The sequence below is a fragment of the Oncorhynchus nerka genome, linkage group LG17, assembly GCF_034236695.1.
Source record: "Oncorhynchus nerka isolate Pitt River linkage group LG17, Oner_Uvic_2.0, whole genome shotgun sequence".
NCBI lineage: Eukaryota > Metazoa > Chordata > Actinopteri > Salmoniformes > Salmonidae > Oncorhynchus > Oncorhynchus nerka.
Genome location: NC_088412.1, coordinates 13,019,297 through 13,089,875, shown reverse-complemented (window position 1 = coordinate 13,089,875; position 70,579 = coordinate 13,019,297). Strand labels below are relative to the sequence as shown.

Below are 70,579 nucleotides of genomic sequence, written 5' to 3'. Positions count from 1 at the left end.
TTCCCCCAATGTCTTTGTGTGGAATTGTTTATTGTAAGTGCGTGTGACCATGTTGACTGGTGCGCAACGGCTTTTGTACCCATGTCTTGTTACTCTTTATGCCGTTGGTTTTGCTATTAAACTGCTTCGGCTATTACTTAGTTCTGCTCTCCTGCATCTGACTTCCCTGCCACCGGTTACGCACCCCTTACAGAATTCCACACAACAATATGGAGTCAGCAGGAGCAGGTGCCCCTTGTATGGGGGTCGAGGAGCGCATCCAGGAACACACAGCGATGCTCCACCATCTCGGCGCCGCCATGGACCTCGTCGTCCAAGCGATGGACCGCTGGGAGAGACGGAGAGTTCCTTCAGCACCTCCACCAGCAGAACAGGGGCCTCCACTTGCTCCCCCTGCACCCGGTTCCAGTGTGATTCGCCTCGCTCTCCTCGGGGAGTACGATGGGACGGCTGCCCGCTGCCAGGGTTTCCTGCTGCAGTTGGAGTTATACCTGACAACCGTCCACCCGGCTCCTTCGGGCCGTGAAAGGGTGTCCATCGTCGTCTCATGCCTCTCGGGGAAAGCCCTGGAGTGGGCCAACGCTGTGTGGGTGGAAGGACATGCGGTGCTGGACCACTTTGAGGAGTTCACCCGTCGTTTCTGGGAAGACTTCCCAGAAACGGGCAGAGCGGCAGGTGAACGTCTTTTCCACCTGCGGCAGGAGACGAGGAGCGCACAGGAGTTCGCATTAGACTTTCGGACCCTGGCTGCCGGAGCGGGATGGAAGGACAGGGCCCTGATCAACCAATATCGCTGTAGGACGTCCGTCGAGAGTTGGCCTGCAGGGACACTACCCTCACATTCGACCAGCTGATGGACCTGTCCATTCGGCTGGATAACCTGCTGGCTACTCGCGGACGTCCAGATCGGGGTTCCATCCCCCAGCACCACCGCTCCGATGCCCATGGAGCTGGGAGGTGCTGCGCTCATGTAACAGTATAACTTTAGACCGTCCCCTCGCCCATACCCGGGCACGAACCAGGGACCCTCTGCACACATCAACAACAGTCACCCACGAAGCATCGTTACCCATCACTCCACAAAAGCCGCGGCCCTTGCAGAACAAGGGGAAACACTACTTCAAGGTCTCAGAGCAAGTAACGTCACCGATTGAAACGCTATTTAGCGCGCACCACCGCTAACTAAGCTAGCCGTTTCACATCCGTTACACTCACCCCCCTTTTGACCTCCTCCTTTTGCCGCAGCAACCAGTGATCCGGGTCAACAGCATCAATGTAACAGTATAACTTTAGACCGTCCCCTCGCCGATACCCGGGCACGAAGCAGGGACCCTCTGCACACATCAACAACAGTCACCCATGAAGCATCGTTACCCATCACTCCACAAAAGCTGCAGCTCTTGCAGACCAAGGGGAACTACTACTTCAAGGTCTCAGAGCAAGTGACGTTACCGATTGAAACGCTATTTAGCGCACACCACCGCTAACTAAGCTAGCCGTTTCACATCTGTTACACTCAGGGAGATCGGAGGAGGTTCTGTCTCGTGCACCATCTGTGGCCGCAGAAGTCATACGGGTTGGTTCCTCTGGGGGTCGAGGCAGCAGGCAGGGCACTCTGGCGTCACCCCAGGTGAGAAGGCACCATTCTCACCCAGAGCCCTCTGTTGCTCACTTGTTTTTGTTCTTTACCTTTCCTGGGATTTTCCCCGCATTTCCAGCATAAGGCACTTGTCGATTCAGGCGCGGCTGGGAATTTCATTGACAGATCATTTGCCCACAGTTTAGGGATCCCCATTGTTCCTGTGGCTATGCCCTTCCCAGTTCACGCCTTAGATAGTCAACCATTAGGGTCAGGAGTGATTAGGGAGGCCACCGCTCCTCTGGGCATGGTGACACAGGGGGGTCACGAGGAGAGAATCAGTCTCTTCCTCATTGACTCTCTTGCATTTCCCGTGGTACTAGGCCTTCCCTGGTTAGCTCGTAATGACCCCACCATTTCATGGCAACAGAGGGCTCTCACAGGGTGGTTGCGAGAGTGCTCGGGGAGGTGTTTAGGGGTTTCCGTTGGTGCCACTACGGTGGAAAGTCCAGACCAGATCTCCACCATGCACATTCCCCCCGAATATGCCGATTTGGCTCTCGCCTTCTCAAAAAGGAAGGCGACTCAATTACCACCCCATCGACGGGGGATTGTGCGATAAATCTCCTGGTAGACGCTGCACTCCCCAGGAGTCATGTGTATCCCATGTGACAGGCGGAGACGGAGGCTATGGAAACATATGTCTCCACCTCAGGGGTGGATATGGAGTGTTACCGCATTTCAGCCGTGCGTAATTGGCCGACTCCCACCACGGTAAAGGAAGTGCAGCGGTTCCTAGGGTTTGCCAATTACTATCGCAGGTTTATCTGGGGGTTTTGTTCAGGTAGCGGCTCCCATTACCTCACTGCTGAAGGGGGGCCCGGTACGTTTGCAGTGGTCACCTGATGCGGACAGGGCTTTTGGTCACCTCGGCTCCCGGACAGGGCTCTGTTTACCTCGGCTCCCGTGCTGGCCCATCCAGATCCCTCTTTGGAGTTCATAGTGGAGGTGGACGAGGCCGGGATAGGAGCCGTGCTCTCTCAGTGCTTGGGTACACCACCAAAGCTCCGCCCCTGTGCCTTCTTCTCGAAGAAGCTTAGCACGGCGGAGCAAAACAATGACGGGGAGGGACTGGGAGCTGTTGGCTGTTGTCAAGGTTCTGAAGGAGTGGAGACATTGGCTTGACGGGGCTAACCACCCTTTTCTCATCTGGACTGACCACCGCAATCTGGAGTACATCTGGGCAGCGAGGAGACTGAACACTCACCAGGCAATCTGGGCCATGTTTTTCACCCATTTTGTTTTTTCCCTGTTCTACAGACCAGGTTCCCAGAACGTGAAGGCAGACGCACTGTCCCGACTGTATGACACAGAGGAGTGGCCCATGGATCCCACTCCCATACTCCCGGCCTCCTGCCTGGTGGCGCGTAGGAGCTGGACGCGGACATTAAGCAGGCGTTACTTGTAGAGCCCGCTCCCCTCCAGTGTCCCGCTGGGCGCCTGTACGTTCCGTCTAATGTCCGTGACCGGTGGATCTATTGGGCCCACACGTTTCCCTTCTCTGGTCATCCTGGGATCGGTTGGATGGTGCACTGTTTGGCTGGGAAGTACTGGTGGCCTACCTTGACCAAGGACGTGAGGGTTTATGTTTCCTCCTGCTCGGTGTGTGCCTAGTGTAAGGCTCCTAGGCACCTGCCCAGAGGGAAGTTACATCCCTTACCCGTTCCACAGCGGCCTTGGTCGCACCTGTCGTTGGATTTTCTTACCGATCTTCCCCCCCTCACAGAGAAACACCACAATCCTTGTTGTTGTGGATCGGTTCTCTAAGTCCTGCCATCTCCCTACGGTCCTACAGACTGCAGAGGCCCTTTTTACAGACGGAAATAATGTCTGATCGAGGTCCCCAGTTCACTTCGAGGGTCTGGGGGTCTCGATCAGCCTTACTTCGGGGTTTCATCCTCAGAGTAATGGCCAGGTGGAGAGAGTGAACCAGGATGTGCGCATGTTTCTGCGGTCGTATTGCCAGGATCAGCCGTGGGAGTGTGCAGCGTTCGTGCCCTGGGTAGAGATGGCTCAGAACTCGCTCGGCCACTTCTCCAATAACCTCTCCCCCTTCCAGTGCGTACTGGGGTACCAGCCGGTTCTGGCGCCTTGGTATCAGAGTCAGACCGAGGCTCCTGTGGTGGACGACTGGTTCAGACACGCGGAGGAGACATGGGAAGCCGCCAATGTACACCTCCAGCGGGCCGTGCTGCTCCAGAAAACCAGCACAGACCGTCACTGCAGTGAGGCCCCGGTGTTCGCACCGGGGGACCGGGTCTGGCTCTCGACCTGAAACCTGCCCCTCCGCCTGCCCTGCCGGAAGCTGGGCCCGCGGTTTGTGTAGCCATTTAAAGTCCTGAGGAGAGTGAACGAGGTTTGTTATAGGTTACAGCTTCCCCCCGATTACTGTATTAACCCCTCGTTCCATGTGTCTCTCCTTAGTCCGGTGGTGGCTATACCTGCTCCAGGAGTCAGAGGTGCGGGAGGTCCCTCTGCCCTCTGTCCAGAGGGGGCTCCGGCGTTCTCCATTCGTTGGGCAAGGGGCCTTCAGTACCTCGTGGACTGGGAGGGGTACTTTCCGGAGGAGAGATGCTGGGTTCCGGTGGAGGACATGTGGGACCTTTCAATGCTGCGGGAGATCAACACAAACATCTGGACCAAATCTGAACTAATCATAGATGTCTATGTTTCACAAGTTAACGACACAGAAAGAAAAGTAGAGTTTAGTTCAGTTGAGCTCAGTTCAGTAGAGTATAGTTCAGCACAGTACAGTATAGTTCAGTACAGTAGAGTATAGTTCAGTACAGTAGAGTAGAGTGTAGTTCAGTAGAGTATAGTTCAGTAGAGTATAGTTCAGTTCAGTAGAGTATAGTTCAGTTCAGTACAGTAGAGTAGAGTATAGTTCAGTACAGTAATGTATAGTTCAGCACAGTAGACTATAGTTCAGTTCAGTACAGTAAACTATAGTATAGTTCAGCACAGTAGAGTATAGTTCAGTAGAGTATAGTTCAGTACAGTAGAGTATAGTTCAGTTCAGTATAGTATAGCATAGTATAGTTCAGTAGAGTGTAGTTCAGCACCGTAGAGTATAGTTCAGTAGAGTATAGTTCAGTTCAGTTCAGTTCAGTAGAGTAGTTAAGTTCAGATCAGTACAGTAGAGTATAGTTCAGTTCAGTAGAGTAGTTAAGTTAAGTACAGTTGAGTATAGTTCAGTGCAGTAGAGTATAGTTCAGCACAGCAGAGTATAGTTCAGTAGAGTACAGTTCAGCACAGTAATGCAGAGTATAGTTCAGCTCAGTACAGTAGTGTATAGTTCAGCACAGCAGAGTATAGTTCAGTTCAGCACAGTGGAGTATAGTTCAGTAGAGTATAGTTCAGTACAGTAAACTATAGTATAGTTCAGCACAGTAGAGTATAGTTCAGTGGAGTATAGTTCAGTACAGAATAGTATAGCTCAGTACAGTAGAGAATAGTTCAGCTCAGTGTAGTATCGTATAGTATAGTTCAGCACATTCAAGTATAGTTCAGTTCAATACAGTACAGTAGAGTATAGTTCAGTTCAATACAGTACAGTAGAGTAGAGTATAGTTCAGTTCAGTAGAGTAGGTAAGTTACGTTCAGTACAGTAGAGTATAGTTCAGTACAGTAGAGTATAGTTCAGTACAGTAGAGTAGTTAAGTATAGTTCAGCACAGTAGAGTAGTTCAGTTACGTATAGTTCAGCACAGTAGAGTATAGTTCAGTACAGTAGAGTATAGCTCAGCACAGTAGCGTAGTTCAGTTCAGTACAGCATAGTATTGTTCAGAACAGTAGAGTATAGTCCAGTGGAGTATAGTTTAATTCAGTACAGTAGAGTATAGCACAGTACAGTGGGGTATAGTTCAGTACAGTAGAGTACAGTTCAGCACAGTAGAGTATAGTTCAGTTCAATACAGTGGAGTATAGTTCAGTACAGTAGAGTATAGTTCAGTTCAATACAGTGGAGTAGAGTTCAGTACAGTAGAGTATAGTTCAGTTCAGTACAGAATAGTTTAGTTCAGTACAGTAGAGAATAGTTCAGTTCTGTATAGTATAGTTAAGCACAATAGAGTACAGTTCAGTCGAGTCTAGTTCAGTACAGTAGAGTATAGTTCAGTTCCGTACAGTAGAGTTGTTAAGTTCATTTCAGTACAGCATAGTTCAGTAGAGTAGTTCAGTGCAGTATAGTATAGTTCAGTATAGTTCCGTTCAGTACAGTAGAGAATAGTTCAGTACAGTAGAGTATTGTTCTGTACAGTATAGTTCAATACAGTATAGTATAGATCAGTTCAGTACAGTAGAGTAGTTAAGTTCATTTCAGTATAGTTCAGTACAGTAGAGTAGCTCAGTATAGTATAGTTCAGTACAGTATAGCATAGTTCTGTTCAGTACAGTAGAGAATAGTTCAGTACAGTAGAGTATTGTTCGGTACAGTATAGTTCAGTACAGTAGGGTATAGTTCAGTTCAGTACAGTATAGTATAGTTCATTACAGCAGAGTATTGTTCAGTATAGTTCAGTTCAGAAGGGTAGTTCAGTACAGTAGAGTATAGATCAGTTCAGTACAGTAGAGTAGAGTAGTTCAGTACAGTACAGTAGAGTATCGTTCAGTTCAGTTCAGTTCAGTTCAGTTCAGTACAGTCCAGTATAGTTCAGTGCAGTTCAGTATAGTCTCAGCCTCCAGTATTTATGCTGCAGTAGTTTATGTGTCGGGGGGCTAGGGTCAGTTTGTTATATCTGGAGTACTTCTCCTGTCCTATTCGGTGTCCTGTGTGAATTTAAGTGTGCTCTCTCTAATTCTCTCTTTCTTTCTCTCTCTCTGAGGACCTGAGCCCTAGGACCATGCCTCAGGACTACCTGACATGATGACTCCTTGCTGTCCCCAGTCCACCTGGCCGTGCTGCTGCTCCAGTTTCAACTGTTCTGCCTTATTATTATTGGACCATGCTGGTCATTTATGAACATTTGAACATCTTGGCCATGTTCTGTTATAATCTCCACCCGGCACAGCCAGAAGAGGACTGGCCACCCCACATAGCCTGGTTCCTCTCTAGGTTTCTTCCTAGGTTTTGGCCTTTCTAGGGAGTTTTTCCTAGCCACCGTGCTTCTACACCTGCATTGCTTGCTGTTTGGGGTTTTAGGCTGGGTTTCTGTACAGCACTTTGAGATATCAGCTGATGTACGAAGGGCTATAGAAATACATTTGATTTGATTTGATACAGTATAGTACAGTTCAGTTCAGTACAGTCCAGTATAGTTCAGTTCATTACAGTATAGTCTAGTACAGTCCAGTATAGTTCAGTTCAGTTTAGTATAGTACAGTATAGTTCAGTTCAGTCCAGTACAGTCCAGTATAGTTCAGTTCAGTTCAGTTCAGTACAGTCCAGTATAGTTCAGTTCAGTTCAGTACAGTCCAGTATAGTTCAGTTCAGTTCAATACAGTGCAGTCAGCTGGTGGAATAAAAGTTCTCAAATGTCATACTTGAGTAAAAGTATAGATACCCTAATGGAAATGGACTCAAGTAAAAGTGAAAGCTACCCTGTAAAATACTACTTGAGTAAAAGTCTAAAAGTAAATGGTTATAAATATACTTAAGTATCAAAAGTAAATGTACAAAAATGTAAAATGACCTATGTTAAGCTAACCATATTGTACCCTTTTCTTGTTTTACATACTGCAACACTCTGACACAATTTACAAACAAAGATTTTGTGTTTAGTGAGCCCGCCAGATCAGAGACAGGATGACCTAGGATGTTCTCTTGATAAGTGTGTGAATTGGACCATATTCCTGTCCTTCTAAACATTCTAGAATGTAACTAGTACTTTTGGGGGTCAGGGAAAATGTATGGAGTAAAAAGTACATTATTTTATTTAGGAATGTAGTGAAGTAAAAAGTAAAAGTTGTCAAATATACACAACCGTTCAAAAGTTGTGGGTCACTTAGAAATGTCCTTGTTTTTGAAAGAAAAGTATATTTTTTGTCCATTAAAATAACATCAAATTGATCAGAAATACAGTGTAGACATCATTAATGTTGTAAATGACTATTGTAGCTGGAAATGGAGGATTTTTTATGGAATATCTATATAGGCGTACAGAGGCCCATTATCAGCAACCAATACTCCTGTGTTCCAATGGCACGTTGTGTTAGCTAATTCAAGTTGATCATTTTAAATGGCTAATTGATCATTAGAAAACCCTTTTGCAATTATGTTAGCCCAGCTGAAAACTGTGTCCTGATTAAAGAAGCAATAAAACTGGCCTTTAGACTAGTTGAGTGTCTGGAGAATCAGCATTTGTGAGTTCAATTACAGGCTCAAAATGGCCAGAAACAAAGAACTTTCTTCTGAAACTTGTCAGTCTATTCTTGATCTGAGAAATGAAGGCTATTCCATGCGAGAAAATGTCAAGAAACTGAAGGTCTTGTCCTACTCCCTTCACAGAACAGAGCAAACTGTCTCTAACCAGAATAGAAAGAGGAGTGGGAGGCCCCGGTGCACAACTGAGCAAAAGGACAAGTATATGAGCGTGTCTAGTTTAAGAAACAGACGCCTCAATGGTCCTCAACTGGCAGCTTCATTAAATAGTACCCGCAAAACACCAGTCCCAATGTCAACAGTGAAGAGGTGACTCCGGGATGCTGGCCTTCTAGGCAGAGTTCCTCTGTTAGTGTCTGTGTTCTTTTGCCCATCTTAATCTTTCCTTTTATTGGCCAGTCTGAGATATGACTTTTTCTTTGCAACTCTGCCAGGGTCGTATTAATTAGGGCTGTAACAAAACATTTTCAAAAAGAAAATGAAAACAAACTTTTTTTATTGGACAAGTTAGTCCCTCCCTGTTTCAGTAAATTTTCTTTAGTTTGATGCCTAGTGAATATGACTCAGGTCTCTATGGAAACATCCATGTAAAATCACCTTTGATTTTTACTCCTCAATTTCCCTTTCAGGTCCATAGGGTTCTACTGCCCCCTGTTGGAAACTGGAGCGCACTGCAGCTTGAGGATGAGGTCCTCATAACCTGTTGTGACGGATCCAACAAACATCCCCCAGTGAAGGCAGGGTCCTATCTCATCCAACACTTCCATGACTCTATAGGAGGGAGGGACATTTTCCCACGTTAAACTATGGAATGAACTGTACATTTTGTGGTGCTCTGGCCCCCCAATGGTGGAACAAACTCCCTCACGACGCCAGGACAGCGGAGTCAATCACCACCTTCCGGAGACACCTGAAACCCCACCTCTTTAAGGAATACCTAGGATAGGATAAAGTAATCCTTCTCACCCCCCCCCCCCCCTCCCCTTAAAAGACCTAGATGCACTATTGTAAAGTGGCTGTTCCACTGGATGTCATAAGGTGAAAGCACCAATTTGTAAGTCGCTCTGGATAAGAGCGTCTGCTAAATGACTGTAAATGTAAATGTAAATGTGGTGAATTTTAATACAAGTTTACTTTAATAGGGGCGGCAGGGTAGCCTAGTGGTTAGAGCGTTGGACTAGGAACTGGAAGGTTGCAAGTTCAAACCCTCGAGCTGACAAGGTACAAATCTGTCGTTCTGCCCCTGAACAAGGCAATTAACCCACGGTTCCTAGGCCGTCATTGAAAATAAGAATTTGTTCTTAACTGATTTGCCTAGTTAAATAAAGATTAAATAAATAAATAATAAAAATACAATAGTAAATCCTTGAATGTAATTAGTTTGTGTTATACAATTATGTTATTGAAACAGAATAAGTAAGTAATGAGAGAATAAATAAGTCCAGTACAACCATTACCTCTCTCCTCTTTCACATCCCTCTATCATCATGGGGGAGTACAACCATTACATCCCTCTATCATCACTCTTTCACATCCCTCTATCATCATGGGGGAGTACAACCATTACCTCTCTCCTCTTTCACATCCCTCTATCATCACTCCATGGGGGAGTACAACCATTACCTCTCCTCTTTCACATCCCTCTATCATCACTCCATGGGCGAGTACAACCATTACCTCTCTCCTCTTTCACATCCCTCTATCATCACTCCATGGGGACGTCCCGATAATCTCTCCTTCCTCCTGAACAGTAGGATTCCTTCACTACTCCTCACAAATGTAAAAGCATTGGGTTGGTGTTGGCATGGGCTGATATATCTGCCCATTTCCCATCCTCCCTTTTCATTCTATTCTATCAGCCACACCACTAGCTCACCTCCACACAATCCATTTACAAGTTAAAGACACACCTTGGAATAAATAACAAAGGAAAACTATTACTAGATTAAGTTTAGTGTTGTATTTTTTATTTCCCATCACCATAAGTCATATTTAATCACTGAACAGTAGCAGACCTAACTTCATCTGTTCCTGACTCTGGATAGTGGATTAAAAAGACCATCAATCTCCAATGATATTAAAGTACTATTCTGAACATTACTGATATACTGAGTGGCAAGTCAAGATATCTGCTGGTTATATTGTTTGGTCAATACCACCACCTGCTGGACAGGTTTAATGTTGCTGGACTGAGCAGTATGGGAGGATGAAAGATTCCACATTTAGGGCTGGTTTCCTGGACATCTACATTGAACATACGTTTTAGTCCAGGACTAGGATTCATCTGTGTCTGTCTCATATAGTTTAGTTAGTTAGATAGTGATACTACCTGTTCAATGCCACTGATGAGAATTACATAGATTGAGAAAACATATCAATGGTTCTGAATGACAACCAATATACATCAACACCACACATCATGATTCATGGAAATGTACAAGATTAAAACATTGTATTTGATAAAAATAAGTATATTACATTTTAATTCAACTATACAGTCAGACAAATTATTGTACAGAAAAACAGACCATCACATCTGGTGACCATCACCACCAGCATGACTAGTATCTATGTGGACCCTACTACAGTTTAACCAGCTCAGCTATAGACTACACCAGCATGACTAGTATCTATGTGGACCCTACTACAGTTTAACCAGCTCAGCTATAGACTACACCAGCATGACTAGTATCTATGTGGACCCTACTACAGTTTAACTAGCTCAGCTATAGACTACACCAGCATGACTAGTATCTATGTGGACCCTACTACTGTTTAACCATCTCAGCTATAGACTACACCAGCATGACTAGTATCTATGTGGACCCTACTACAGTTTAACCAGCTCAGCTATAGACTACACCAGCATGACTAGTATCTATGTGGACCCTACTACAGTTTAACTAGCTCAGCTATAGACTACACCAGCATGACTAGTATCTATGTGGACCCTACTACTGTTTAACCATCTCAGCTATAGACTACACCAGCATGACTAGTATCTATGTGGACCCTACTACAGTTTAACCAGCTCAGCTATAGCCTACACCAGCATGACTAGTATCTATGTGGACCCTACTACAGTTTAACCAGCTCAGCTATAGACTACACCAGCATGACTAGTATCTATGTGGACCCTACTACAGTTTAACCAGCTCAGCTATAGACTATTACAGCATGACTAGTATCTATGTGGACCCTACTACAGTTTAACCAGCTCAGCTATAGACTACACCAGCATGACTAGTATCTATATGGACCCTACTACAGTTTAACAAGCTCAGCTATAGACTACACCAGCATGACTAGTATCTATGTGGACCCTACTACAGTTTAACCATCTCAGCTATAGACTACACCAGCATGACTAGTATCTATGTGGACCCTACTACAGTTTAACCAGCTCAGCTATAGACTACACCAGCATGACTAGTATCTATGTGGACCCTACTACAGTTTAACCAGCTCAGCTATAGACTACACCAGCATGACTAGTATCTGTGTGGAGCATACTACAGTTTAACCATCTCAGCTATAGACTACACCAACATAACTAGTATCTATGTGGACACTACTACAGTTTAAACAGCTCAGCTATAGACTACACCAGCATGACTAGTATCTATGTGGACCCTACTACAGTTTAACCAGCTCAGCAGTACTTTTACAACTACGTAGCCAAAACCCAGGATAGAGGGGCTGAGTGAATGTGGTCTGGACTCTGTGGAGGAGGGTCATTGTGTCAGAGATACTGTAGAAGGACAGAGTACCTGCCTTGTGATCCAGGTACACTCCTACTCTGGAGGACTGAGGGCCTGATACTTTAGTGTCAACATTATTGTGTCTGAAACAATAACCATCACTAAAGCACTGTAAACCCCAGGACTTGTTATTGAGTCCAAATATATTACCTGTCTCTGTTCTGCTGATGTCTTTATATGAGACTGCTGTAATAACATAACCACTCCACTCCACCTCCCAGTAACAGCGTCCAGACAGACCCTCTCTACACAAAACCTGGTAGTGGTTGGTGAATCTGTCTGGATGGTCAGGATATGGTTGGATTTTGCGTTTATAGGTCACCTTTCTGTTCCATTTAGACAGAGAGAGGTGTGTGTATGCTGTGTTTGGGTCCAGTGTGAGCTGACAGGAATCTGGGAGAAGAGCAGAGACCAATGAGGGGAGTTAGAACAATATGTTAAGTCAGATACTGTATCTACCCTGTCTTTGATTAGAGCACAGCAGAGATCAAATCAGAGAACTATGAGGAGTCAGATAGATATCCAGTCTTTGATTAGATCTACTATTGCTATATATTTCAAGAGGGATTGTTAGGAGTGTCAGTAAAAAGAGACTGTTAGTTACTTCACAGTAAAGAGACTCACATTGTAACAACTGTTCTCTGGTCTTGGGCTCTGGAGGCAGTACAACATCCACTATATTCACTACAGACACAAAAACATATTGACAGAGAGAGGGAATGTTATCATCATATCATATTCCACATGTATATGACTAGTCGGGAACATTCTAAAGTTGATGTTATTTTCAACACACCTGTAGACGAGATCTTGGTCCATTCTCCTTTAAGGAAGTCTTCTAGTTTCTCTCTCAGTTCAGACACAGTCTTACTCACATCTCCATAGTACTGAAGAGGATGGACAACAATGCTGGGTAAGTCTGAAGATACACTGATACTGGAGAGAGACTGATGACTCTGGAGAGGGAGGGACAGAGAGAGAGAGAGAGCGAGGGGGGGAGACAGACAGAGAGAGAGACAGAGAGAGGGGGGACAGAGCAACCGCGGGGGAGACAGAGCGAGGGCGGGGGAGACAGGATAACATAATGACTGAGATGAATAGCTTCACATTAAGTTAATTTCATATCACATGTAACAAGGTAGTTTAGTTACCTGGAGGAAATGGATGTGATCCTCTGTGTGTGAGAGCTGCTCCAACTCAGTGCTTCTCTTTCTCAGCTCAGCTATGTCCTGCTTCAGTTGCTCCAGGAGTCCTTCAGCTTGACTCACTTGAGCCTTCTCTTGGTCTCTGATCAGCTCCTTCACCTCAGAGCGCCTTCTCTCAAAGGAGCAGATCATCTCAGTAAAGATCTGATCACTGTCCTCCACTGCTGCCTGTGCAGAACGCTGTTAAGAGAGAGAAAGAGAGAGAGACAGAGAGAGAGACAGAGAGAGAGACAGAGAGACAGTAGGTACAGTTGCCTCTGCACCACTTTGAGTCAGAACGCTGCCACCCTGCTCTCCAGGTCCACCAGGCCTTGTCCCCCCTCTTGGACAGGCAATTACAGAACACCACTTCTGGCGCCCAACCCCCCCCCCCCCATCTTCCTCCTCCATTGGCACAATACTGTCCTCCTCCTCCCCAGTCTGCTCCCCTGCACTTCCTCCCTGATCTGTGCCTCTTCCCCAATGACAGGCAATATTTCCTGTGATGAGCCCACCAAGCCCTTACCCACTGGAGTCTCTGTTACAACAGCAACCTGCCTCAGCTCATGTACCCAGCTGCAACCCTCCTCACCACAGCTTTCTCCACTTGGTCCTGCTCTACTCTCCTCCCTCCTGGTCCCCCCTCTAGTAGCCTGCACACCACCACTTGGTCCTGCTCTACTCTCCTCCCTCCTGGTACCCCCTCCAGTAGCCTGCACACAACCACTTGGTCCTGCTCTACTCTCCTCCCTCCTGGTCCCCCCTCCAGTAGCCTGCACACAACCACTTGGTCCTGCTCTACTCTCCTCCCTCCTGGTACCCCCTCCAGTAGCCTGCACACAACCACTTGGTCCTGCTCTACTCTCCTCCCTCCTGGTCCCCCCTCCATTAGCCTGCACACAACCACTTGGTCCTGCTCTACTCTCCTCCCTCCTGGTACCCCCTCCATTAGCCTGCACACAACCACTTGGTCCTGCTCTACTCTCCTCCCTCCTGGTCCCCCCTCCATTAGCCTGCACACCACCACTTGGTCCTGCTCTACTCTCCTCCCTCCTGGTACCCCCTCCATTAGCCTGCACACCACCACTTGGTCCTGCTCTACTCTCCTCCCTCCTGGTCCCCCCTCCATTAGCCTGCACACCACCACTTGGTCCTGCTCTACTCTCCTCCCTCCTGGTACCCCCTCCAGTAGCCTGCCCCGTAGCAGAGCTAGACCCAGCCTCTGTCCCCTGAGTCCTAGTAGGCTGGGCAATAGAACCAGTCATTTTCATGGAATGGTCTACCTACCCATGTGAGAGACGCAGACTCGGTCTCAACCTTTAAGTCTTTATTGAAGACTCATCTCTTCAGTAGGTCCTATGATTGAGTGTAGTCTGGCCCAGGAGTGTGAAGGTGAACGGAAAGGCACTGGAGCAACGAACCGCCCTTGCTGTCTCTGCCTGGCCGGTTCCCCTCTCTCCACTGGGATTCTCTGCCTCTAACCCTTTTACGGGGGCTGAGTCACTGGCTTACTAGTGCTCTTCCATGCCATCCCTAGGAGGGGTGCATCACTTGAGTGGATTGAGTCACTGACGTGATCTTCCTGTCTGGGTTGGCGCCCCCCCTTGGGTTGTACCGTGGGGGAGATCTTTGTGGGCTATACTCTGCCTTGTCTCAGGATGGTAAGTTGGTGGTTGAAGATATGGGGGCTGTGCTTTGGCAAAGTTGGTGGGGTTATATCCTGCCTGTTTGGGCCTGTCCGGGGGTATTGTCGAACGGGGCCACAGTGTCTCCCGACCCCTCCTGTCTCAGCCTCCAGTATTTACGGTGCCTCCCTAGGTTTATTCCTAGGTTCTGGCCTTTCTAGGGAGTTTTTCCTAGCCACCGTGCTTCTACACCTGCATTGCTTGCTGTTTGGGGTTTTAGGCTGGGTTTCTGTACAGCACTTTGTGATATCTGCTGATGTAAGAAGAGCTTTATAAATACATTTGAATTGATTTGACTAGGTCAAAACGGCCCAAGTATGTTGTCTGAGCTGGAACACTAGCGAGGCCATAGCAAATTAATTGAAACAAACCTTCACAGAGCCTCTTCTGACTGGGATGATCCTTAGAATTCCATTTCCCCTAAATGGCACCAACAAATGTCAACCTTTTTATTTTACCACTAAAACCTGTTCTTAGGATGAAACTGAAAAATTACAACTGGTGTAGAAAGTAAACATCCGCACCTTGTTGGTGTCAAGTGTGTTTATGTCTGCATTACCAGGAAGTAGGAAAAAATGGCAACTGACTATTTCTGGTCTAGCGATCGATGACAGCAGAGGACGCTGCCCAACCTTATATCATTAGACAGAAGAGATTTTCATGATTAAAATGGTGTCCAACTTGAAGCCACTCTAAATATGCACATTGCAATATTTTGTCAAATAAACAGACAAACCCATATTTCTTTAGGAAACAATGGGACGACCTCCAGAGTTCCAGGAGTATTTTATTAAATTTTTTACGTTTTACCTACCAGCAATTGGTAACAACATTGTACGTTGCCCAAACTTACATCATTAGAAATAATAGGTTATCCTGATTAAAATGGTGTAGAACTTCAAACCATTATTATTAATTATTATTAACCAAATAAATACATCTATTAGAGATAATTGTAGAAGTAGACAAACATGTCCCTATTTCCCCAAAACAATGGCAGTCTGAAAGTTATAACAGCAGTCTTTTATTTAACCAGCTTACCATTTATCTACTACCATTTGACCTTTGGTGTTTAACATTTAGTGGTTTGTAATCTAGTGGTTAAGAATGTTGGGCAGTAACCGAAAGGTGGCTGGGTCGAATCCCCAAGCTGACTGTAACGCTCCGGGTGTCGTGGGTGTGGAGTCAGACGCAGGAAACAGAGAGTGCAATACTGCACTCACGCAACACTGGGTGTTCCAAAACCAAATGCCCCAAACACGGGGATGAAAACAGTACAACAGAATACACGCCCAGGAACAAACATGTTCCTCTACTACATAACCGAAGGTCACAATAATTAATCCCTCACAAAGAACCAGGCGGGCCGGCTGTCTAATAAAGCCCAACTAATGACTCACTAACAGGTGCTAGCAATAAACATACAAGGAGGGGGAGGAAAAACAATCAGTGGCAGCTAATAGGCCTGCGATGACGACCGCCGAGCGCCACCCAACCGGGAAAGGGAGCCACCCTCGGTCGGACTCGTGACACCGACTAGCTGAAAAATCAGAAAATCTACTTTTTTTTAGGCATATTTAGGCAGAATGTCTGCCTAATGACTCACATGTAAACGTACACTTGGCATCTGTGAAAGGATGGCAGGTAGCCTAGTGGTTAGAGCCAGTAACCGAAAGGTTGCTCGATCGAATCCCGGAGCTGACAAGATAAAAATCTGTTGTTCTGCCCCTGAACAAGGCAGTGTCATGACGTTGGCCTGGGGGGGTAGGTTTATGACAGTCATAAATACCTCTTCCCCCTGTTTTCCTCGCTCTACCCTACTGAGGTTACATTCGCAAAACCCTTGGTTAATATAGAGATTCTGGGAACATCAGAAGGCGGGGAAATGAACTATATTCTGGCAATCCGATCAATTGAACATATGCGGTGGTACTTAATGAATATGATGTCAGTTCGGTTGTCATCTGAGACATTCTCATCAATGATAAGATGACATAAACTCTACAGTGGAAAGTCTACACATCAGAATTATCGGATTCACATGGAATTGTTGTTCAATTTAAATGTTTGAATATGAAATTATTCGTGATGGGATGAAATGTGATTTTAGCTTCTAAAATGTGAGATTTGGGATTTAATAAGATAGGGCTCTGCTCAATCAGTGGCCCGCCCCTGTGAAGGGACATGGGCTATAAAACTTTTCAAACATGCCCTCCTCTCCCTTCCTATATAAGCCCTTGACAACAATATAACCTCCTGTTCCGATGATGTGAAGACGACGGTCCGATGTCAGAATGGTTCAGATAATAACTACAGAACGAAGCCAACATCAGCGTGAGCTTGGTTGCGAATGGTATGAACTTTGAACTTTTATTCACTACAGAAGTGATACCTCCTAGCCGTTGAGTTAGCAACAGCCGCTGCAAACGAGGGTTAGGAAGGAACAGAAAGAGTATCCCGTCTATCACACAACGACGTTACTACAACGTATACAATTTACCAGCAGAGACATTCTTCAAAGGACTCGGTTGGGCAACACGGCCTTCCATCTATCACCAACCTACCGAACTTCAGCTCAGAGTAAATATTTATTGCATTTGATACTGTATTTACGATAGCACAGCTTCACACTTTATTCCTCATTCTTCCCGCTCTTTCACTCAAACCCAGCCCCTTTTCTTTTGTGTAACAAACTGTCATATCTGTTCCGCCTGCTAGGGACGTTTTCCTTTATGACGTATTTGTAATCAAGTTATGAGTTAATTATGTGTATGTGTAATTCTGTGTGATTAGTTAGGTATTTAGTAAATAAATAATTTGTCACACCCTGACTTTAGTGTTCTTTGTTTTCCTTGTTATTTTGGTTAGGTCATGGTGTGACATGGGTGATGTATGTGTTTGGTCTAGTCTAGGGGTTTTGTATGTTTATGGGGGTGTTTCCTTTCTAGGTGTTTATGTAAGTCTATGGTTGCCTAGATTGGTTGTCAATTAGAAGCAGGTGTTTATCGTTGTCTCTGATTGGGAACCATATTTAGGCAGCCATGTTCTTTGGGTATTTTGTGGGTGATTGTTTCCTGTGTCAGTGTTTGTGCCACACGGGACTGTTTTCGGTTAGTTCACGTTTATTGTTTTGTATTTGTGTTCATGTTGAGTTTTTCTTATTAAAACATGGACACTTACCACGCCACATCTTGGTCCGATCCTTGCTACACCTTTTTAGAGGAAGAGGAAGAAATCTGCCGTTACAGAATCACCCACCACAACAGGACCAAGCAGCGTGGTGACAGGCAGCAGGAGCAGCGTAATCAGGACTTATGGTCTTGGGAGCGAGATCTGGACAAGGTCACTACTTGGGAGGAGATAGACAGGTGGGCGGCCGACCAGGGAGAGTGCTGGAGCCCGCCTGGGATTCTCTGGAGCAGTGTGAGGAGGGATACCGGTGAATGGAGTCAGCACGGCGACGCGGTAGGAAGCCCGAGAGAGAGGCAGCCACCAAAAATGTATTGGGGGGGCACACGGGGAGTGTGGCTAAGGCAGGTAGGAGACTTGTGCCAGCTTCCTGTGCATACCGGATTGAGAGAGGGTGTCGTATTGGTCAGGCACCGTGTTATGCGGTGGAGCGCACGGTGTCCCCAGTACGCGTGCTTAGCCCGGTGCGGTACATCCCAGCTCCTCGTATCGGCCGGGCTAGGTTGAGCTTCCAGCCAGGTGCCATAAAGCCGGCTTTACGCATCTGGTCTCCAGTGCATCTCCTCGGGCCGGCGTACATGGCACCAGCCTTACGCATGGTGTCCCCGGTTCGCCTGCACAGCCCAGTGCAGCCTATTCCACCTCGCCTTACTGGTCAGGCTATGGGGAGCATTCAACCAGGTAAGGTGGGGCAGGCTCGGTGCTCGAGACCTCCAGTACGCCTTCTCGGGCCGGTCTATCCGGTGCCATCTCCACGCACCAGCCCTCCGGTGGCAGCCCCCCACACCCTGTTCCTCCTCCTCATACTCGCCCTGAGGTGCGTGTCCTCGGCCCAGTACCACCAGTGCCGGCACCACGCACCAGGCCTACAGTGCGCCTCGTCTGTCCAGCGCTGCCAGAGCCTTCTTCCTGCCCAGCGCCGCCAGAGTCTCCCGTCTGTCCTGAGCCGCCAGAGCCGCCAGTCTGCAAGAGGCTGCCAGAGCCGCCAGTCTGCAAGGACCCGCCAGAGCTGCCAGTCTGCAAGGAACCACCAGAGCCGCCAGTTTGCAAGGAGCCACCAGAGCCACCAGTCTGCAAGGAGCCGCCAGAGCCGCCAGTCTGCAAGGAGCCGCCAGAGCCGCCAGTCAGCCAGGAGCCACCAGAGCCGCCAGTCAGCCAAGAGCCTCCAGTCAGCCAGGAGCCGCCAGAGCCGCCAGTCAGCCAGGAGCCGCCAGAGCCGCCAGTCACGCCAGGATCCGCCAGAGCCGCCAGTCAGCCAGGATCCGCCAGAGCCGCCAGTCAGCCAGGATCCGCCAGAGCCGCCAGTCAGCCAGGATCCGCCAGAGCCGCCAGTCAGCCAGGATCTGCCAGAGCCGCCATTCAGCCTCCAAAGCTCAGTCTGGCACTTCCGTCATCATGAAGTGCTTTGAGAGACTAGTCAAGGACCATATCACCTCCACCCTACCTGACACCCTAGACCCACTCCAATTTGCTTACCGCCCAAATAGGTCCACAGACGATGCAATCTCAACCACACTGCACACTGCCCTAACCCATCTGGACAAGAGGAATACCTATGTGAGAATGCTGTTCATCGACTACAGCTCAGCATTTAACACCATAGTGCCCTCCAAGCTCGTCATCAAGCTCGAGACCCTGGGTCTCGACCCCACCCTGTGCAACTGGGTACTGGACTTCCTGACGGGCCGCCCCCAGGTGGTGAGGGTAGGTAACAACATCTCCACCCCGCTCATCCTCAACACTGGGGCCCCACAAGGGTACGTTCTGAGCCCTCTCCTGTACTCCCTGTTCACCCACGACTGCGTGGCCACGCACGCCTTCAACTCAATCATCAAGTTTGCGGACGACACAACAGTGGTAGGCTTGATTACCAACAACGATGAGACAGCCTACAGGGAGGAGGTGAGGGCCCTCGGAGTGTGGTGTCAGGAAAATAACCTCACACTCAACGTCAACAAAACTAAGGAGATGATTGTGAACTTCAGGAAACAGCAGAGGGAACACCCCCCTATCCACATTGATGGAACAGTAGTGGAGAGGGTAGTAAGTTTTAAGTTCCTCGGCGTACACATCACAGACAAACTGAATTGGCCCACCCACACAGACAGCATTGTGAAGAAGGCGCAGCAGCGCCTCTTCAACCTCAGGAGGCTGAAGAAATTCGGCTTGTCACCAAAAGCACTCACAAACTTCTACAGATGCACAATCGAGAGCATCCTGTCGGGCTGTATCACCGCCTGGTACGGCAACTGCTCCGCCCACAACCATAAGGCTCTCCAGAGGGTAGTGAGGTCTGCACAACGCATCACCGGGGGCAAACTACCTGCCCTCCAGGACACCTACACCACCCGATGTCACAGGAAGGCCATAAAGATCATCAAGGACAACAACCACCCAAGCCACTGCCTGCTTACCCCGCTATCATCCAGAAGGCGAGGTCAGTACAGGTGCATCAAAGCTGGGACCGAGAGACTGAAAAACAGCTTCTATCTCAAGGCCATCAGACTGTTAAACAGCCACCACTGACATTGAGTGGCTGCTGCCAACACACTGACTCAACTCCAGCCACTTTAATAATGGGAATTGATGGGAATTGATGTAAAATATATCACTAGCCACTTTAAACAATGCTACTTAATATAATGTTTACATACCCTACATTATTCATCTCATATGTATACGTATATACTGTACTCTATATCATCTACTGCATCTTTATGTAATACATGTATAACTAGCCACTTTAAACTATGCCACTTTGTTACATACATCTCATATGTATATACTGTACTCGATACCATCTACTGCATCTTGCCTATGCCGCTCTGTACCATCACTCATTCATATATCTTTATGTACATATTCTTTATCCCTTTACACTTGTGTATAAGGTAGTAGTTTTGGAATTGTTAGTTAGATTACTCGTTGGTTATTACTGCATTGTCGGAACTAGAAGCACAAGCATTTCGCTACACTCGCATTAACATCTGCTAACCATGTGTATGTGACAAATAACATTTTATCACATTTGCTCACTCTGTTTGCACTTGAATTATAACATTTGAAATGTCTCTATTCTTTTTTAACTTTTGTGAGTGGAAAGTTTCCTGTTAATTTCTGATGGTTTATTTCACGTTTGTTTAGTATTTATTCCACCTACTTTGGCAATGTAAACATGTATTTCCCATGCCAATAAAGCCATTTGAATTGAATTGAATTGAGAGAGAGAGAGAGAGAGAGAGAGAGAGAGAGAGAGAGAGAGAGAGAGAGAGAGAGAGAGAGAGAGCTCTCCATGTTAATGTATAGGGGACATGAGTCAGTCATGGTTATTCATGGTTATGTGATTAGGTAGCCCCACCTGCGACTTCAAAATCAGTGTCTTCCTAATAGGGAATGTCCTCTTGGTGTAACGGTCAAGATGTTGGTTTCTCCCGCGGTAGACCTGGGTTCATATCCCGTTGGTTACATCATTAAGCACTCTGTTTTCTGAAAGGGGTCCGGACAGCCTGTTCCCAACAGTTGGATTGGAGAGGGGCCCCTCTCCTCTCTCAGACTGAGAGAAGTGAAATGGTGTGTCTCCTCTGGTCAACAATACTCACCTTGAAAGACTCCACAGCCTGTTGGAGCTCCTTCTCTCTCTCTTGGAATCTCTGCTGACTCATCCTCAGCTGCCTCTGTGGAGAATCACTCTTCAATGAGCTATCAAGGTTTATTTGTCCAGTAGATCAATAGTATAGTCATGTGACATTTGGGCCCATTGAAGATGGTATAAGAATATTTTGAAGATAAATACACACCGCAGAGGATAAAAAACTAGAGTACTATTTTTATTTTACTAGGCAAGTCTGTTAAGAACAAATTCTTATTTTCAATGACGGCCTAGGAACAGTGGGTTAACTGCCTTGTTCAGGGGCAGAACAACAGAATTGTACCGTGTCAGCTCGGGGGATTTGAACATGCAGCCTTTCGGTTGCTAGTCCAACACTCTAACCACTAGGGTACCCTACCACCCCTAATAGTTAATAGGGAATTGTAAATAGGAGTTGGGTTTCAGTTCAACATCTGTTAGGATCTGTGGAATGTCAGTCATGAACTCAGAGCTACGTGTGCTACGTGTGCTACATTTTCATTGGTCTGTACATTGACTCTGGAGTGGGATGCTTGTCCTGCAGCAAGGACTTCTGATTGGCCAACCCCAGGCTAGGGTGAAGGGTTATAAGTGGCATCCTGTCCTTTGTTCTGTGGTGAAAAACTGAAGGACAGGGAAGACTGAATGTCTACTTTTCAGCATAGCACCTAGGATTTGTCCTGCTCAAATACGTCTATTTTCTTCCCCTGATTTGATTTGGGGTCTGTGTTATTGAAGAATAACCTCAGTTGCTAACAATAGAGATTAAAATGTTGAGGAAGTGTCTGTGAAAATATATCATTAAGTTGTTATGGGAATGATTATAGTTTTAACAGAACACAAATCAGGGGAGCTGATTGGGTGTTTGATAACAAATGATAATGGTGATTGATAATGAATGACAACGGTGTTTGACTTTAGAAAATGGTGATACATTTGGAGAATCTTGGTTAACATATCTTTATAATCAAGGTTTGTGTTCATATTTGTGAATCGATTTCATTTGAATGATCTCATATTCATTCAGACATAGTTCCTACTGTATCTTTAATTCTTTGTTTAACAGACAGTCACCAACATGGTCTTACCTGTTTCTCAGTCCTCTCTGCTGCAGCTGACACTGCATCATGGCCTTTATGTTCATCCATCACACACTGATAACAGATACACTGCTGATCGGTACGACAGTAAACCTCCAGCAGTTTGTCATGATGAGAGCAGATCTTCTCCTGTAGTTGTGCGGTGGCTTTGACCAGCTTGTGCTTCTTGAAAGCAGGAGATTCATAGTGAGGTTGGAGGTGAGTCTCACAGTAAGAGGCCAGACATGCCAGACAGGACATGAGGGCTTTCTGCTTTCTGGTCCCAATGCAGAAATCACACACCACATCTCCAGGTTCAGCATAACACAGAGCAGGAGAGGGAGCAGCCTGGAGTCCTGTCTTCTTCAGTTTCTCCACCATCTCAGCCAACATGTTATTTTTCCTCAGATTAGGCCTTGGAGTGAAGGTCTCTCTGCACTGAGGACAGCTATAGACCCCTTTCAGAACATCCTGATCCCAGCAGTCCTCAATACAGCTCCTACAGTAACTGTGTCCACAGGCAGTAGTGACCGGCTCCTTCAGTAGCTCCAGACAGACAGAACAACAGAACTGGTCCTGGTCCAGCAGAACTCCCTGCTGAGCCATTTGGACGGTTGTTCACTCTCACACAGACAGACGACACAGAGACTCAGATCAGTTTTGTTTCCTCAGAAGAGAGTTTGTGGAAGAAGGAGGGACTTCCTGGTTCTGCCAGAGGTGTGGGGTTGGACGGAGGGAACTGCACGCAACTTCGAGGAGACAAAGCTTTTTGTTCCTAGGTTAGGGCCCTTAATATAGAATAAATCTAACTAATGTGAATTGTTAGAATATATAAAGGGTAACAGTTTATATGAAGTACATATTATAATTATTTTAATGACCTTGATAATGCCTTATAATACACTTACATGTTATAACACTGATTCTAAGTGTCTATAATAATTCAGAAGTGGTTGTAGTGAGGAGGGGGACTTGATATTGATACAATGTACTGTAGTTGAATTGAATACTGTATGTATTGACTGATCATTGAGAATGAGGTAATACTTTACATTACAGTGTGGTTATTACTGTTAGGTCTAGGGTCAGGGTTAGAGGTACTACATTCTGCAGTAACCCTAGACACATCTAGGACTAAAAAGACAAGACGTTTTACAATCAGAGTTCTTTGTATCTCTTCTTAGTCATACAGATCCCCCACATCTTATAGGTGGACGGGGTTATGAACACATCCAATACATTATTTCTGAAACCAGATGAAATGAAACTGTCTTTCAGCAGGAAAAGCTTCTCTAATAATCCTAACCATGGCTGGGTGTCTTCAGAGACTGAGAGGTATAGAGACACACTGTCAAGTCAAAACATCTGGCTGTGCTTTCGTGTCAAAACCCTTATTCTATTCTAGTCTTTATATTGTATGCTATTATATTATAAGATAATATATTATATCCATAGGCTCCACTCAGTATAGTGTTAATGATGACTGTTTGTTGTGTACATTGATTGAATGGTTAGGACAATCTCTCTGTATTCACAGTTTAAATCCCAAGAGACCAGGAGACCTAAAGGAAGCCTTCAACACTGCATCCCTTCATCCAGACATAGTAAACAACCTGTCTGTCTGTCTGTCTGTCTGTCTGTCTGTCTGTCTGTCTGTCTGTCTGTCTGTCTGTCTGTCTGTCTGTCTGTCTGTCTGTCTGTCTGTCTGTCTGTCTGTCTGTCTGTCTGTCTGTCTGTCTGTCTGTCTGTCTGTCTGTCTGTCTGTCGATGCAGCCAACTTCTCTGCGGTGGTTGTGTTTTTAAAAAACATACAACTCTATGCACAACGACTACTTTTAACAAAAATTAAATCATTTAACAATTTAACATTGACTTGAAGAACAGTGCAGATGCAGTTAACCAGCAGGCCACCATCTTGGTTCTAGAAGACCAGAGTGACACCACTGAATCCTCTGCAGCTTCTATTAGGGCCAGGAGTTTTCCTGGCTACATCTCCTGTCAGGAAAGACTTTGTCTCTAGTTATATTATAGTTTACAGAGTGAGTCCATGTAACTTATTATGTGACTTGTTAAGCACATTTATACTGGACAACAGAGATTCTAAAAGTATTCAGCTCCTTTGACTTGTTCCACATGTTGTTACGTTACAGCCTTATTCTAAAATGGATTCAATTGTTTTTTACCTCATCAATCTACACACAATACCCCGTAATGACATCACAATACCCCGTAATGACAAAGCAAAAAAAAATGTTTTCGAAAAAAATACTGAAATATCCCATTGTGGGACCTTATATAGACAGGTGTGTTCCTTTCCAAATCATATCCAATCAATTGAATTTACCAAAGGTTGACTCCAATCAAGTTATAGAAACATCTCAAGGGTGATCAATGGAAACAGGAGCTCAATTTCGAGTCTCATAGCAAAGGGTCTGAAAATAAGGTCTTTCTGTTTTTTTATTTTCATAAATAAATGCTAAACATTCTAAAAACCTGTTTTACGCTTTGTCATTATGGGGTATTGTGTGTAGATTGATGAGGAAAATTTACTACATCCATAATAGAATAAGGCTTTAATGTAACAAAATGTGGAAAAAGGGAAGGGGTCTGAATACTTTCTGAATGCTCTGTATGTAAGTCAATAGAATTTTGTTCACCTCAATAGTAAAGTTTGTCAACATGTCTTTCTCCTTACCTCTAAATACCATCTTATTAGATGGAGCCATTTCCCCCCATTAGTTTGGGATTCAGACCTGCAGTCATCTTGATTTCAGACCACTTTGGAGAAGAACCTGGATCCATTTCATTCTATTAACATGGTGTATGTGTGTTATAGCAGTAATGGGGTTAAACTGATATTAAAAATACAACTCCATAGGTGGTACCAGGTCAGGGGAGTTCATCTCTGCTCCCAGCATCCCTGGGACAGTACTGATCAACATAGCTGACCTGATGCAGAGGTGGACCAGTGATGTTTTCCTCTCAGTGGTGAGACTTGCCCTTCCATTTGAAACACCTTTACCTTTACCTGAAGCTGTAGACCACACTATCTACCTAAAGAGATTTCATCTGTATTTTTCGTAGCTGTCTACATAGCACATGCTAAGCTACAGGACTGTTTTGCTAGCACAGACTGGAATATGTTGCGTGATTCTTCCGATGGCATTGAGGAGTACACCACATAAGTCATTGGCTTCATCAATAAGCACATCGATGACGTTGTCCCCATAGTGACCGTGCGTACATACCCCGACCAGAAGCCATGGATTACAGGCAACATTCGCACTGAGCTAAAGGGTAGAGCTGCCGCGTTCAAGGTGTGGAACTCTAACCCGGAAGCTTACAAGAAATTCCGGTATGCCCTGCTACGAACCATCAAACAGGCAAAGCGTCAATACAGGGCTAAGATTGAATCATACTACACCGGCCCCGACGCTCGTCAAATGCGGCAGGGCTTGCTAACTGTTACAGACTACAAAGGGATCCACAGCCGAGAGGTGCCCAGTGACACGAGCCTACCAGACGAGCAAAACTACTTCTATGCTCGCTTCGAGGGAAAATAACACTGAAACATGCATGAGTGCACCAGCTGTTCTGGACAACTGTGTGATCACGCTCTCCGCAGCCGATGTGAGTAAGACCTTTAAAAAGGCCGCAGGGCCAGACGGATTACCAGGACGTGTACTGCGAGCATGCGCTGACCAACTGGCAAGTGACTTCACTGACATTTTCAACCTCTCCCTGTCTGAGTCTGTAATATCAACATGTTTTAAGCAGACCCCATAGTCCCTGTGCCTAAGAACACTAAGGTAATCTGCCTAGATGAGAACCTACCTGTAGCACTCACGTCTGTACCAATGAAGTGTTTTGAAAGGCTGGTCATGGATCATATCAACGCCATTATCCCAGAAACCCTAGACACACTCCAATTTGCATACCGCCCTAACAGATCCACAGATGATGCAATCTCTATTGCACTCCACACTGCCCTTTCCCACCTGGACAAAAGGAACACCAATTTGAGAAATATCTTAATTTACTACAGCACAGAGTTCAACAACATAGTGCCCTCAAAGCTCATCAATAAGCTAAGGACCCTGGGACTAAACACCTCGCTCTGCAATCGGATCCTGGACTTCCTGACGGGCTGCCCCCGGTGGTAAGGGTAGGTCACAACACATCCGCCACACTGATTCTCAACACAGGGCCCCTCAGGGGTGCGTGCTCAGTCCCCTCCTGTACTCCCTGTTCACTCATGACTGCACGGCCAGGCATGATTCCAACACCATCATTAAGTTTGCCAATGACACAACAGTGGTAGGCCTGATCACCGACAAAGCCGAGACAGCCTATAGGGAGGAGGTCACAGACCTGGCCGTGTGGTGCCAGGAAAACAACCTCTCCCTCAATGATCAAGACAAAGGTGATGTTTGGGGACTACAGGAAAAGCAGGACTGAGCACGCCCCCATTCTCATCGACGGGGCTGTAGTGGAGCAGGTTGAGAGCTTCAAGTTCCTTGGTATCTACATCACCAACAAACTAACATGGTCCAAGCACACCAAGGCAGTCGTGAAGAGGGCAGGACAAACCCTATTCCCTCTCAGGAGACTGAAAATATTTGACATGGGTCCTCAGATCCTCAAAAGGTTCTACAGCTGCACCATCGAGAGTATCCTGAGTGGTTGCAAGGCACTTTGTAGGCTCACCTCTAGCAAGCCTGTGCACTGGACACACTGGTTTCCGTTCCTGCACAAGAGAGAAACAGAATGGTGTTGATTTAAAACTGTGACCGGTTATTTTTCCAGTTTAAAATGTCTTAACTTTCTGAGCTGGGCATAGTGTGTGGGGAGCTGGAAGGAGACTGGGGCTCACAGGTTGACTGGGATCAGCTTTAGGGTCCTGAGGTAGGACCCCAGCCAAAACCGTGCGAGGGCCTGGGTCTTGTTGTTGACCGGGGAGGTGGCAAGAGTGAGGTGCAACGCTGTATAGCAGCTGCCCAGGAACAAGTAGAGGTCAGGAAAGCCTCCCCCCTTGAACCAGGGTCTCTTAACCACCTCCCTCCTCAGGCTCTCCCACAGGAAGTAAAACACCATCCGGTCCAGAGCTAAAAGCGTCTCTCTTGGTGGAATAAAAACACAACTGATTAGTAAAAGCAAGTAAAATCACAGCCCTCAAAAGTCAGCTGTTGAAGTCCCGAAAAGCCCAGTCTCTGTTTTACTGTCCCTAAAATCCCATTCCAGTTACCACTCCCTCCTCCCACCCGGTCAAACTTTACCCCCAGTAGCCTTTATGTCTGTCATTTTGACTGTCAGTGGTAGTCTGGTCTGGTCTGAGTCTGCTGGGGTGGATATTATAAAGATGAGGGTCTGGTCTGGTCTGAGTCTGAGTCTGCTGGGGTGGATATTATAAAGATGAGGGTCTGGTCTGAGTCTGAGTCTGAGTCTGCTGGGGTGGATATTATAAAGATGAGGGTCTGGTCTGATCTGAGTCTGATGTGGTGGAAATTATAAAGATGAGGGTCTGGTCTGGTCTGGTCTGAGTCTGCTGGGGTGGATATTATAAAGATGAGGGTCTGGTCTGAGTCTGAGTCTGCTGGGGTGGATATTATAAAGATGAGGGTCTGGTCTGGTCTGAGTCTGCTGGGGTGGATATTATAAAGATGAGGGTCTGGTCTGAGTCTGTTGGGGTGGATATTATAAAGATGACGGTCTGGTCTGAGTCTTCTGGGGTGGATATTATAAAGATGAGGGTCTGGTCTGATCTGAGTCTGTTGTGGTGGAAATTATAAAGATGAGGGTCTGGTCTGGTCTGAGTCTGCTGGGGTGGATATTATAAAGATGAGGGTCTGGTCTGAGTCTGCTGGGGTGGATGTTATAAAGATGAGGGTCTGGTCTAGTCTGAGTCTGCTGGGGTGGATATTATAAAGATGAGGGTCTGGTCTGGTCTGGTCTGGTCTGAGTCTGCTGGGTTGGATATTATAAAGATGAGGGTCTGGTCCGATTTGAGTCTGCTGGGGTGGATATTATAAAGATGAGGGTCTGGTCTAGTCTGAGTCTGCTGGGGTGGATATTATAAAGATGAGGGTCTGGTCTAGTCTGAGTCTGCTGGGGTGGATATTATAAAGATCAGGATCTGCTGGAGTCCAAGTCAGACAAAGATTCTTTATTTCTGAGCTCAGAGAGAATAAAAGAGTGTGTTGACAATCTTGGGAAACCTTTATACTGCTAAACATACCATACAGTTCTAACTTGCCAGTTTCTGCTGATGATGAGGTACAACAATGCAAGTTAGTCAGAAGCTCTGAGGAGGTACACCCCCCCCCTCAGCATATTTATACTATCACTATGGGTTTGTTCCCAGAGCGCGGCTGCTTAGGAGAGAACACCTGGCAACCACAGAGTCCGGGAGTTGAGCCAATATTCCACTCCCACTGAGCCGACCTTGTGAGAGCAAACCTCTGTCTACAACAGGCACATCTCTCAGTATGCAACAGGTCAAACATGTATGAGAAGTGTGAGATACTGTAAGCAGAAAGAGACAATAAAATTCCACCTCACTTCCCTCCTTTTATCACAATTCGTGGCAATTACACACGCCTATCAAAAAGGAGGTAATTATACTAAAATCAGAATGAAACAGAACACCCAGGAAACCACAGTGTCCCTTAACTCTTTATCCAGTACTTTTACTGGTAAATAATTTAACAAGGCCCAGTACCACTCATTCCTGTATGTTCTTTAACTCCTCAGGGTAGAACTGGATCTCATGAAAAAACAGCTGATCATCACAGTCATTGCCTGGCATTAAACATCAAAACTGCAGTCATACGAGAAGCTAAAGATGAACAGATCACTTTCCAACAGACTAGCATCATAATACCAACCAGGAAAACGAACCCAACCATAAACTACTGGGCTATCTGTGATCCCCAGACCCCGAACAAACCGTCTTGGTCCAGAGTACAGGCTGTCTCTCCTACATGATTACTTCCTTCACCTGTAATACACCAGGGGCCACCAGAGAACACTCTTTAGGGATAGGGAGGGTTACTTCTATTATCAGGATGTGCAGAAGCATCACAGAGTTTGGGGGCTTGAAACATCTGGTAAAAGGTCATGTCGTCTGGTCTCTTTGGGGGATAGGTAATAAAGGGCAGGAATGACATCAAACTTAGGGTGTAATTCACTCCCAGGGGGACGCCCATATATGGTAGTCCCTTGTTTCTCCCTTGATGAGGAAGCGAGGGGGGGAATCCTTCAATACCCTCCCCTGTCTGCTGCTTCTAACTTCTGGCCCTTTACTCCAGACTTTGTTGTGGAATATTGACTCAGAAATATTACACCTTTACTGGAACTTGCAAATTCAATTTAGACTTTATTACAAAGCAACAAAGCCGTGCAATTCCATGGAACTGTCACGGCTTTCTTCCTGGGAAGGAGAGGCGGACCAAAACACAGCGTGGTTGAAGATCATGGTTCTTTAATAAGAGACACTTAACATGAACACAACTACAAAACCCGAAACAGTCCCGTGTGGCACAAACACTGACACAGGAAGCAATCACCCACAAAATACCCAAAGAATATGGCTGCCTAAATATGGCTCCCAATCAGAGACAACGATAAACACCTGCCTCTGATTGAGAACCAATCCAGGCAACCATAGACTTACCTAGACACCTAAAAGAACACAACCCCATAAATCTGCAAAAAAACTTTGACAAGACAAAACACATAAATCACCCATGTCACACATGGAAACAAAGATAACTAAGACCAGGGTGTGACAGGAACAACCGACTTTCTTATCACAGAGCTCTGTGTTTATAATATTGTATCTTTACATAACACATATAAGCACACCCTGTTCGCAAATGAACAACTCCCCTCTTCCATTCCCCACCATGATATTTTAGTCCCAGTTCTTGCTTGTTAAATCCCACATCTGCTTCGAGTTAGATTATAGTGGTGGCAGGATCCTTATGTATTACAAAAATAATAATACATTTATTGTATACATATGTTTCACGTATTGGTCATTGTGCTACCATCCTGCCCCTATGTTCACCTAAAATTGGTAAGTCCAGATGTAGCAAATGTAGTTATTGGCATTAGCTAATGCAGTTATTTACATTAGCTCATGTAATTTTGGGCTTGAGTTTTGCCCAGAAACAGCAAATGCAATTAGTGGCATTAGATTAGCTCCCACAACTTGCGTTGGTCCCTTTGGCTCGGGACCTTCTTCTGTCACTAGGGTCTCTGGCTCAGTCTTTCTCAATTTATCAAGATGGGTCTGTAGAGTGTGTCCTTCTGGCACCTTACCAATAGGGAAGCTAAGAGTCAGTGCCGCAAAGACACACAGACACAGACAGACATGAACTAAAACAGTGTTAAGCAGTGGCGGGGCCATCTTCCTCTTCTGGGGTTGGTACTCTTCTACAGTGGGACTCGTGGATCCAGGTATCTCTATCTCTCAGCCATCCTAACTGCAGTGGCGGGGCCATCTTCCTCTTCTGGGGTTGGTACTCTTCTACAGTGGGACTCGTGGATCCAGGTATCTCTATCTCTCAGCCATCCTAACTGCAGTGGCGGGGCCATCTTCCTCTTCTGGGGTTGGTACTCTTCTACAGTGGGACTCGTGGATCCAGGTATCTCTATCTCTCAGCCATCCTAACTGCAGTGGGTTGGTCAGCAGCACCTGGTATGGTCCCCTCCAACGAGGTTGGTGCCAGTGCTTTTGTCTCAAATCCTACACCATGATCCAGTCACCAGGGGAGATCTTCTGCAGCTGTCCTCTCTTTGGCTCAGGCAGGGCGGCTCTCACCTGTGTATAGATAGACTTCGGAGTTTTGTTAAGAAGTTATAACATGTACTTTACCATCTGGTCATCCACAACCGTCAATGTAAGCTGGGCCTGCTTCACAGGCACGTTGTCCATCTTCATCGGCCTTCCTGTAAGTATTTGATGGGGAAACAATCCAGTAGACTGTAAACAAAGGAGACATCTATAGAAGGTAACAAAACATTGAAAGGGCCTTTTCTCAAAAGTGAGTTTACAAGTGTATCTACCATTTGTAGCTCTGAGTCTCTACTTTCATCCAATGTCAAAATTAAAAAATTAAAATTATTTCAAATTTTGCTACATAAGACCGAATCCAGGTCGTGAGTCGCATTTAAAGGTTCAGTATTGTAACGGATTTCCTCCTCTTCGTCTGAGGAGGAGTGATGAAGAGAATGAAAGAGAATGATTTATTTCATAACATTCCCAGTGGGTCAGAAGTTTACATACACTCAATTAGTATTTGGTAGCATTGCCTTTAAATTGTTTAACTTGGGTCAAACGTTTCGGGTAGCCTTCCACAAGCTTCCCACAATAAGTTGGGTGAATTTTGGCCCATTCCTCCTGACAGAGCTGGTGTACCTGAGTCAGGTTTGTAGGCCTCCTTGCTCGCACACGCTTTCAGTTCTGCCCACAAATGTTCTATTGAATTGAGGTCAGGGCTTTGTGATGGCCACTCCAATACCTTGACTTTGTTGTCCTTAAGCCATTTTGCCACAACTTTGGAAGTATGCTTGGGGTCATTGTTGTGGTGGTTAATTTCTGTATTTCCAAATGAGGAGAAACAAACTTCACACACCAGTCAGAGTTATACTTAAACTTAAACTACTTTAATAATAAGAGCTTTGCAATAGCATTGACTTTCAACGATTCCCTATTTCTAATGAACCGTTGAGAATGACAACACAAAAGTACAAAGATCTTTTATAGCCAAGATATACCCCTCTCAACCTGCATGACGAGCAACAGATACATAGAATGGTCACAATGTTTAGATTTGTATGAAATATATCTATAATACATAGCAGACAGTTACTGCTGTGTCAACAGTTTTCATTGTAAAGACCAGTGTCTGGTCCTCCTACTCCAAACTGGAACCGTCTCTTCCTGGTATGGTATAGAACTGGAACATTGGCTCATCCAATGGCATAACTCAATTGTCAACTCTAGATACTCACATCTCAAGTAAAACCCCTTTTTGACCCCACTCCTGGACAAGCTCACTGAGGGGAGTGAGCCTCTAGGTCATACACTATCCCAGGATAAGTGCAACATCAGAGATGACATACAATGGTTTCAGACACTGCCACACACATCCCCCAATGCCAACTGGCGCACAGACATTGTGGAGACAAGTAATTGGTTCCCCATTAATCACGCCATCCCTTCACATGGTTTAAGAATAGGTGAAGACAATGTTCCATTCTGTCTTCTTCCCTTTCTGACATTCTGCATAGCACCAGAGACATGTAAAAGACAAGTCTGACCTCTCCCCTCTCTGGGCCCCAAGTGACTGAGCCCCAGCTGAGGGAAGAAGTGCAATTGCCAACACCAAAGTCCAAAGAGATAAATTCTAATAACAAGTATATCACATAAGCATATTATGCAGATAATACATCTTAATTATCTATGTTACCCAACTAATTCTGATTCATCTGCCACATTGTCCATTTGGAAGACCCATTTGTGTCCAAGCTTTAACTTTCTCACTGATGTCTTGAGATGTTGCCTCAATCTATCCACATAATTTTCCTACCTCATGATGCCATCTATTTTGTGAAGTGCACCAGTCCCTCCTGCAGCAAAGCACCCCCACAACATAAAGCTGCCACCCTCGTGCATTATGGTTGGGATGGTGTTCTTCGGCTTGCAAGCCTCCCCCTTTTTTCTCCAAACATAACGATGGTCATTATGGCCAAACAGTTATATTTTTTGTTTCATCACACCAGAGGACATTTCTCCAAAAAGTACAATCTTTGTCCCCATGTGCAGTTTCAAACTGTAGTATGGCTTATTTATGGCGGCTTTGGAGCAGTGGCTTCTTCCTTGCTGATTGGCCTTTCGGGTTATGTCAATATAGGTGTCACACCCTGACCATAGTTTGCTTTGTATGTTTCTATGTTTTGGTTGGTCAGGGTGTGATCTGAGTGGGCATTCTATGTTGGATGTCTTGTTTGTCTATTTCTATGTCTGGCCTGATATGGTTCTCAATCAGAGGCAGGTGTTAGTCATTGTCTCTGATTGGGAACCATATTTAGGTAGCCTGGGTTTCACTGTGTGTTTGTGGGTGATTGTTCCTGTCTCTGTGTTTGCACCAGATAGGACTGTTTTTGGTTTTCGCACATTTATTGTTTTGTTAGTTATTTCATGTATAGTTCCTTCATTAAAGAACATGAATAACCACCACGCTGCATTTTGGTCCGCCTCTACTTCACCACAGGAAAACCGTTACAATAGGACTCGTTTTACTGTGGATATAGACTTTTGTACCTGTTTCCTCCAGCAACTTCACAAGGTCCTTTGCTGTTGATCTGGGATTGATTTGCACTTTTCGCACCAAAGTACGTTCATGTCTAGGAGACAGAACGTGTCTTCTTCCTGGGCGGTATGACGGCTGCATGGTCCCATGGTGTTTATACTTCCGTACTATTGTTTGTACAGATGAACATGGTACCTTCAGGCGTTTGGAAATTGCTCCCAAGGATGAACCAGATTTGTGGAGGTCTTCTTCTACAATTTTGTTATGAGGTCTTGGCTGATTTCTTTTGATTTTTCCCATGATGTCAAGCAAAGAGGCACTAAGTTTGAAGGTAGGCCTTGAAATACATCCATAGATACACCTCCAATTGACTCAAATTATTTCAATTAGCCTATCAGAAGCTTCTAAAGCCATGACATCATTTTCTGGAGTTTTGCAAGTTGTTTAACTTGTCAACTTAGTGTAGGTCAACTTCTGACCCACTGGAATTGTGATACAGTGAATTATAAGTGAACTATTCTGTCTGCAAACAATTGTTGGAAAAATTCCTTGTCATGCACAAAGTAACCGTCTTGCCAAAACTATAGTTTGTTAACAAGAAATTTGTGGAGGGGTTGAAAAACGAGTTTTACTGACCTAAGTGTATGTAAACTTCGGACTTCAACTGTATTTCCCTCAGATTACACACATCCACAAAGAATTAGAAAGCGTATCCAAATTTGATAAACTCCCATATCTACTGGGTAAAATACCACAGTGTGCCATCACAGCAGCAATATTAGTGACCTGTTGCCACAAGAAAAAGGCACCCAGTGAAGAACAAACCATTTTAAATACAACCCATGTTTATTTATTTTCCCTTTTATACTTTAACTATTGCACAATGTTACAACACTGTATATATAAATATGACATTTGAAATGTCTTTATTCTTTTGGAACTTTTGTGAATGTAATTTTTATTTCTAATTGTTTATTTCACTCTTGTTTATTATCTATTTCAATTGCTTCGGCAATGTAAACTTGAGTTTCCCATGCCAATACAGCTATTAAATTGAAATTGAATTGAGAGAAAGCGAGACATCAGGTGAAGTTCTGGAGATGAGGGAATATGTGATCAGAACCCCTCCAGTCTGGTTAACCAAAGTTAGGTCCAGTATGGACTATCAATACAAGTGACCACTTAGAATGTGACCCAGTTCAATGGGTCTGAACTGAACTGGGGGATGTCAGACATGAAGTTGTCTAAACACAACTGGAATGTCATTAGTTTGTGATTCATTGTTAATGGATTTTCAATTAGGAACACAGAGGAACAACCCTGACAACACACATAACAAACTAACAATAAAAACAAAGAGGAGGAAACCACTAAAGTCATGACCATATTGTCATGTTGTAATGACAGGGAGAAACAATCTAACATCTAGAACACTACTTTAGATCTGGTCTAATAAAGCCTAGTGCACTACACAGGGAATAGGGAGCTATTTGGAACAGAGACACTAACTCCTGTATGAAAATCTTTCTCTCCCTCATCTGTCTGATATATCTGCCCATTTCCCCTCCCATCCTCCCTTTTCATTCTATTCTATCAGCCACACCACTAGCTCACCTCCACACAATCCATTTACAAGTTAAAGACACACCTTGGAATAAATAACAAAGGTTTAGTTTAGTGTTGTATTTTTTATTTTTCCATCACCATAAATCATATCTAATCACTGAACAGTAGCAGACCTAACTTTATCTGTTTCTGGCTCTGGATAGTGGATTAAAAAGACCATCAATCTCCAATGATATTAAAGTACTATTCTGAACATTACTGATATACTGAGTGGCAAGTCAAGATATCTGCTGGTTTTATTGTTTGGTCAATACCACCACCTGCTGGACAGATTTAATGTTGCTTGACTGAGCAGTATGGGAGGATGAAAGATTACACATTTAAGGCTGGTTTCCTGGACATCTACATTGAGAATCTACACTGAACATGCTTCTAGGATTAATCTGTGTCCGTCCCATATAGTTTAGTTAGTTAGTAAGTGATACTACCTGTTCCATATAGTTTAGTTTAGTTAGTTAGTGATACTACCTGTTCCATATAGTTTAGATAGTTAGTTAGTGTTACTACCTGTTCCATATAGTTTAGTTAGTTAGTGATACTACCTGTTCCATATAGTTTAGTTTAGTTAGTTAGTGATACTACCTGTTCCATATAGTTTAGTTAGTTAGTGATACTACCTGTTCCATATAGTTTAGTTAGTTAGTGATACTACCTGTTCCATATAGTTTAGTTAGTTAGTGATACTACCTGTTCCATATAGTTTAGATAGTTAGTTAGTGATACTACCTGTTCCATATAGTTTAGTTAGTTAGTAAGTGATAGTACCTGTTCCATATAGTTTAGTTAGTTAGTAAGTGATAGTACCTGTCCCATATAGTTTAGTTAGTTAGTAAGAGATAGTACCTGTCCCATATAGTTTAGTTAGTTAGTACCTGTCCCATATAGTTTAGTTAGTTAGTAAGAGATAGTACCTGTCCCATATAGTTTAGTTAGTTAGTAAGTGATACTACCTGTTCAAAGCCACTGAGGAGAATTACAAAGAGAACAAATTGAGAAAACATATCAATGGTTCTGAATGACAAACAATATACATCAACACCAGACATCATGATTCATGGAAATGTCAAGATTAAAACATTGTATTTGATAAAAATAGGTACATTACATTTTAATTCCCTATATCAGTTTATTGTACAGAAAAACAGACCATTATATCTGATCACCACCAGCATGACTAGTATCTATCCCACTACAGTTTAGCTCAGTTAGACTACACCAGCATGACTAGTATCTGTTCAAAACCAGCTGAGCTAGACTACAAAGAGAACAAATTGAGAAAACATATCAATGGTTCTGAATGACAAACAATACCCTACATTTAACAGCCAGACATCATGATTCATGGAAATGTCAAGATTAAAACATTGTATTTGATAAAAATAGGTACATTACATTTCCTATTCAACTGATACAGTCAGACAAATTATTGTACAAAAAACAGACCACTTAAACTCCATCTGGGGGCCATCACCACCAGCATGACTGCTGTATAAACATAACCACCCTACCTCCCAGTTTAACCAGCTCAGCAGACCCTCTCTACTCAGAACCTGACAATGGTTGGTGAATCTGTCTGGATGATCAGGATATGGTTGGACTTGGCCTGTACAGTCACCTTCCTGTTCCCTTTAGACAGAGAGAGGGTTGTGTGTGCTGTGTTTGGGTCCAGTGTGAGCTGACAGGAATCTGGGAGAAGAGCAGACCCAATGAGGGAGTTACAGTTTAACCTGTATCTCATCTTTGATTAGAGCACAACAGTCACTCAGAGAAATATGGGAGCCAGATACATACCCAGTCTTTGATTCTCTACTATTGCTACTTATTGATTGTTGGTAGTCAGTAAAAATGACTGTTAGTTATTCACAATGTTATCGGAAGAATCTCTGGTCTTGGGCTCTGGAGTTCCAGTCTGTATATTCAAAACACAGTCACATTGACAGTTTATCATCTGCATTTCATCTGACCAATTTTTTTATTGTTTTCAGACCTGTAGTGGACTGGTGCTTCCTGCTTTAATTTTTTCTCTGTTCAAGCAGTCTTACAATCAAAGGATAGAGTTGTGGACAACGATGGATTTACCAAATGGGAGATAGGCTCTGGAGGGAGAGCTTTGTACCCGAATCAAATTATTGAAACTTATAATTTCTGTGTGGAGTACAGGATACCTGGATTGGATGTTCCTCTGGTGTGACATTTAACATGTTGATCCAGGAGTCCTTCAGCTTGACTCACTTGAGGGCCTGGCAGCTGCTGAGACCCACATGAGGGGTGTGGTGCCTGGGCCTCAGTAAAGATCTGATGTCTGTGCAGGCTGCTGGAGAGGAGGGGTTGAGAGAGTACTGACTTGTCTTAATGAGCCATCCTGGATGGTAACACCCCCTAAAAACACATTGGTGTACCATAACCTCCACACAATCTGTGGTGTTGGGTACTGTATAATTCCAATTGTGTGGAGGTTAGGTGGCACGCCCCCCCCCCCCCAGGCCCAGGCACCACACCCCTTTAGGTCTCAGGGGCTGTTAGTGTAATGAGGATGGCTCATCAACATGTTAAATGACAAGGGAAAAAAATCCAGTCTCCTGTCTCCACAACAGCAAAGCTCTCCCTCTCCATTTGGTAAATCCGACCACAACAGCCTGCTCTGCACAGGCAGCTATAAAAAAATGGAGATGACAGATGCTCAGACTCTTTACTGAGCTGAACATGTTCCGTGATTCTTCCATAACATTGAGGAATACACACCAGTCACTGACTTTATCAATAAGTGCATTGCAGTGACTGTAGGGAGGTGTTTACAGTCCCAGGATCCTTAGCTAAGTGATGAGCTTTGAGGGTACTATGGTGCTGAAACCATCAAACAGAGCTGTCAATCACAGGGCAAGATTCTCACATAGGTGTTCCAAATTTGTCCAAGTTACAGGGAAAAAGGGATCCACAGTGGAGTGCCCAGTGATAGAGATTGCATCATCTGTGGATCTGTTTGGGCAATGCAACACTGAGAGTGCATGGTCTATGGTTTCCAGGGATGTGTGATCACGATCTCCGATGTGAAGACCAAACAGGTCAACATACAGCCTGCGGGGCCAGACGGATTACCAGGACGTGTGTTCCGGGCATGTGCTGACCAACTGGCAGGTGTCTTCAGTGACATTTTCAACATGTCCCTGGTCTGTAGTCATTTAGGCAGACCACCATACCATTTGTGTTCTTGGGTAAATGGACTATGGTGGTCTGCCATGAAGTGCTTTGAAAGCATGTTGGTATTACAGACTCAATCAGGGACATGTTGAAAATGTCCCAGTGAAGACACCTGCCAGTTGGTCAGCACATGCCCGGAACACACGTCCTGGTAATCCCTCTGCAACTGGATCCTGGACTTCCTGACAGGCCGCCCCAGGTGGTGAGGGTATGCAACACATCTGACACTGATCCTCAACACTGGAGCTCCCCAGGGTGCTTGCTCAGTCCCCTCCTGTACTCCCTGTTCACCCACGGTGTCCTGCCATCCAACACCATAATTAAGTTTGGAATAGCTGGTAGGCCTGATCATGCATGCCTCAGACTATTGAGGTTGCCTGGCGGTGGTGCCAGATAACAACCTATCCCTCAATTTAGACTAAAGAGATGATAGAGGACTACTGGAAAAGGCTCGTGTCACTGGGCACCTCTCGGCTGTGGATCCCTTTGTAGTCTGTAAACTAGTTGGTCCAAGCCCTGCCGCCTATTTGAGAAAACTAAAAAGATTTGGCATGGGTATGAGATCCTCAAAAGGTAGTCTGATTCCAACATTTGAGGTTCCCTGTATCCTGACCTGTATTGCATCACTGCCTGGTACGGCAATTTCTTGGCTTCCGCCTGTTTGATGGTTGCGTCGGCCCAGTACATCACTGGGGCAAAGCTGCTTGTAAGGACCTCTACACCAGGTGTTAGAGTCCCTAAAAATTGTCAAAGACCCCAGCCACAGCTCTACTCCTTTAGCTCAGTGCGAATGTTGCCTGTAATCCATGGCTTCTGGTTGGGGTATGTACATTTACATTTACATTTAAGTCATTTACGCTGCTGCTACTCTCTGTTTATCTTATATGCATAGTCACTTTAACTATACATTCATGTACATACTACCTCAATTGGCCCGACCAACCAGTGCTCCTGCACATTGGCTAACCGGGCTATCTGCATTGTGTCCAAACACCCGCCAACCCCTCTATTTAAGCTTCTGCTACTCTCTGTTCATCATACAGTGGGGCAAAAAGTATTTATTTATTTATGTATTTAGTCAGCCACCAAATGTGCAAGTTCTCCCACTTAAAAAGATGAGAGAGGCCTGTAATTTTCATCATAGGTACACTTCAACTATGACAGACAAAATGAGAAATAAATATCCAGAAAATCACATTGTAGGATTTTTTATTAATTTATTTGCAAATTATGGTGGAAAATAAGTATTTGGTCAATAACAAAAGTTTATCTCAATACTTTGTTATATACCCTTTGTTGGCAATGACAGAGGTCAAACGTTTTCTGTAAGTCTTCACAAGGTTTTCACACACTGTTGCTGGTATTTTGGCCCATTCCTCCATGCAGATCTCCCCTAGAGCAGTGATGTTTTCGGGCCTGTTGCTGGGCAACATGGACGTTCAACTCCCTCCAAAGATTTTCTATGGGGTTGAGATCTGGAGACAGGCTAGGCCACTCCAGGACCTTGAAATGCTTCTTACGAAGCCAATCCTTCGTTGCCCGGGCGGTGTGTTTGGGATCATTGTCGTGCTGAAAGACCCAGCCACGTTTCGTCATCAATGCCCTTGCTGATGGAAGGAGGTTTTCACTCAAAATCTCACAATACATGGCCCCATTCATTCTTTCCTTTACGGATCAGTCGTCCTGGTCCCTTTGCAGAAAAACAGCCCCAAAGCATGATGTTTCCACCCCCATGCTTCACAGTAGGTATGGTGTTCTTTGGATGCAACTCAGCATTCTTTGTCCTCCAAACACGACGAGTTGAGTTTTTACCAAAAAGTTATATTTTGGTTTCATCTGACCATATGACATTCTCCCAATCTTCTTCTGGATCATCCAAATGCTCTCTAGCAAACTTCAGACGGGCCTGGACATGTACTGGCTTAAGCAGGGGGACACGTCTGGCACTGCAGGATTTGAGTCCCTGGCGGCGTAGTGTGTTACTGATAGTAGGCTTTGTTACTTTGGTCCCAGCTCTCTGCAGGTCCCCCCGTGTGGTTCTGGGATTTTTGCTCACCGTTCTTGTGATCATTTTGACCCCACGGGGTGAGATCTTGCGTGGAGCCCCAGATCGAGGGAGATTATCATTGGTCTTGTATGTCTTCCATTTCCTAATAATTGCTCCCATAGTTGATTTCTTCAAACCAAGCTGCTTACCTATTGCAGATTCAGTCTTCCCAGCCTGGTGCAGGTCTACAATTTTGTTTCTGGTGTCCTTTGACAGCTCTTTGGTCTTGGCCATAATGGAGTTTGGAGTGTGACTGTTTGAGGTTGTGGACAGGTGTCTTTTATACTGATAACAAGTTCAAACAGGTGCCATTAATACAGGTTTACAAGTGGAGGACAGAGGAGCCTCTTGAAGAAGTTGTTACAGGTCTGTGAGAGCCAGAAATCTTGCTTGTTTATAGGTGACCAAATACTTATTTTCCACCATAATTTGCAAATAAATTCATTTAACATCCTACAATGTGATTTTCTGAAGAAAAAAATCTCATTTTTTCCGTCATAGTTGAAGTGTACCTATGATGGAAATTACAGGCCTCTCTCATCTTTTTAAGTGGGAGAACTTGCACAATTGGTGGCTGACTAAATACTTTTTTGCCCGACTGTATATACACTGCTCAAAAAAATAAAGGAACACTTAAACAACACAATGTAACTCCAAGTCAATCACACTTCTGTGAAATCAAACTGTCCACTTAGGAAGCAACACTGATTGACAATACATTTCACATACTGTTGTGCAAATGGAATAGACAACAGGTGGAAATTATAGGCAATTAGCAAGACACCCCACAGACCACTTCTCAGTTCCTATGCTTCCTGGCTGATGTTTTTGTCACTTTTGAATGCTGGCGGTACTTTCACTCTAGTGGTAGCATGAGACAGAGTCTACAACCCACACAAGTGGCTCAGGTAGTGCAGCTCATCCAGGATGGCACATCAATGCGAGCTGTGGCAAGAAGGTTTGCTGTGTCTGTCAGCGTAGTGTCCAGAGCATGGAGGCGCTACCAGGAGACAGGCCAGTACATCAGGAGACGTGGAGGAGGCCGTAGGAGGGCAACAACCCAGCAGCAGGACCGCTACCTCCGCCTTTGTGCAAGGAGGAGCAGGAGGAGGACTGCCAGAGCCCTGCAAAATGACCTCCAGCAGGCCACAAATGTGCATGTGTCTGCTCAAACGGTCAGAAACAGACTCCATGAGGGTGGTATGAGGGCCCGACGTCCACAGGTGGGGGTTGTGCTTATACAGCCCAACACCGTGCAGGACGTTTGGCATTTGCCAGAGAACACCAAGATTGGTAAATTCGCCATGGGTGCCTTGTGCTCTTCACAGATGAAAGCAGGTTCACACTGAGCACATGTGACAGATGTGACAGAGTCTGGAGACGCCATTGAGAACGTTCTGCTGCCTGCAACATCCTCCAGCATGACCGGTTTGGCGGTGGGTCAGGCATGGTGTGGCATTTCTTTGGGGGGGCCGCACAGCCCTCCATGTGCTCGCCAGAGGTAGCCTGACTGCCATTAGGTACCGGGATGAGATCCTCAGACCCCTTGTGAGACCATATGCTGGTGCGGTTGGCCCTGGGTTCCTCCTAATGCACGACAATGCAAGACCTCATGTGGCTGGAGTGTGTCAGCAGTTCCTGCAAGAGGAAGGCATTGATGCTATGGACCGCCCATTCCCCAGACCTGAATCCAATTGAGCACATCTGGGACATCATGTCTCGCTCCATCCACCAACGCCACGTTGCACCACAGACTGTCCAGGAGTTGGCGGATGCTTTAGTCCAGGTCTGGGAGGAGATCCCTCAGGAGACCATCCGTCACCTCATCAGGAGCATGCCCAGGCATTGTAGGGAGGTCATACATGCACGTGGAGGCCACACACACGACTGAGCCTCATTTTGACTTGTTTTAAGGACATTACATCAAAGTTGGATCAGCCTGTAGTGTGGTTTTCCACTTTAATTTTGAGTGTGACTCCAAATCCAGACCTCCATGGGTTGATAAATTTGATTTCCATTGATAATTTGTGAGATTCTGTTGTCAGCACATTCAACTATGTAAAGAAAAAAGTATTTAATAAGAATAATTCATTCATTCGGATCTAGGATGTGTTATTTTAGTGTTCCCTTTATTTTTTTGAGGAGGACGGAACACCACCACTCAACACACCCGGTAACTCTTCTGAAGTCAAATCTCGTATGACCAAATACTTCTCTGCAGCTGCCACCACAACATCTATTTTCTGTGATTTACATTCCATTTCTCTGGTACAGTTGATAACCATGAATGCTAAGAAGCTAACCTTACTGAAGCATATATCACTCGTTGACCTATCCCTCTGTGCTGCACAGATCTACTACTCACAGGGATCCTCTCAGGATCCCTCCCCTTTGACCCATCCTCCTCTACTTTCTTCACTGCCTCAGCATACGACGCCTTCTGCACTACTCTGACTCCATCCACCTCAACCTGCCTCTCTCTCACTGGACACTTCAGATCCCCAGCAACATGGACACCCCTACAGTTGACACACAATTTTATCCACCAAAACGACACATTCCTCTATCCCATAACCTCCTACACACTTCCCACATCTTGGAATCTCCCTCCTACAAACTGCTGCAACATGACCATAAACGTTGCACCTGAAACAGCTCAGTGGATTCAACACAAAGACTTTAACAGGATAACTGATATATCCTAACATGACTTTGTCGGGTAAAGACTCAAAACTCAAAAGGACTGACAGTGTTTCACCACGCTCACCACCGGGTCTGCGTCGTACCAAACGTGCAGGCATCACAAACACCAGGAGTCTTCAACTTCAATTGCTCCACACTTAACTCTACCGCAGAAATCAATCCTGTCAATGGTGTCCTGTCCTAAGAGCAAAGCAAGAAACAGATCTTGACCCAAGTTGTGTGACACGGAGCGCCCACTCCCTCTGGTCAGAAGGACACAAACAAATATCACTTCTAAAGTCCACTACAGGTTACCTTCACTGATTCAACTGCACCCAACTCCTTTACCACCCACCCTGAAACCACAAATGGATCTGCAAGAAGGTATGGATCCACTTCCTCCAACAATGTAACTCCTACTGCACCAGATTTTTCATTATCATGTCCATTGATGCCAGGCTCTGGTTCTGAGCTTTCTACCTCACTTACCTCTCCCTCATTCCTTTCCATTTCACCTCCAGAACTCAGTCTGGTGCACGGCTTATTCTGTTTACACTTGAATGTCTGCATTCCTTTGAAACCTTTGTGAGTGTAATGTTTACTGTTAATTTCTGATTGTTTATTTCACTTGCTTTGGCAATGTAAGCATATGTTGTCCATGCCACAAAAAAACACAGACAGAGAGAGACAGAGACAGAGAGAGAGACCCGCTTTTGACTTCAAAATCAGTGTTGGTCCAATAGGGAATGTCCTCTTGGTGTAATGGTCAATATGTTGGTTTCTCCTGTGGTAGAACTGGGTTCATATTCCGCCAGTTACATTAAGCAGTCTATTGTCTGAAAGGGGTCCAGACATCCCACGGAGATCCGACTGACTCCACTCTCTCTCTCTCTGACTGGAGGAGAGAAGTGAAATGGTGTGTCTCCTCTGGTCAACAATACTCACCTTGAGAGACTCCACAACCTGTTGGAGCTCCTTCAGCTCCTTCTCTCTCTCCTGGAATCTCTGCTGGACCTTCTGCTGACTCAATCCCAGCTGCCTCTGTGGAGAATCACTCTTCAATGAGCTATCAAGCTTTATTAGTCCAGTAGATCAATAGTATAGTAATGTGACATAGGGCCCATAGAAGATGGGATTCAAATGTTGAGGAAGTATCTGTTTGCTATTGTTATTATGTTGATATGTGAATGATTCTAGTTTTTATGGTAGGCATACATGTTTTCAAGGCATTAAGACTGAACCTTGGACTCATAAAAGGGCATTCACATTGATAATAGTGTTTGACTTTAGAAAATGGTGATACATTTGGAGAATCTCGGTTAACATATGTACAGTTGAAGTCGGAAGTTTACATACACTTAGGTTGCAGTCATTAAAACTTGTTTTTCAACCACTCCACAAATATCTTGTTAACAAAATATAGTTTTGGCAAATCAGGTAGGACATCTACTTTGTGCATGACAAGTCATTTTTCCAACAATTGTTTACAGACAGATTATTTCACTGTATCACAATTCCAGTGGGTCAGAAGTTTACATACACTAAGTTGACTGTGCCTTTAAACAGCTTGGAAAATTCCAGAAAATGATGTGATGGCTTTAGAAGCTTCTGATTCTAATTTACACAATTTGAGTCAATTGGAGGTGTACCTGTGGATGTATTGCAAGGCATAACTTCAAACTCAGTTCCTCTTTGCTTGACATCATGGGAATATCAAAAGAAATCAGCCAAGACCTCAGAAAAAAATTCTGGTTCATCCTTGGGAAGAATTTCCAAATGCCTGAAGGTACCACGTTCATCTGTACAAACAATAGTACGCGAGTATAAACACCATGGGACCACTCAGCCGTCATACCGCTCAGGAAGGAGACGCCTTCTGTCTCCTAGAGATGAACGTACTTTGGTGCGAAAGGTGCATATCAATCCCAGGACAACAGCAAAGGACCTTGTGAAGATGCTGGAGGAAACAGGTACAAAAGTATCTATATCCACAGTAAAACGAGTCCTATATCGTCAAGACCTGGAAGGTCGTTCAGCAAGGCAGAAGCCACTGCTCCAAAACCGCCATAAAAAAGCCACTATTGATTGCAATTGCACATGGGGACAAAGATCATACTTTTTGGAGAAATGTGCTCTGGTCTGATGAAACAAAAAATAGAACTGTTTGGCCATAATGACCATCGTTATGTGTGGAGGAAAAAGGGGTAGGCTTGCAAGCCAAAGAACACCATCCCAGCCGTGAAGCACAGGGGTGGCAGCATCATGTTGTGGGGGTGCTTTGCTGCAGGAGGGACTGGTGCACTTCACAAAATAGATGGCATCATGAGGACGGAAAATTCTGTGGATATATTGAAGCAACATCTCAAGACATCAGTCAGGAAGTTAAAGCTTGGTCGCAAATGGGTCTTCCAAATGGACTATGACCCCAAGCATACTTCCAAAGTTGTGGTAAAATGGTGTAAGGACAACAAAGTCAATGTATTGGAGTCACCATCACAAAGCCCTGACCTCAATCCTATCGAAAATTTGTTGGCAGAACTGAAAACGCATGAGCGAGCAAGGAGGCCTACAAACCTGACTCAGTTATACCAGCTCTGTCAGGAGGAATTAGCCAAAATTCACCCAACTTATTGTGGGAAGCTTGTGGAAGGCTGCCCGAAACGTTTGACCAAAGTTAAACAATTTAAAGGCAATACTACCAAATACTAATTGAGTGTATGTAATATTTTGACCCACTGATAATGTGATGAAAGAAATAAAAGCTGAAAAAAAAAATCACTCTACTATCATTCTGACATTTCACATTAAAATAAAGTGGTGATCCTAACTGACCTAAAACAGGGAATATTTACCATGATTAAATGTCAGGAATTGTGAAAAACGGATTTTAAATGTATTTGGCTAAGGTGTATGTAAACTTCCAACTTCAACTGTATATAATCAAGGTTTGTGTTCATATTTGTGGACCAATTTGATTTGAATTCTCTCATATTCAAACAGTCTTAGTTCCTACTGTATCTTTAATTCTTTGTTTATCAGACAGTCACCAACAAGTTGTTCTGGTCTTACCTGTTTCTCAGTCCTCTCTGCTGCAGCTGACACTGTATCATGGCCTTTATGTTCATCCATCAAACACTGATAACAGATACACTGCTTATCGGTACGACAGTAAACCTCCAGCAGTTTGTCATGTTGAGAGCAGATCTTCTCCTGTAGTTGTGCGGTGGCTTTGACCAGCTTGTGCTTCTTCAAAGCTGGAAATTCATAGTGAGGTTGCAGGTGAGTCTCACAGTAAGAGGCCAGACACGCCAGACAGGACATGAGGGCTTTCTGCTTTCTGGTCCCAATGCAGAAATCACACGCCACATCTCCAGGTCCAGCATAGCACAGAGCAGGAGGGGGAGCAGCCTGTAGTCCTGTCTTCTTCAGTTTCTCCACCATCTCAGCCAACATGTTATTTTTCCTCAGATTAGGCCTTGGGGTGAAGGTCTCTCTGCACTGAGGACAGCTATAGACCACTTTCAGAACATCCTGATCCCAGCAGCCCTCAATACAGCTCCTACAGTAACTGTGTCCACAGGGAATAACCACCGGCTCCTTCAGTAGATCCAGACAGACAGAACAACATAACTGGTCCTGATCCAGCAGAACTCCCTGATGAGCCATTTGGATGGTTGTTCACTCTCACACAGACAGATCACACAGAGACTCAGATCAGTTTTGTTTCCTCAGAAAAGAGTTTGTAGGAGGGGGAGGGACTTCAAGGTTTTGCCAGAGGGGTGGGGTTAGAAGGAGGGAGGGAGGGGTTAGAGGAATGGAGGAAGAGAGAGGAACTGCATGCAACAGCAAGAGGGAGACAAATAGTTTTGTTCCTTGGTTAGAGCCCTTAACATGGAACAAATGACATAATTAATCTTAACATGTGAGTTGTTAGAATATATAAAGGGTAACAGTTTATATGAAGTACATATTATAATTATTTTAATGACCTTTATAATGCCTTATAATAAATACACTTATGTGTTGTAATTAATCAATAAGGCCTGAGGAGGTGTGGTATATGGTTAATATACAGTACCACGGCTAAGGGCTGTTCTTAGACAAGACACAACGCGGATTGAGAATTATTTAACACTTTCAAAAATACAATCAAATCCAATTTTATTGGTCAAAAATATTTACAACATTTACATTTAAGTCATTTAGCAATTTTCCAGAGCGACTTGGTCACATGACATCAGTAACAGCCACTTTAGTGCAGATTACTTTATCCTATCCTAGTTAAAGAGGTTGCTGGTGTAGTGAAATGCTTGGTGTTCCTGGCTCCAACAGTGCAGTAAAATCTAACAATACACACTCATGTAAAAAGTAAAAGAATTAAGAAACATTAAAATATTAGGATGAGCAATGTTGGAGTTCTGGAGTATAACTATATATACACAGTACCAGTCAATGTTGGAGTCCTGGAGTATAACTATATATACACAGTACCAGTCAATGTTGGAGTCCTGGAGTATAAATATATATAAATATACATACACTGTACCAGTCAATGTTGGAGTATATATATATATATACAGTGGGGCAAAAACGTATTTAGTCAGCCACCAATTGTGCAAGTTCTTCGACTTAAAAATATGAGAGAGGCCTGTAATTTTCATCATAGGTACACTTCAACTATGACAGACAAAATGAGAAAAAAAAATCCAGAAAATCACATTGTAGGATTTTTTATTAATTTATTTGCAAATTATGGTGGAAAATAAGTATTTGGTCAATAATAAAAGTTTATCTCAATACTTTGTTATATACCCTTTGTTGGCAATGACAGGGGTCAAGCATTTTCTGTAAGTCTTCACAAGGTTTTCACACACTGTTGCTGGTATTTTGGCCCATTCCTCCATGCAGATCTCCTCTAGAGCAGTGATGTTTTGGGGCTGTTGCTGGGCAACACAGACTTTCAACTCCCTCCAAAGATTTTCTATGGGGTTGAGATCTGGAGACTGCCTAGGCACTCCAGGACCTTGAAATGCTTCTTACGAAGCCACTTCTTCGTTGCCCGGGCGGTGTGTTTGGGATCATTGTCATGCTGAAAGACCCAGCCACGTTTCATCTTCAATGCCCTTGCTGATGATAGGCTTTGTTACTTTGGTCCCAGCTCTCTGCAGGTCATTCACTAGGTCCCCCCGTGTGGTTCTGGGATTTTTGCTCACCGTTCTTGTGATCATTTTGACCCCACGGGGTGAGATCTTGCGTGGAGCCCCAGATCGAGGGAGATTATCAGTGGTCTTGTATGTCTTCCATTTCCTAATAATTGCTCCCACAGTTGATTTCTTCAAACCAAGCTGCTTACCTATTGCAGATTCAGTCTTACCAGCCTGGTGCAGGTCTACAATTTTGTTTCTGGTGAGTTACACTGTTAGCACTGAGGCGGTGTGCAATAGTAGGAAGACCACCTCATGCAGCTCACCCTGCACTATCATCTCCAATGTAAATAACATGAGTAAGTCTACCTCTGTTAAGCGTCCCAGTAAAGCATTAAAACAATCAAGCAACCCAGAAAAGTGCTCAAAATTGCCCATATTAACATATATAGCCTAAGAAACAAGGTCCATGAAGTCAATAACTTGCTTGTAACAAATTATATTCATATTCTGACTATATCAGAAACTCAGTTAGATAATACCCAATGATGATACAGTGGTAGCAATACATGGTTATAACATGTATCGAAAAGACAGAAATGCCAACAGAGGTGGTGTTGTGGTCTATATTCAGAACATCATTCCTGTAAAGCTTAGAAACAATCTAATGTTAAATACTGTTGAAGTAATATGGCTACAGGTTCAAAAAGCCCATTCTTGTGCGAAGCTGCTATAGATCAAGTGCTAACAGTCAGCATCTGGATAATGTGTGTGGAATGCTTGATAATGTATGTGATATCAACAGAGAAGTATATTTTCTCTGTGATTTAAATATTGACTGGCTATCATCAAGCTGCCCTCTCAGGAAAAAACTTCAAGCTGTAACCAGTGCCTGCAACCTGGATCAGGTAGTCAGTCAACCTACCAGGGTAGTTACAAACAGCACAGGAATTAAATCATCAACACGTATTGATCACGTCTTTACTAACGCTGCAGATTGCCTTAAAGCAGTATCCAAATCCATAGGATGTAGTGATCACAATATAATAGCCTTATCTAGGAAAACCAAAGTTCCAAAGGCTGGGCCTAATATAGTGTATAATAGTTCATACAATAAGTTGTGTAGTGATTCATATGTTGAGGATGTAAATAATATTTGCTGGTCTGTGGTGTGTAATGAGGAGCAACCAGACGCTGCACTTGACGCATTTATGAAAGTACTTATTCCAGTTACTAATAAGCATGCACCCATTAAGAAAATGTCTGTAAAAACTGTTAAATCCCCTTGGATTGATAAGGAATTGAAGAATTGTATGGTTGAGAGGGATGAGGCAAAAGGTATGGCAATGAAGTCTGGCAGCCCAACTGATTGGCAAACGCACTGCAAATTAAGAAATCATGTGACTAAACTCAAAGAAAACGAAACTACACTATGAAAAAGACAAATTATATAAAGAATGATAGTCAAAAGCTTTGGGGCACCTTAAATGAAATTTTGGGGAAAAAAAGCCAACTCGGCTCCATTCATTGAATCAGATGGCTCAGTCATCACAAAGCCCACTGATATTGCAAACTACTTTAGTGACCTTTTCATTGGCAAGATAAGCAAACTTAGGGATGACATGCCAGCAACAAACGCTGACACTACAAATCCAAGTATATCGGACCAAATTATGAAAGACAAGAATTGTACTTTTGAATTCCGTAAAGTGAGTGTGGAAGAGGTGAAAAAAATGGTCTATCAACAATGACAAGTCACTGGGGTCTGACATTCTGGATGGAAAATTACTGAGGATAATAGCAGACGATATTGCCACTCCTATTTGCCACATATTTCATTTAAACCTACTAGAGAGCGTATGCCCTCATGGCTGGAGGGAAGCTAAAGTCATTCCACTACTGTCACGCCCTGGCCATAGAGAGGCTTTATATTGTCTATTTTGGTTAGGCCAGGGTGTGACTGGGTTGGGCGTTCTGTCCTTTTTTCTATGTTTTGTATTTCTATGTCTTGGCCTGGTATGGTTTTCAATCAGGGACAGCTGTCTATCATTGTCTCTGATTGAGAACCATACTTAGGTACCCTTTTCCCCCACCTGTTTTGTGGGAAGTTAACTTTGTAGTTGTTCAGGGCACATAGCCCAAAGCTTCACGGTTGTTTTTTTGTCGGCGTCATTTTAAAATAAAGTTCAAATGTACGCTTACCATGCTGCACCTTTACAGGCTCAAATAGCGTGATATGGGTTCCACATATTTATTGAAGTGAAACGCACAAAACAATAAAGAACAAACAAAACGTGATGACAATGGAGTGTTCACAGGCAACTACACAAAAACAAGATCCCACAAAACACAGTGGGGAAATGGCTGCCTAAATATGATCCCCAATCAGAGACAACGATAAACAGCTGCCTCTGATTGCGAACCATACCAGGCCAACAGAAATAAACACCCTAGATTACCCACCCTAGTCACACCCCGACCTAATCAAAATAGAAAGTCCTATTAAAGTACTATTCTGAACATTACTGATATACTGAGTGGCAAATCAAGATATCTGCTGGTTTTATTGTTTGGTCAATAGCACCACCAGGTGGATAAAATTAGGGCTGGTTAATCTCCATTGAACATTCTCTTTAGGCTTAATCTGTGTCCAGGAAACAAGACCATATTGTTTAGTTACTATCTGTTCCACTGAGTAAAACTACAGAAACCCAATTGAGAAAAAATAATGGTTCTGAATGACCAACAATATACATCAACACCATACATCATGATTAATGGAAATGAACAATGCAATTTATGAAATATGAATGCATAACATCTTCTGAAGATCAGAGCAGAATGAATCATCACATCCGGGGATTATATCTGGGGACCATCACCACCAGCATGACTAGTATCTTTGGGAACCCTACTACAGTTTAACCAGCTCAGCAGTATCATTATAACTATAGAGATAAAACCCAGGATAGAGGGACTGAGTGAATGTGGTCTGGACTCTGTGGAGGAGGGTCATTGTGTCAGAGACACTGTAGAAGGACAGAGTACCTGCCTTGTGATCCAGGTACACTCCTACTCTGGAGGACTGAGGGCCTGATACTTTAGTCACAACATTATTGTGTATGAAACAATAACCACCACTAGAGCACTCTAAACTCCAGGACTTTTTATTGTCTCCAAATCCACCATCTCTCTCTGTTCTGCTGACATCTTTATAGGAGACTGCTGTATCAACATCCCCACTCCACTCCACCTCCCAGTAACAGTGTCCAGACAGACCCTCTCTACACAGAACCTGACAATGGTTTGTGAATCTGTCCGGATGGTCAGGATATGGTTGGGGTTGGGCTGTATAGGTCACCTTTCTGTTCCCTTCAGACAGAGAGAGGCGTGTGTATACTGTTTTGGGGTCCAGTGTGAGCTGACAGGAATCTGGGAGAAGAGCAGAGCAGAGACCAATGAGGGGAGTTAGAACAATAAGTTAAGTCAGATACTGTATCTACCCTGTCTTTGATTAGAGCACAGCAGAAATCAAATCAGAGAAATATGAGGAGCCAGATAGATACCCAGTCTTTGATTAGATCTACTATTGCTATATATTTGTAGAGGGATTGTTAGGAGTGTCAGTAAAAATAGACTGTTAGTTACTTCACAATAAAGAGACTCACATTGTAACAACTGTTCTCTGGTCTTGGGCTCTGGAGGTAGTACAACATCCACTATATTCACTACAGACACACAAACACATTGACAGAGAGAGGGAATGTTATCATCATACCATATTCCACATGTATATGACTAGTAGGGAACTTTCAATGGTCTAAAGTTGATGTTCTTATTATTTTCAACACACCTGTAGTGGAGATCTTGTTCCATTCTCCTTTAAGGAAGTCTTCTAGTTTCTCTCTCAGTTCAGACACAGTCTTACTCACATCTCCAAAGTACTGAAGAGGACTGACAACGATGCTGGGTAAGTCTGAAGATACACTGATACTGGAGAGAGACTGATAACTCTGGAGACAGAGAGAGAGAGAGAGAGACAGAGACAGAGACAGAGAGAGAGAGAGAGAGAGAGAGAGAGAGAGAGAGAAGAACAGAACCAAATTATTGAGTGTCACGTTGAGTTAAAATTTCATTTCACATGTATCAAGGCAGTTTAGTTACCTGGAGGAAATGGATGTGATCCTCTGTGTGTGAGAGCTGCTCCAGCTCAGTGCTTCTCTTCCTCAGCTCTGCTATCTCCTGTTCCACTTGTTCCAGGAGTCCTTCAGCTTGATTCACTTGAGCCTTCTCTTGGGCTCTGATCAGCTCCTTCACCTCAGAGCTCCTTCTCTCAATGGAGCAGATCAGCTCAGTAAATATATTATCAATGTCCTCCACTGCTGCCTGTGCAGAGTGCTGTTAAGAGAGAGAGACAGACAGAGACTGACTTAACTTACTTATCTTACTTACCTCATTACACTAACACCACCCCCTCCTAAAAACACATTGCGTGCCACCACAACCTCCACACAATCACATTATACAGTACCCAACACCACAGTACAATACACCATCCAGCACCACATTCCAACAATACATCCAACCCCTCCTCTCCGGCCGTACAGACAGCCTCCCTGAGCCCCCATACCTCCTGAAACATCTTAACAATATTGATAATTTTGTAAAACTCATGAAGGCCTGATTGAGAGTCCCATAAGGCAGCGCACAATTGGCCCAGCATAGTCCAGGTTTGGCCTGTGTCATGTTGGCCTGTGGGTAAGGTTTATGATCCCCCCCATAAATACCTTTCTCCCTTCCCTCTCTCTCTGACTCTACAGAGGGACTCTTGAATAGCCTTTGTTAAACAGAGAGTCTGGGAACATCAAAAAAGTGGAGGGAAAGGAACCATATTTCGGTAATCGAACCAGTTAAAAATATCTGTTGGTACTTAATGAGTATGATGTCAGTTCGGCTGTCATCTGAGACATTATGACTGATGACAGGACGAGATAAACTGTATCTGGGAAAGTTTACACATTATAGTTAACAGATTCACATGGAATTGTTGTGCAATTTGAATGCAATTTAAATGAAACTATTTGTGAAAAGATTCAATGTAATTTTAGCTTCCAAATGAGAGAATTGGGTTTTCATAAGATTAGAGCTCTGCTCCCTGTGAAGAGACATGAGTTATAAACTATGAAACACACCCTTCTCCCTCCCCTATATAAGCCCTTGACGAAAATGTAACCTCCTGTTCCGGGTACATTAAGATGACGGTCCGATGTTGTAACGGTTTTCTAGGTGTGGTGAAGGAGAGTCGGACCAAAACGCAGCGTGTAGATTGCGATCCATGTTTAATGGAAAAAACACACGTAAACACGAATCAATACAAAACACTACAAAAACAATAAACGTAACGAAAACAGCCTATACTTGTGTCAACTAACACAGAACAAGGACATCAGGACACTAACGACAATCACCCACGACAAACTCAAAGAATATGGCTGCCTAAATATGGTTCCCAATCAGAGACAACGATAAGCACCTGCCTCTGATTGAGAACCACTCCAGACAGCCATAGACTTTGCTAGATAACCCCACTAGCTACAATCCCAAATATATACACACCAAAACCCCAAGACAAAACACACCACAATACAAAAACTCCATGCCACACCCTGGCCTGACCCAATACATGAAGAAAAACACAAAATACTTAGACCAGGGCGTGACAGAACCCCCCCCCCCTAAGGTGCAGACTCCCGAACGCACCTCAAAACAATAGGGAGGGTCCGGGTGGGCGTCTGTCCATGATGGCGGCTCCGGCGCGGGACGTGGAACCCACTCAGTCAATGTCTTAGTCCCCTCTCCTCGCGTCCCTGGATAGACCACCCTCGCCGCCAACCATGGCCTAGTAGTCCTCACCCAGAACCCCACTGGACTGAGGAGCAGATCGGGACTGAAGGACAGCTCGGGACTGAAGGACAGCTCGGGAGTGAGAGAAAGCTCGGGAGTGAGAGAAAGCTCGAGAGTGAGAGAAAGCTCGAGAGTGAGAGAAAGCTCGAGAGTGAGAGAAAGCTCGAGAGTGAGAGGAAGCTCGGGAGTGAGAGGAAGCTCGAGAGTGAGAGAAAGCTTGAGAGTGAGAGAAAGCTCGAGAGTGAGAAGAAGCTCGGGAGTGAGAGGAAGCTCAGGCAGGTAGATAGATCTACCAGATCCTGGCTGACTGGTGGTCTCAGCAGATCCTGGCCGACTGGCAGATCCTGGCCGACTGGCAGATCCTGGCCGACTGGCAGATCTGGAAGAGTCTGGTTGACTGGCAGATCTGGAAGAGTCTGGTTGACTGGCAGATCTGGAAGAGTCTGGTTGACTGGCAGATCTGGAAGAGTCTGGTTGACTGGCAGATCTGGAAGAGTCTGGCTGACTGGCAGATCTGGAAGAGTCTGGCAGATCTGGAAGAGTCTGGCTGACTGGCGGATCCTGGCTGACTGGCGGATCCTGGCTGACTGGCGGACCCTGGCTGACTGGTGCGACTGGCAGATCCTGGCAGATCCTGGCCGACTGGCACTTCTGGCGGATCCTGGCTGACTGGCACTTCTAGCGGATCCTGGCTGACTGGCACTTCTGGCGGATCCTGGCAGACTGGTGGATCCTGGCTGACTGGTGGATCTAACTGATCCTGACAGACTGGCGACGCTGGGCAGACTGGCGGCGCTGGGCAGACTGGCGGCGCTGGGCAGACTGGCGGTGCTGGGCAGACTGGCGACGCTGGGCAGACTGGGAGCACTGGCGGCGCTGGGCAGACTGGGAGCACTGGCGGCGCTGGGCAGACTGGCGGCTCCTTGCAGACTGACAGCTCCTTGCAGACTGACAGCTCCTTGCAAACTGGCAGCTCCTTGCAGACTGGCAGCTCCTTGCAGACTGACATCTCTGGCTGCTTCATGCAGACTGGCAGCTCTGGCTGCTTCAGGTAGACTGACAGCTCTGGCTGCTCCATGCAGACTGGCTGCTTCATGCAGACTGGCAGCTCCATGCAGACTGACAGCTCTGGCTGCTCCATGCTGACTGGCGGCTCTGGCTGCTCCATGTAGGCTGACAGCTCTGGCGGCTTCTTACAGACTAGCAGCTCTGGCGGCTCCGTGCAGACTGGCAGCTCCTTGCAGACTGGCAGCTCCTTGCAGACTGGCAGCTCCTTGCAGACTGGCAGCTCCTTGCAGACTGACAGCTCTGGCTGCTTCATGCAGACTGACAGCTCTGACTGCTCCATGCAGGCTGACAGCTCTGACTGCTCCATGCAGGCTGACAGCTCTGACTGCTCCATGCAGGCTGACAGCTCTGGCTGCACTGAACAGGCGGGAGGCTCCGGCAGCGCAGGAGTGGAGAAAGGCTCTGGCTGCGCTAAACAGGCGGGAGACTCCAGCAGCGCAGGAGAGGAGACAGGCTCTGGCTGCGCTGAACAGGCGGGAGGCTCCGGCAGCGCTGTAGAGGAGGAAGGCTCTGGCTGCGCTAAACAGGCGAGGCGCACTGAAAGCCTGGTGCGTGGTGCTGGAACTGGTGGTACTGGATCGAGGACACGCACAGGAAGCCTGGTGCGGGGAGCTGCTACCGGAGGACTAGAGTGTGGAGGTGGCACAGGATGGGCTAGACCTCTCCCTGAGCCCCTGAGGGGTTTTGGTGTGTATATATTTGGGATTGTAGCTAGTGGGGTTATCTAGCAAAGTCTATGGCTGTCTGGAGTGGTTCTCAATCAGAGGCAGGTGACATGTTACCCACACTCATGTTGTGGCAGAATCAGAATTATTTAGGTAACATTGATAAATAAGATGTTTTATCAATTTTCATAAGTATGCTTATGTGGTAAAGTTACTTGGGCCCAGAGAGGGGAGAGGTCAGGCTTGTCTTCTTATGGGAATGTGTCTGTAACTATTACATGTCCCCTCTGAGGTTGCCCTTATCTTGATTTAGTATATGACCTGTATATGGCATGTATGACAGCATCAGCTGTTCCAGACAACAGTGTGATCACTCTCTCCATAACCGACGTGAGTAAGACCTTTAAACAGGTCAACATTCACAAGGCTGCGGGGCCAGATGGATTACCAGGATGTGTGCTCCATGCATTTGCTGACCAACTGGCAGGTGTCTTCACTGACATTTTCAACATGTCCCTGATTGAGTCAGTAATACCAACATGCTTCAAGCAGACCACCATAGTCCCTGTGCCCAAGAAAACAAAGGCAACCTGCCTAAATGACTACAGACCCGTAGCACTCACGTCCGTAGCCATGAAATGCTTTGAAAGGCTGGTCATGGCTCACATCAACACTATTATCCCAGAAACCATAGACCCACTCCAATTTGCATACCACCCAAACAGATCCACAGATGATGCAATCTCTATTGCACTCCACACTGCCCTTTCCCACATGGACAAAAGGAACACCTATGTGAGAATGCTGTTCATTGACTACAGCTCAGCGTTCAGCACCATAGTACCCTCAAAGCTCATCACTAAGCTAAGGATCCTGGGACTAAACACCTCCCTCTGCAACTGAATCCTGAACTTCCTGACAACACATCTGCCACGCTGATCCTCAACACTGGAGCCCCTCAGGGGTGCGTGCTCAGTCCCCTCCTGTACTCCCTGTGTGGCTAGGCACGACTCCAACACCATCATTAAGTTTGCAGATGACACAACAGTGGTAGGCCTGATCACGGACAATGACGAGACAGCCTACAAGAAGGAGGTCAGAGACCTGGCTGGGTGGTGCCAGAATAATAACCTATCCCTCAATGTAACCAAGACTAAGGAGATGATTGTGGAATACAGGAAAAAATAGGACCGAGCACGCCCCCATTCTCATCAAAGGGGATGTAGTGGACCTGTTTGAGAGCTTCAGGTTTCTTGGTTTCCACACCAACAAATTAAAATGGTCCAAACACACCAAGACAGTCATGAAGAGGGCACGTCAAAGCCTATTCCCCCTCAGGAAACTAAAAAGATTTGTCATGGGTCCTCAGATCCTCAAAAGGTTCTACAGCTGCAACATCAAGAGCATCCTGACCGGTTGCATCACTGCCTGGTACGGCAACTGCTCGGCCTCCGACCGCAAGGCCCAGTGCATCACTGGGGCTAAGCTGCCTGCCATCCAGGACCTTTACACCAGGCGGTGTCAGAGGAAGGCCCTAAGAATTGTTAATGACCCCAGTCACCCCAGTCATAGATCACTCTCTCTACTACCACGTGGCAAGCGGTACCGAAGCGCCAAGTCTAGGATCAAAAGGCCTCTCAACAGTTTTTACCTCAAAGACATAAGACTCCTGAACAGGTAATCAAATGGCTACCTGGAATATTTACATTGTGTGCCCCCCCAACCCCTCTTTTACGCTGCTGCTACTCTCTGTTTATCACATATGCATAGTCACTTTAACTATACATCCATGTACATACTACCTCAATTAGCCCGACTAACAGGTGCCCTGCATATTGGCTACCCGGACTATCTGCATTGTGTCCCACCACCCGCCACCCGCCACCCGACAACCCCTCTTTTACGCTACCGCTACTCTCTTTTTATCATATATGCATAGTCACTTTAACCATACCTACATGTACATACTATCTGCTACCACACGGCAAGCGGTCCTGGAGAGCCAATTCTAGGTCAAAGAGGCTTATAAACAGCTTCTTCCGGCGCCGACAGAGATGGCCGCCTCGCTTCGCTTTCCTAGGAAACTATGCAGTTTTTTTTTTACGTGTTATTTTTTACATTAGTACCCCAGGTCATCTTAGGTTTCATTACATACAGTCGAGAAGAACTACTGAATATAAGAGCAGCGTCAACTCACCATCAGTACGACCAAGAATATGACTTTCGCAGACCAGCTGGCTGGTGTGTTTACTGACATATTCAATCAATCCCTATCCCAGTCTGCTGTTCCCACATGCTTCAAGAGGGCCATCATTGTTCCTGTTCCCAAGAAAGCTAAGGTAACTGAGCTAAACGACTACCGCCCCGTAGCACTCACTTCCGTCATCATGAAGTGCTTTGAGAGACTAGTCAAGGACCATATCACCTCCACCCTACCTGACACCCTAGACCCACTCCAATTTGCTTACTGCCCAAATAGGTCCACAGACGATGCAATCTCAACCACACTGCACACTGCCCTAACCCATCTGGACAAGAGGAATACCTATGTGAGAATGTTGTTCATCGACTACAGCTCGGCATTTAACACCATAGTACCCTCCAAGCTCGTCATCAAGCTCGAGACCCTGGGTCTCGACCCCGCCCTGTGCAACTGGGTACTGGACTTCCTGACGGGCCGCCCCCAGGTGGTGAGGGTAGGCAACAACATCTGCACAACGCATCACCGGGGGCAAACTACCTGCCCTCCAGGACACCTACACCACCCGATGTTACAGGAAGACCATAAAGATCATCAAGGCCAACAACCACCCGAGCCACTGCCTGTTCACCCTGCTATCATCCAGAAGGCGAGGTCAGTACAGGTGCATCAAAGCTGGGACCGAGAGACTGAAAAACAGCTTCTATCTCACGGCCATCAGACTGTTAAACAGCCACCACTAACATTGAGTGGCTGCTGCCAACACACTGACTCAACTCCAGTGGGAATTGATGGGAAATGATGTAGAATATATCACTAGCCACTTTAAACAATGCTACCCAATATAATGTTTACATACCCTACATTATTCATCTCATATGTATACGTATATACTGTACTCTATATCATCTACTGCATCTTTATGTAATACATGTATCACTAGCCACTTTAACTATGCCACTTTGTTTACATACTCATCTCATATGTATATACTGTACTCGATACCATCTACTGCATCTTGCCTATGCCGCTCTGTACCATCACTCTTTCATATATCTTTATGTACATATTATTTATCCCCTTACACTTGCGTGTATAAGACAGTAGTTTTGGAATTGTTAGTTAGATTACTTGTTGGTTATTACTGCATTGTCGGAACTAGAAGCACAAGCATTTCGCTACACTCGCATTAACATCTGCTAACCATGTGTGTGTGACAAATAAAATTTGATTACGATTTTAAGCCAAGACTCCTGAACATCTAGTCAAATGGCTACCCAGACTATTCACATTGCCCCTCCCCTCTCCACACCACTGCCACTCTCTGTTGTCATCGATGCATAGTCACTTTAATTAATTCTACCTACATGTACATACAACTTCAACTGACCGGTGCCCCTGTACATTGACTCTGTACCGGCACCCCCCTGTATATATTGTTATGTTTTACTGCTGCTCTTTAGTTACTTGTTACTTTTATCTCTTATTCTTATCCATATTTTTTTAAACTGCACTGTTAGTTAGGGGCTTGTAAGTAAGCATTTCACTGTAAGGTCGACACCTGTTGTATTCGGTGCACGTGACAAATAAACTTTGATTTGATTTGAAACAGCGCAGTGGTTTCGGCACAAAGACTCTAACAGGATAACTGATATATCCTAACATGACTTTTTCAGGTAAAGACTCAAAACTCAAAAGGACTGACAGTGTTTGACTCTGTTTCACCACGCTCACCACCGGGTCTGTGTCGTACCAAACGGTGGTCATCACAAACACCAGGAGTCTTCAACTTCAATTGCTCCACCTCCACACTTAACGCTACCCCAGAAATCATTCATTTCAATGGTGTCCTGTTCCTGAGAGCAAAGCAAGAAACAGATCTTGACCCAAGTTGCGACACGGAGCGCCCACTCCCTCTGGTCAAATGAAACACAAACAAATATCAGAATTCCACTACAGGTTACCTTCACTGATTCAACTGCACCCAACTCCTTTCCCACCCACCCTAAAACCACAAATGGATCTGCCAAAAGGTATGGATCCACTTCCTCCAACAATGTAACTCCTACTGCACCAGAATCTTCTTGATCATGTCCATTGATGCCAGGCTCTGGTTCTGAGGTCTTCACCACACCTTCTACCTCACTTAACTCTCCCTCATTCATTTCCATTTCACCTCCAGAACTCGGTCTGGTGCACTGCTCACTCTGTTTGCACTTGAATAATAACATTTGAAATGTCTCTATTACTTTGAAACTTTTTTAGTGTAAGGTTTATGTTCATGATTGTTTATTTCACTTATATTTATTATCTATTTATCTTGCTTTGGCAATGTAAACATATGTTTCCCATGGAAATAAAGCCCTTTGAATTGAACAGAATTGAGAGCGAGAGAGAGAGAACTCCATGTTAATGTATAAGGGACATGAGTCGGTCATGGTTACTCATGGTTATGTGATGAGGTAGCCCCGCCTGCGACTTTAAGAACAGAGTCGGCCCTCGGCCCAATTGGGAATGTCCTCTTTGTGTAATGGTCAAGACGTTGGTTTCTCCAGTAGACCTGGGCTCATATGGGTTCATATCCTGTTGGTTATATTAAACAGTCTATTCTCTGAAAGGGGTCCAGACATTGGTCAGTGGGATTGAAGAGGGGCCCCTCTCTCTCTCTTTGACTGGAGGAGACAGGTGAAATGGTGTGTCTCCTCTGGTCAACAACACTCACCTTGAGAGACTCCACAGCCTGTTGGAGCTCTTTCAGCTCCTTCTCTCTCTCCTGGAATCTCTGCTGGACCTTCTGCTGACTCATCCCCAGCTGCCTCTGTGGAGAATCACTCTTCAATGAGATATAAAACTTTATTTGTCCAGTAGCTCAATAGTATAGTAATGTGACATATGGCACATAGAAGATAGAGATTAAAGTGGAAGTGTTTGTGTGAAATTATATTATGTTGCTATGTGAATTATTATAATTTTAACATGACACAAATCAGGGGAGCTGATTGGGTGTTTAATAACAAATGATAATGGTGTTTGACTTTAGAAAATTATGATACATTTGGAGAATCTGGATTAACATATCTATATAATCAAGGTTTGTGTTCATATTTGTTCTGCCGTGGATCGATTTCATTTGAATTATCTCACATTCGAACAGTCTTAGTTCCTACTGTATCTTTAATTCTTTGTTTATCAAACAGTCACCAACAAGTTGTTCTGGTCTTACCTGTTTCTCAGTCCTCTCTGCTGCAGCTGACACTGTATCATGGCCTTTATGTTCATCCATTGTACACAGCAGACAGATACACTGCTTATCGGTACGACAGTAAACCTCCAGCAGTTTGTCATGATGAGAGCAGATCTTCTCCTGTAGTTGTGCGGTGGCTTTGACCAGCTTGTGCTTTTTGATAGCAGGAAATTCATAGTGAGGTTGGAGGTGAGTCTCACAGTAAGAGGCCAGACACACCAGACAGGACATGAGGGCTTTCTGCTTTCTGGCCCCAGTGCAGAAATCACACGCCACATCTCCAGGTCCAGCATAGCACAGAGCAGGAGGGGGAGCAGCCTGTAGTCCTGTCTTCTTCAGTTTCTCCACCACTTCAGCCAGCACGATGTTTCTCTTCAGTACAGGTCTTGGGGTAAAGGTCTGTCTGCACTGTGGACAGCTGTAGACCCCTTTCAGAACATCCTGATCCCAGCTTTCTTTAATACAGCCAATACAGTAACTGTGTCCACAGGCAGTAGTCACCGGATCCTTCAGTAGATCCAGACAGATGGAGCAACAGAACAGTTCCTGATTCTCTGCCATTTTGGTGCTCTCTCCCGTAGGTTAAGCAATGGCAGTGTCGAAGATGACTTTCTGTTCAGTGTCAAAGATTACTTTCTGTTTCATGGAACTCTACACCAGAGGACAGGGAGTGGCTTCCTACTGGGCTGAGTTTTCAGTATGTAGAGGGAGTGGCTTCCTACTTGACTGTGTTCTCAGTATGTAGAGGGGGTGTGGTTTCTTTGATAAGGAAGTATAACAGATTGTTGGGTAGTAGGCAGAGATAGTCAGTATTTATGTTACATGTTTTTGAAATACGTATTTTAATTGCTTCTGAGTATCTTGTCTTATAAATCATACTGGGCTGAACTATACTCCAATGTATTTTTGTATTTTCTAAACACTAAATACTTTTCTATACAATTTTTTTATAGCAGTTCACATCTTGTGGCCACCTTTCACCCTGCATTGGTATCAGCAGTCTGATAGTACTATGGTGTGTCTGCTAAATGACAACATTGGTATCAACAGTCTGATAGTACTATGGTGTGTCTGCTAAATTACAACATTGGTATCAACAGTCTGATAGTACTATGGTGTGATAAGACTGTCTGCTAAATGACATCATTGGTATCAACAGTCTGATAGTATTATGGTGTGTCTGGTAAATTACAACATTTGTATCAGCAGTCTGATAGTACTATGGTATGATACGTGTATGCTAAATGACATCATTGGTATCAACAGTCTGATAGTACTATGGTGTGTCTGCTAAATGACAACATTGGTATCAACAGTCTGATAGTACTATGGTGTGTCTGCTAAATTACAACATTGGTATCAGCAGTCTGATAGTACTATGGTATGATAGGTGTATGCTAAATGACAACATTGGTATCAGCAGTCTGATAGTACTATGGTGTGATAAGTGTATGCTAAATGACAACATTGGTATCAGCAGTCTGATAGTACTATGGTATGATAAGAGTGTCTGCTAAATGACAACATTGGTATCAACAGTCTGATAGTACTATGGTGTGATAAGACTGTCTGGTAAATTACAACATTGGTATCAACAGTCTGATAGTACTATGGTATGATGAGACTGTCTGCTAAATGACTTATATTGGTAGAAACAGTCTGATAGTACTGTGGTATGATAAGACTGTCTGGTAAATGACAACATTGGTATCAACAGTCTGATAGTACTATGGTGTGTCTGGTAAATGACAACATTGGTATCAACAGTCTGATAGTACTATGGTGTGTCTGGTAAATGACAACATTGGTATCAGCAGTCTGATAGTACTACAGTGCCTTGCGAAAGTATTCGGCCCCCTTGAACTTTGCGACCTTTTGCCACATTTCAGGCTTCAAACATAAAGATATAAAACGGTATTTTTTTGTGAAGAATCGACAACAAGTGGGACACAATCATGAAGTGGAAAGACATTTATTGGATGTTTCAAACTTTTTTAACAAATCAAAAACTGAAAAATTGGGCAATTATTCAGCCCCTTCACTTTCAGTGCAGCAAACTCTCTAGAATACTCTGTAGGGTGTTTTCAGGGCCTGACCAGGACACTGGAGGCAAAGGACTGGTTGAAATAGGAAAATATCCTGGAGTTTTACTAAAAATAAATGTTTCACAAATCACTTTCAAAAGCATTTCAAAATGCTAAATAAAATACCTATCTCTCCTCGGAGCATAATCACTGGGAAATCTCTTAAAAACTGCACACAGAGGCATGAAAATGTGTAGTGGAAATTCTAACCAGAAAGGGGAGAGACTGAAGATTCTTTCAACAACAGCTTTATTATTAAGATATGGAGACATGAGGTCAACCATCACTCAGGGTGCATGGTAGAGAGACCAATGATTCAGGAACAACAGCTGTTAAGATGTGGAGACATGAGGCTGGTCACTCAGGGTGCATGGTAGAGAGACCAATGATTCAGGAACAACAGCTGTTAAGATGAGGAGACATGAGGCTGGACACTCAGGGTACATGGTAGAGAGACCAATGATTCAGGAACAACAGCTGTTAAGATGTGGAGACATGAGGCTGGTCACTCAGGGTGCATGGTAGAGAGACCAATGATTCAGGAACAACAGCTATATTAAGATGAGGAGACATGAGGCTGGTCACTCGGGGTGCGTGGTAGAGAGACCAATGATTCAGGAACAACAGCTGTTAAGATGTGGAGACATGAGGCTGGTCACTCGGGGTACACGGTAGAGAGACCAATGATTCAGGAACAACAGCTGTTAAGATGTGGAGACATGAGGCTGGTCACTCGGGGTGCATGGTAGAGAGACCAATGATTCAGGAACAACAGCTGTTAAGATGTGGAGACATGAGGCTGGTCACTCAGAGTGCATGGTAGAGAGACCAATGATTCAGGAACAACAGCTGTTAAGATGTGGAGACATGAGGCTGGTCACTCAGGGTGCATGGTAGAGAGACCAATGATTCAGGAACAACAGCTGTTAAGATGTGGAGACATGAGGCTGGTCACTCAGAGTGCATGGTAGAGAGACCAATGATTCAGGAACAACAGCTGTTAAGATGTGGAGACATGAGGCTGGTCACTCAGGGTGCATGGTAGAGAGACCAATGATTCAGGAACAACAGCTGTTAAGATGTGGAGACATGAGGCTGGTCACTCAGGGTGCATGGTAGAGAGACCAATGATTCAGGAACAACAGCTGTTAAGATGTGGAGACATGAGGCTGGTCACTCAGGTGCATGGTAGAGAGACCAATGATTCAGGAACAACAGATGTTAAGATGTGGAGACATGAGGCTGGTCACTCAGGGTGCATGGTAGAGAGACCAATGATTCAGGAACAACAGCTATATTAAGATGAGGAGACATGAGGCTGGTCACTCATGGTGCATGGTAGAGAGACCAATGATTCAGGAACAACAGCTGTTAAGATGTGGAGACATGAGGCTGGTCACTCAGGGTGCATGGTAGAGAGACCAATGATTCAGGAACAACAGCTGTTAAGATGTGGAGACATGAGGCTGGTCACTCAGGGTGCATGGTAGAGAGACCAATGATTCAGGAACAACAGCTGTTAAGATGTGGAGACATGAGGCTGGTCACAGGAACAACAGCTGTTAAGATGTGGAGACATGCATGGGTGCATAGAGAGACCAATGATTCAGGAACAACAGCTGTTAAGATGTGGAGACATGAGGCTGGTCACTCAGAGTGCATGGTAGAGAGACCAATGATTCAGGAACAACAGCTGTTAAGATGTGGAGACATGAGGCTGGTCACTCAGGGTGCATGGTAGAGAGACCAATGATTCAGGAACAACAGCTATATTAAGATGAGGAGACATGAGGCTGGTCACTCAGGGTGAATGGTAGAGAGACCAATGATTCAGGAACAACAGCTGTTAAGATGTGGAGACATGAGGCTGGTCACTCAGGGTGCATGGTAGAGAGACCAATGATTCAGGGACAACAGCTGTTGATTCAGATGTGTGGAGACATGAGGCTGGTCACTCAGGGTGCATGGTAGAGAGACCAATGATTCAGGAACAACAGCTGTTAAGATGTGGAGACATGAGGCTGGTCACTCAGGGTGCATGGTAGAGAGACCAATGATTCAGGAACAACAGCTGTTAAGATGTGGAGACATGAGGCTGGTCACTCAGGGTGCATGGTAGAGAGACCAATGATTCAGGAACAACAGCTATATTAAGATGAGGAGACATGAGGCTGGTCACTCAGGGTGAATGGTAGAGAGACCAATGATTCAGGAACAACAGCGCTCTTATATAGACACTCTTTTACATGAGATTCAAGTGTCACCATTTTACACAAGCAATTTGCAAAAGGCACATATCAGGGTTTAAGCTAAAACATGATGCTAAGCTGTTTGTTGAAACTCGCGGTGTGGTCAGGGTGTGGATTCAGTTCTCGGAACATGTTTCTGGGAACTGGTACATCTCAGTTGTAAACCCTAATGCTGAGCTGTTGTAGTGACTTCTATCTCAAAAACAGGATGCTGCCCCTACCCAGAAGCTCTTTTGGCACTCTGCCTACAACATTTGGTTTAGACAGAGGACCAGAAAGAGGAACTTGTATGACACACTGTTCTAATTTAGATTTACTGGCACAATGTTTTCTTCATTGTATCTTCTTCACACAATAACTCAGTTTAGTACCTTGAAGACTAACTATATGTCATCTTACTTACAGTGCCTTGCAAAAGTATTCACCCCCCTTGGCGTTTTTCCTATTTTGTTGCATTACAACTTGTAAATTAAAAATATTTTTATTTGGATTTAATGTAATGGACATACACAAAATAGTCAAAATTTGGGAAGTGAAATGAAAAATGTTCCTTGTTTCAAAAAATGAAAAAAAAATGAAAAATGGTGGGTGCGTATGTATTCTCCCCCTTTGCCATGAAGTCCCTAAATAAGATCTGGTGCAACCAATTATCTGGTGCAACCAGTCACATAATTAATTACATAAAGTCCACCCTTGTGCAATGTAAGTGTCACGTGATCTGTCACATGATTTCAGTATATATACACCTGTTCTGAAATAACCCAGAGTCTGCAACACCACTAAGCAAGGTGCACCACCAAGCAAGCGGCACCACGAAGACCAAGGAGCTCTCCAAACAGGTCAGGGACACCATGAAGACCAAGGAGCTCTCCAAACAGGTCAGGGACAAAGTTGTGGAGAAGTACAAATCAGGATTGGGTTGTAAAAAAATATCAGAAACTTTGAACATCCCACGGAGCACCATTAAAACCATTATTAAAAATGGAAAGAATATGGCACCACAAACCTGCCAAGAGAGGCCACCACCAAAACTCACAGACCAGGCAAGGAGGGCATTAAATCAGAGAGGCAACAAAGAGACCAAAGATAACCCTGAAGGAGCTGCAAAGCTCCACAGCGAAGATTGGAGATTCTGTCCGTAGGACCACTTTAAGCCGTACACACCACGGAGCTGGGCTTTACAGAAGAGTGGCCAGAAAAAAAGCTATTGCATAAAGAAAAAAATTTGCAAACAAGTTTTGGTGTTCACCAAAAGGCATGTGGGAGACTCCCCAAACATACGGAAGAAGGTACTCTGGTCAGATGAGACAAAAATGTAGCTTTTTGAACATCAAGGAAAACGCTCTGTCTGGCACAAACCCAACACCCCCATCACCCCGAGAACACCATCCCCACAGTGAAGCATGGTGGTGGCAGCATCATGCTGTGGGGATGTTTTTCATCGGCAGGGACTGGGAAACTGGTCAGAAGAAGGATGGTGCTAAATGCAGGGAAATTCTTGAGGGAAACCTGTTTGTCTTCCAGAGATTTAAGCTGGGGCGGAGGTTCACCTTCCAGCAGGACAATGACCCTAAGCATACTGCTAAAGCAACACTTGAGTGGTTTAATTTAAGGGGAAATATTTAAATGTATTGGAATTGCCTAGTCAAAGCCCAGACCTCAATCCAATTGAGAATCTGTGGTATGACTTAAAGATTGCTGTACACCAGCAGGAACACATCCAACTTGAAGGAGTTGGAGCAGTTTTGCCCTGAAGAATGGGCAAAAATTCCAGTGGCTAGATGTGCCAAGTTTATAGAGACATATCCCAAGAGACTTGCAGCTGAAATTGCTGCAAAAGGTGGTTCTACAAAGTATTGAGTATTGACTTGGGGGGAGGTAAATAGTTATGCACGCTCAAGTTCTGTTTTTTGTCTTATTTCTTGTTTGTTTCACAATAAAACATATTTTGCATCTTCAAAGGGGTAGGCATGTTGTGTAAATCAAATGATACAAACCCCCCAAATATCTATTTTAATTCCAGGTTGTAAAGGCAACAAAATAGGAAAAATGCCAAAGGGGGGTGAATACTTTCGCAAGGCACTGCATATGACCCTTAAAGTTGCTTTTTAAAGTAGTGACACCTTCTGACCGATTGGCAACAAATGAAAGCCAATAATCATTCCCCCATTAACACTTTCAAAACACATCTGTGGATCAGGCACGAGTTTCTTGAATTAAATAAATGTCGGCACTCTTACACTTACAATACAAAATATTACGGATTCCCCTGGCATTAATAGAATCATTATAGAAAATTACTATCACAGTGACTATATGAATCTCATGATCACTGGTGGTGGTGGCTGGTTGTTCTTCCCATCTCTCAGCCTACCCAGGTGGTGCACTACATCCAGAGAGCCTGTAACAATATTTCGCTCCTCCTCCGGGACTATTGTTCTGCAAATGTATTTCACTTTTGCTTTGATGTTCCAGTCAGATCTTTCTGAAATTCAGTAAATTCAAAGATTCCATCTCTGACTGTACGAGTAAATCTCGTTAACCCTTGACTCCATTTCAGTGAGTTTCTTCTCCTGCTTTGCAACCTGAGTTTTCAATGTTGCGTTCTGCTGTTTCATTTACTTCTTCAGCATTGAAACCAATCGCTTTCTTCAGGTTAATAATGCTGACAGTGTTATTTTAAGTCCATGATGTCATCTGCAGTCTCTTTGATTTTAGCCGTGAGGACGTTGTCCTGTAGCTGTCTTAGGGAAAGCATAGGAATGAGTTTCAGCAATGCCTCTTTTCTCCTTGGAAGTCTCAACATCCAGTATCTCAGCAACAGTTTGGTTATGTCTTGACTCCATGCTGCTAGCTATGAAGATGATAGCTAACAAATGTTAGCTAGACACGCTGTAACTTTTCAAGATTGTTCATTGGAAACCATCCCCCAAAATATATAAATGGCTTGATTAATTACAAAATTATTCAAAATAGCTACATTGCATGGCTAAATATAATTTGTTGTTTTTATGCGTTTTCTTTGCAACTGCACCCTAAAATTGTTCCTCAGCTAGAAATGTTATGCCCACTCATACCTTTTCTATCCGGTGATGTCCCTGGAACAGTGACCACTTTATACCTCAAATTCTTATCACAGGTTAGTTGCTAAATTAGTGCCAAAACAGATTTGAGACAATGTAGTTTCGATTCACAGAAGAAGATTCACCAGTCGCAAAATCGTATTGGATTTGTTTACATATCAAGTCACATGTTTGCAAGTGTTGTTGTATTTATTCACACATCAAATAAGTCACATGTTTGCAAAAGGAAATTGGAACTACAAATCTGATTATACAGGCACAACTCATACTTTACATGTCAAATCATACTTTACAGGTCAAAGCATACTTTACATGTCAAAACATACTTTACAAGTAAAATCATACTTTACATGTCAAAACATACTTTACGAGTCAAATCATTCTTTACATGTCAAAATATAGTTTACCTGTCAAATCATACTTTGCATGTCAAATCCTACTTTACATGTGTGTACACTTATGACATTAACTTACCTTCTTAGTCCTGGGCTTCCTGATGGGCCGCCCCAAGGTGGTGAAGGTAGGCAACAGTACCTCTGTGCAGTGTTGCCATATTTGCTGTTGTCTCGCAAAATTGGGCTACTTTGAAAGGGTATTGGCTGCAGAATTTTGAGCTATTTCTAAGTTGCACCTCGGCCGCCATGACATTTCTCTTCAAAAATATATATTTCACTGTGACCTGCTGCTGACTGTAAAGCAGTGAGGCAGGCTGTTGCTGACTGAGTGGTGGAGAGGGCCGTAGGGGGGGGGTTGAGAGAGCACAACAGCTATTGGCTGAGTCAAGTGAGCGAGATGAACGAGAGCAGCACTCACACGTTGTAAGAACTTTCTACCAGTTGTAGGTAGGCTATTTAGATTGTCATTATGGAGACACCTCTTTACCAGTTGTAGGTAGACTATTAGATTGTCATTATGGAGACACCTATTTACCAGTTGTAGGTAGACTATTAGATTGTCATTATGGAGACACCTATTTACCAGTTGTAGGTAGACTATTAGATTGTCATTATGGAGACACCTATTTACCAGTTGTAGGTAGGCTATTTAGATTGTCATTATAGAGGGACCTACAGTGGGGGGGGGAAGTATTTAGTCAGCCACCAATTGTGCAAGTTCTCCCACTTAAAAAGATGAGAGAGGCCTGTAATTTTCATCATATGTACACTTCAACTATGACAGACAAAATGAGGGAAACAAATCCAGAAAATCACATTGTAGGATTTTTAATGAATTTATTTGCAAATTATGGTGTTATTTATTCCAATGTGTGTCTTTAATTTGTAAATGGATTGTGTGGAGGTGAGCTAGTGGTGTGGCTGATAGAACAGAATGAAAAGGGGGGAGGAAGAGTGGAGGAGTGAAGGGCTGTTAAAGAAACCAGATGAGGAAGAGAAAGATATTCAGGGGAATAACTGGCTCTGTTCCAAATGGTTCCCTATTCCCTAAGTAGTGCACTACGGTGCTTCTGACCAGGTCTAAAGTAGGGTTCTACTATGTGAACAATTAGATCATAATATGAAGGCAGAGACTATTTAACGGTTTAATAGAACAGTCCTTAATACAAGCAGCTGCAGGGAGCTCTA

The 70,579-nt window shown here is 44.6% G+C and overlaps 2 protein-coding genes and 1 pseudogene across 3 annotated transcripts; all 3 read right to left on the bottom strand.

The window, feature by feature from the left end:
- Window positions 1–9,903: 9,903 nt before the first annotated feature.
- LOC115144733 (tripartite motif-containing protein 16-like) lies at window positions 9,904–23,156 on the bottom strand. The gene is made up of 6 exons (XM_065002980.1): window positions 22,494–23,156; window positions 21,377–21,451; window positions 12,871–13,104; window positions 12,516–12,675; window positions 12,344–12,403; window positions 9,904–12,112 (listed from the first exon to the last, which is right to left on the bottom strand). Exons 1-6 carry the CDS (start codon window positions 23,088–23,090, stop codon window positions 11,595–11,597), a joined length of 1,644 nt encoding a protein of 547 aa, XP_064859052.1. The 5' UTR covers window positions 23,091–23,156; the 3' UTR covers window positions 9,904–11,594.
- A 13,807-nt stretch (window positions 23,157–36,963) lies between these two features.
- Window positions 36,964–62,783, bottom strand: LOC115144723 (tripartite motif-containing protein 16-like). 2 transcript variants are annotated; one of them, XM_065002979.1, is made up of 6 exons: window positions 61,560–62,783; window positions 61,059–61,154; window positions 52,664–52,897; window positions 52,353–52,512; window positions 52,168–52,227; window positions 36,964–37,114 (listed from the first exon to the last, which is right to left on the bottom strand). In XM_065002979.1, exons 1-6 carry the CDS (start codon window positions 62,139–62,141, stop codon window positions 36,972–36,974), a joined length of 1,275 nt encoding a protein of 424 aa, XP_064859051.1. In that variant the 5' UTR covers window positions 62,142–62,783; the 3' UTR covers window positions 36,964–36,971. The 2 variants fall into 2 exon arrangements, with proteins under 2 accessions (XP_064859051.1, XP_029541624.2); XM_029685764.2 differs by lacking the exon at window positions 36,964–37,114 and adding an exon at window positions 50,737–51,931 and having other exon boundaries at window positions 61,560–62,320.
- Window positions 37,657–47,232, bottom strand: LOC115144720 (E3 ubiquitin/ISG15 ligase TRIM25-like; annotated as a pseudogene).
- Window positions 62,784–70,579: the final 7,796 nt, after the last annotated feature.

What these genes read in the sequence shown, in the direction of transcription:
- LOC115144723 (XM_029685764.2), bottom strand. Translation starts at nt 62,141, where the DNA reads ATGGCAGAGAATCAGGAACTGTTCTGTTGCTCCATCTGTCTGGATCTA. An exon ending in CAGAGAGGACTGAGAAACAG is followed by an intron (nt 61,155 to 61,559) that starts GTAAGACCAGAA and finishes GATTCTCCACAG; the next exon opens with AGGCAGCTGGGGATGAGTCA. An exon ending in GAACAAGATCTCCACTACAG is followed by an intron (nt 52,228 to 52,352) that starts GTGTGTTGAAAA and finishes GTGTGTCTGTAG; the next exon opens with TGAATATAGTGGATGTTGTA.
- LOC115144733 (XM_065002980.1), bottom strand. Translation starts at nt 23,090, where the DNA reads ATGGCTCAGCAGGGAGTTCTGCTGGACCAGGACCAGTTCTGTTGTTCT. An exon ending in GACCAAGATCTCGTCTACAG is followed by an intron (nt 12,404 to 12,515) that starts GTGTGTTGAAAA and finishes TTGTGTCTGTAG; the next exon opens with TGAATATAGTGGATGTTGTA. An exon ending in CAGAGAACAGTTGTTACAAT is followed by an intron (nt 12,113 to 12,343) that starts GTGAGTCTCTTT and finishes CTCTTCTCCCAG; the next exon opens with ATTCCTGTCAGCTCACACTG.